The sequence below is a fragment of the Micrasema longulum genome, unplaced genomic scaffold, assembly GCF_059751315.1.
Source record: "Micrasema longulum isolate JH-2025_06_02 unplaced genomic scaffold, ASM5975131v1 h1tg001042l, whole genome shotgun sequence".
Lineage (NCBI taxonomy): Eukaryota > Metazoa > Arthropoda > Insecta > Trichoptera > Brachycentridae > Micrasema > Micrasema longulum.
In genome coordinates this window covers 252,932-307,763 of record NW_028278230.1, presented here as the reverse complement: position 1 = coordinate 307,763, position 54,832 = coordinate 252,932, and the positions used below count along the sequence as shown (strand labels likewise).

Sequence of the window (54,832 nt, the reverse complement as noted above, 5' to 3'; positions counted from 1 at the left end):
AACCAAAATGATCAATACACCCTTGCTTTTGAGTACCAATTCTGTTACCTATGCACTTTTTATTTTGGATATGGAAACGACGAATTTACGTGTGTTATTTTTTTGTCTTATATTTATAAAAACAGTTTGACATGTCACAACAGGGTGAAGAAATTTTTACAAAAAGGAAAATGGCTATATAAGCATTTACAGGGCTTACGACCTGTCAGTAGCTACTTGACTTGACAGTGGCCACGCGTAACATTCACCATTCTAACTATGTTTGAAAATCCATATTTCTTTAAATTTTCTAACTGTTGATTTTTGTGAAGTTAAAAAGTCGACACTTTCATTTTGGTAGATTTTAAAGAATGAAACATGGATGTCTATGTATTTACTCATCATCATTCCCTTTCTGAATCTAATAGTGCATAGGGCATGGCATTGGTACACCAATAGAAGCGAATTTTGATATTTTTTGTTAAAAGAAGGTAAGATGATCAGTCTTACGCTTCAGGTACCAATCAAGGGTCTAAGAAATATTCGAGTATGAGAGCATTCTTTTAAATAAATATTTCATATCAACCATGTCGGGAATCGAACCCGAGACATTTTGCATTGTAGCCAAACGCGCTGACCATTAGACAATTAGTATTCATTAGTAGGCATTTACTCTAGTCATTGGCTCGTTTAAGTGGCCACTTTACACACTGTGTTTCATTCGTTCTTCATATGTTTGAAAATCCATATTTCTTCAATTCTTCCAAATGTTGATGTTTTATAAGTGTATTTATTTATTTATTTACGGATATTGTCCTTTTTTACAATTCATGAGGATAAATATATTAACGGACACCAAGACAAGATCTGGACTATTTATTTAAAAAAACAATCAAAAAATTTAAAAAAAACTTTTTTCAGGACTCACCAAGCCAATTCATATGGCTTGTTGGTAAAGATCCTTTACATTAAATCATATGATAACACTACATAGTTGAATGATAATAATTACTACCAACTTAAATATAAGGAGCGAAAAAAAAGTACATATAATTTATGTTTTTATATAATATTTAGAAAAATGTAAAAAAAGCAAAAAATAAGTAAATGATATCGCAATTATAAGATAAAAAATAAATACAAAACCGGAGTACCAAAATTTAAAACAGAAGTGTGTACATATTTAATAGGCACAAAGCATTTTATTAAAAACATTATTTCTTAACATATCTATATCTATTTCCATATCCATATCTATATCTATATCTAAGTCTATATCTATATCTATATCATATCTTTATCCATATCTATATATACCCGTACATGCACACGTACATATCCATACATACAAAATTTATTCATAAATTAGCCACTGATGTAATTGTAGACGAAGAATTAAAACTTGAAAAGAACTGTAGTAAACATGAATACAATACGAGTATATCAGAAAAATGTCTAAGAGAGAAATAAAACGAGAAAAGGACAATCGAGACTAATAAACCATGGACTGAAATTATACAATAAACTACCAGACAAAACCAAACAAAAGACTCAGACAACCTTTACAAAAGATGGTGTAAATGTTGTCTGACTTGGTTTAAAATCTTCTCCTTATATTAATTTTTCAAATTTTAAGATTACTTTCTATACCTGTTATTCTTTCTTTTTTCTCTGCTGCATTGGCATGCTTTTATGCTTTTAAACTACTTTAAATTACCTATATTAAATATGTATATAAAATCAATATATTGCTGCTCTTGCTATAATGTGTAATAATTTTGAAGATGTTTTTTAAATTGACTTAAAATTATTGTCTCATATTTCACTTGAAGATTCTTCTCATCGTTTCTTTGAACCCCTTAAAATATGCACGTGTATATTTATGTTTTTCCTTTTTTTTTAAATGTTATTACTATTATATTTTATTTTTACATCTGAGCATGTTTTTCATTATTTATTTGAATTCTTAACTTTTAATTACTTTTACAAATTTTCTTCATTTTGAATATTATTTCCATTTGTAAATACTCACTACAAACTACAAACTTTAAAATAACTTTTTTTTACTTGAATTTTAATTTTTAAACAACTACCATTTAAGTTTTTTTTTACTTATCTTTTTTATACTTTCATTATATTTATCATCTTACATATAATTGCTTTATAATATGGAAACTTCACTGGTCCATTAGAGTTAAGTCTAACTGTGTAAAATATTAAACTTTGTAACTTTACTGTATGTTTCCTAAATAAAAGAAAATAAATAAATAAAATAAAAAAAGATAATAAAAATATTATTATTAACAGTAGAATGTGAATTTTAAAAGTAAAAATATTTTGTTAAATGTATGTAACCCGTTAGGGTTTATCAATGAAATTTAAATAAAAAAAAATAAAAAAACTGTTTTGATGATTGTAATATGCTAATAATAATACATATTTGTAAAACAATGTGACGCAATAATGAACAAATTACTTGTATCGCGACGTGATCTACTCGCAAAAGAAACAATACGCCCGCCCCGTCACCCCCGCACGGACCGCAACGATACAGGTCGTAACCTGTCACGCGCGAAATGCACTCATATTTTGCCGAAAATTCGGCGCTTCGGCCGAGAGCGTGGTCGAATATTCGGTATTCGGCCAGATCACTATTCGTGACATCTCCAGTCTCGATACAAATTTGTGTCGAGAATAGAACCCCTTATATTCTGCGTAGCGAAAATGTCATTTTTCAGTTATTCAATTTAAAAATGTAGTTTTTCACATCTTGAAAAGGGTGTGCACAGCGTATTCAAACAAAGCACGCCCCAGAGTTGTAAATAAGGGTCTTCTGTTCGAAAAATACGAATTTTATACCACCCTTACCAATACACTCAATCTTCTTGACAGGTTTACGTTTACACTAGATCAATCATTCCCAAAGTGGCTTAAATCTACCCCCAGGGGCGCTATTCTGAATCTTCTCCCGGGGGTAGAGAAGAAAAAAAATTGGATTTTTTTCTATGCGATGATTAACGTCATATAAATACGAACACGTGAAACAGAGTGATATTTATTTCAATATTTATTTATTTAATATTTATTTATTTATTCAGTGATGTGGCGTTCTATTCTCTCTGTCTACCCCCACGGGAAAACGGCATTACCGTTTGTATGTTTCTGTTTATTCTGTCTTCACATCCAACAGATTTGTTAAAATGGTTTAGAGAACAGGAAGGCAATTGATAATATTATTCATGTGATTTCAAACAAAAATATGAAACTAACTATTCATAGATGGCGCTTTTATATTTTTTATTGAAAAATACCATTTTTGCGTTTACTTTTAATGGAAATTTTACAAAACTTGGTTTGCGGAAACTTTACACTATATATCAATATAATTTAGGGCCTTTTCACAAAATGGTGTACAAAACAAAAAAAAAGATGAGCTATTTTTTGTTTTTACGCCATTTTGTAAAAAGGACCTGAATTATATTGTTATGGTATTTGTAACAATCAATAGGTATAGTGTAAAGTTTCCGCAAACCAAGTTTTGTAAAATTTCCATTGAAAATAAACGAATGGAGAGTGTCACGTCGATGATAGGTTGAAGAGACTGCACTTGAACTATATGCTGGAAATGAGTGACGTCGTCGAGCTGGACTGACTGACTGAACTGAACTAGTTGAGCTGACTGACTTTGACTGCGTTCTGTGGTCTCTTTTTAGGCGACGTTCCTTTGTAGTTCATTTCTTTGTGAAAGGGACGACGTGAATGTACTGCAGAACGATGCTCCCGATTTCATGTGCAATAATGTAAGAGTTGCATTATAATGTTGTAATTATAATGTTGTAATTATAATGTTGTATTAGATTGTATAGAAAATGACATGCATATGTCATCGATTATGGACTATGGACCCCACATCTCTACTCGTTTTCCTTTATAGGGACTTTTATCCGAGAATTCCCACCGATACACGTTTAGGGGTTTTTAAAAAAATATATGATATAGTTATTTTTTTTACAATATACATTTGAGGTAAAACAGAGTATTAAAAAAATAAAGGAAAATATCATAGCTATGAAATACATATTAACAGTAAAAACAGAAAACAAAAATCCCACAAAGGCATGGCCTGTTCGTGGGTATACAAGAAAATGTTTTTGATTTTTTTTTGTTCCTATAATAAATAGACAGATAAAATATTTTCAAGAAAGAGAAAATAAAATATTCAGTAAAAGATAAGAAGGTACCTTTTTTATTTAATAGTAATTATAAAAGAAAATAAAAAATATAAATGAACATAAAAATATTCCTTATTATTAAAGGGCAACAAATATATAATAGAAAAAAAGAGTTAATATCTTTAGTTTGAATCCAGGATAGTGCGTGTTTTTTAAAAGAAAGAAAATTTTGAACATTTGGGATCAACGAAATCATCATCATCATCATCATCAGCCGTCTCTTGTCCAATGTTGATCATAGGCCTCCCCCTTTAGTCTCCATATTTCCCTATCCTGAGCCAACCGCATCCAACCACTTCCTGCAACTCGTCTTATGTCATCAGTCCACCTTGTCTGAGGCCTGCCGACACTTCTTCTACCCGTTCTGGGTCGCCATTCTAGGACTTTTTTGGTCCATCTAGAGTCTGTGATTCTGGCTATATGACCAGCCCAGCTCCATTTCTGATTGGCAGCCCTATGGACCACATCGGCGATCTTTGTTCTCGCTCTAATCCATGTATTGGTTTTTCTGTCTCTCAACGAAATACCCAGCATTCTCCTTTCCATGGCTCTCTGTGTCACTGATAATTTGTGTAAAATTTTTTTCGTGAACACAAAAGTTTCACAGCCATATGTCAGTACAGGGAGAACACAAGCATCAAAAAGTTTCTTCTTTAAGTAATGTGAATACTTCGGAGATTTCAGGATATATGAGAGCTTACCAAAGGCGGCCCATGCTAAACCTCGCCTTCTTTTTATTTCTACCTCTTGATTATCTTTGCCGAGCTTTATTTCATGTCCTAAGTATATATTACTATCAATCTTTTCAATTATTTCTCCATTTACTAAGATGTTACATGATGGGTTTGCATCACGAAATATTATCAGTAAAAAATAACTAAAAATTTTTGGGCCTATAAAATATGCATGTCTCTGTGCGAGCCTCGTTTTAAAATGTGGTATTTGTAACACACGATTTCTTCTTGGACTTGATCTATTTGAATTACTTGTAAATAAATTTCGGTTCTTAAATATATATTTTAAACATTGAAAACAATATATTTGTCTTATTTCCAAAAGTTTAGCTTCTTGGAACAATTGGAAAGAGGGAAAAGTGCGATTTTTGTGAAGCATTATTTTTAAGATAAATTTTTGAACATTTTAAAATGGTTGTTAAAAGTTCCTCCCCATCCAATTCTTCCATAGGAAAGCGATCAATGTACAAGTGCATAATATACCATTTTAAAGATATTTAGCTGGACGTAAATACTAAACCGTTTGAACACATATGCGATTCACACACAGAACTGTATTCTTCATTTACCTAGACACAGAATCATCAGACATCTAACCTTAACGTGGCACATAATCGGGATACGTTGCACTACAGTTCCTTATGCACCAGCATGTTGATTATATTCGTCCTAGATACATATGAATGAATTTTGTTTTGTGACGTCAGCATGTCCTTTTTACATTCAGACACGCATCAAAAGAGCGTGATTATTTATTCAAATGCGCCAGGGTGTATATTAGACAGCGGCACCCTTTTCCCATGTGTTCCGTTAGGACATACCCAGAAATCAATCTTTATCTATTTGACAGTGTCAATTGACAATTGAAACGTCACTTTGACAGCAATTTGAGCGGGAAAGGAACAGTCGCGAACTGATTTCGATCCTAGTAATTGATCACAAAATCCTTTCGCGTCGCGGCTGGTCCACGGATCACACGTTTACCAAATAGATCCCATATTAATATACGGAATTAATGTCGCCATAACGAAAATCGTGATCAGTAACAGTTGCTCTCTTACGAAGAGAGACGCGAGCACGTCCGCGTCCATTTTGAAAACGAACGACCATTTCAAATTTTCGAATTCTTTTATGGCTGTTCAGTTTGAGATTTTGCGTCCAGTTGTTAAGTGAACCTACTTAAACAGTTTTATTTATTAATAATAGTTTTTTTGGATATTTTAAAAGTGATGGATCAATATTGTCAAAGAAACTCAATTCTATTTAGTTGTGAATAATTGTTTAGTTCTCAAGAAAGAAAAAATACTTAAAGCCCAACTTTAAGAAGGGGATATTTAGTGTAAGTTTATTTTTTAAAAGTATGCATTGTTTTTTTTTGTGAAAGTTTAAGAAAATAGAATAGAAATAGAGAAAATAAAATATGAGCTGCGTCTTTGTAACATTAATAAATAAAACAAACATTCAGATCGACATTTGTTACAACAGAGAGGGAAAACATTTTTGAGAAGGTAATACGGAAGTCGAGGGGTTTATGATCAGGTATTAGTTGGTTTGAGTGGCCACTTCATTGTAAAATTTATCATTCTAACTATTAACATTTTACAACAGAGATGAAGAACATTTAAGAGAAGGTAATATAGAAGTCTACATGGCTCATGACCTGTCAATGGCTGGTTTAAGTGGCTACTTTATACACTGTGTAACATTCACCATTCTGCCTTATTCTGTAATATGTTAATATAAACAGCTCCCCAGGGAGTTGAATCCAGTCCTAGTCTACAAAAATTTGGAAAAACTCAAAATATTGTTCATTCTAACTATTTTTAAACATCCACATTCCCTTGACTCTTTCATCTGTTGACTTTTGTGAAGTAAAAGAGCTGAAACCTTCATTGAGGTGGATAAGATTCGTCTGACTGGAATATGTTGCAACAAACTTCATAGGGAAGAATTCATGCGTCTCTTCAAACATTTAGACTCACTGAAAATATTGATTATTGTGTAATTTGTGATTTTTTTTCGCCCCGTGGTCTAGTTTGCCTACCTTGCAAAAGATCTAGGGATCGATTCCTGACAAGGTTGGCATACATATGTAGTTATTAATTTATGATCGTCTAGAGTACTTTCATATCTTTAGTTGAAAATTCAGAAGGATTTTGGCTGGTTTGATATTCTTGCACAAATTAATATCTAACTGTATATGCCCATGATATACTTGCTCAGATAAACCTAAATGTACCTCGCCGTAACTTGCGTACCAATTCTGTCTTTGCTGTAGGAAATTATAAAACTAACATCGGATTCTTTTCCCCTCTGCCAAGGATCCTCAGAACAGTGAACGAAATCTCACTAAACGGTACTGTCGATGTGTTCCTACAGCAAGGGCAGGCATTTAAGAAGCAAGCGGTGTTGTCTCTCCTGACTCGCGATGTCACACTTGCCATTTCCGCCTAGATTATGCTATATACATACCTTTTGTAAATTATACACTTTGTTAATTTAAGTAGATTTTAAGAAATTATTTTTTTTGAAATTTTTTCTGGTCTCCATTCTATGTCAGTCGCATAAATCACATTGAATCAGTCCAACATCGATTGCTTCGAAAAATAGCGTGGATGCTCAGACTAGAGAGAGATAATTATTCTTATGCTGAAATAGAGTCAATGTTAAATATTTTTAGTCTACAAAAACGTAGAACTAATATTGACTCCATATATTTGTTCGGCATACTAAATGATATAATCGATGTTCCATCATTACTGGGACAAGTAAAATTCAATATTCCGACTCGTAGATTGAGAAACAATGAAGTACTGTTCATCGATCAGCATAGAACAAACTATGGCCTAAATTCTCCAATGACCCGTCTTTGTCGTATTGTTAACTCAAGACAAGATCTGGACTTTTTTGGTTTAAGTTTACAACGATTTAAACGAGCACTAAATAAATAGTCCAGATCTTGTCTCGATGTCCCTTCAATGCTTCTTTCTTTTTTTAAAAATGTTTTGAACTATTCTTTTATTGTAATATTTAAACCTTATATATTGTATACATGGACAATGTCCGTTAATAAATAAATAAATAAGAGTGTTTAGATTAAGAACTACTCATTAATGCCAATCACTTAGGGCTTACTTAAGCCTGTTGATTGGCTTAAAAAAAAAAAACGAACAATTTCATATCATAAATCGGTTAGTGGTCCCGTGGCTAGTGTCGCGGACTCATGGTACTCATGGATCAGAGATCCGAGGATCGCACCCCACTCTACCACAATTTGATTTCCATTTTCCAATAGTGAGTTTTTTACAACTCGTTAAAAATGGCCACCAAAATTGGATTATTTCGGCAAATCATACAAACGCAAAGATCTCTTTTTTATTAAAAAATATACTGGCACCTAAAGTTCAAGACTGATCATCTTATTTTCGTGTAGCAAAAAATATCAAGTTACGCTGCAATTGGTGTTGATACATGTAAAAGTATTGTATGCAGTGCCACCATCTAGTGGTGCATAGGGGCACTGCACGGAGGAAACAATGATAATTAAGATTTTAAGTTCATAATTAAAGTAAAAAATAACAATAATCTCTCCAATGAGCTAAAAACTATTAAAACTAATATATCAATAAATAAATTGAAAGTAAAATTAGAGAAATTTTTTGAACAAATGCAAAAACTGATTTCAATTTTAATTAGTATGAATGTATTATTATTTGTGTTGTTCCTCTTATATCCTATAAGTTTTTTTTCTCACTTACTCGAATACTCTAAATAATATAAATTCGAATAAATAAATAAATAACTGAACAACTGTGGGTGGCTTCAGCCAGACGACAGAATTTGATCCAGGATACGGCTCTACCCAATGTAGGGAGTACCGTTTTACCCACCGTTAAACTACTGGGAGTTTTACTCGATTCTGACCTATCTCTTGATGCTCAAATTAGTAGAACGATAAGTTCGTGCTTCTACCAGCTGAGACAAATTAAATGCATACGCAAAAATTTGCCGGTTGATGCCGCCCGTCAATTAATAAATGCGTTTGTAGTGTCTAGAGTCGATTATTGTAATGGTATCTATGCAGGTTTACCAATGAACAAAATGACTCGCCTACAATCTGTATTGAAAGCCTCAGCGAAACTTATTTTCGGAATCTCTAAGTTCAGTCATATCACTCCACTACTTCGGGAACTACACTGGCTACGTTTTCCACAGAGGGTCGAATACAAACTCTGTTGGCTTATGTATAAGTTACTGCACAACTCTGCTCCGGAATATCTAAGGGAACTATGCATTCCAGATGAACTAGCTGTCAGGCGTCTCACGCTTAGATCAGCTACGTCTACGGCGAGAGGAAAAGTTATTATACCTCTACGCAAACAGTGCACTAAATTTAGTGAACGCGCATTTGCGGTCGCAGGCCCTATGGCATGGAATGCTCTCCCAGCAGAGGTGCGAGGCTGTGAAAGTGAAGTGATGTTTCGGAAAAAACTAAAAACCCACTTGTTCTCTAAATCATTTGAATAAATCTGTAGCATGTGACAAGAAAATAAATTATTTTAATTGAATTACAAATTTAAATGATTCAATTAAATTAATTTAACAATAAAATCACTATGTAAAGCGCCCTTGAGGTATTTTATTACGAAAATAATAATAACTATAACAGTGTAAGTCACTCGCCAAGCTCAAGAGCTATAGTCCTTAAAATATAGCTTGATTAGAATGACCGCTGTCAAATTAATTTTATTAGTGACGGAAATTACTGATTACTGATCAAATCGATTTTATCAGTTATTTCATGCAATCATGAAACTCTGTTTCCGAAAATTGATATAAAAAACGCAAAAACAAGCCTATTATAGTGTGTTTAACACAATTTATACACAGCAATATTTTGAGTTTGTCCAAATTTTCGTAGACAAAAACTGGATTCAACTCCCCGGGGAGCTGTTTAAATTAACATATTACAACAGAGATGAAGAACATTTAAGATAAGGTAATATAGAAGTCTAGACATCTACAGGGCATCTACTAGGCAACGCCTGAAAATGTAACATTTTCAGGCGTTGCCTAGTATGTAGGTGAAATAATTCAATTAGATGAATCTCACCCGCATAAATAAAAGTTTCAGCTGTTTAACTTCACAAACATCAACAGATAGAAGAATTGAAGGAATATAGATATTCAAAAATGGGCAGAATGGTGAATGTTACACAGTGTGTAAAGTGGCCACTTAAACCAGCCATTGACTGGTCATAAACCCTGTAGATGCCTAGACTTCTATATTACCTTCTCTTAAATGTTCTTCATCTCTGTTGTAATATGTTAACAATTATTCACGAAAAAATGAGACATTTATACTTTTTTCATGAACAAAATCAAATGAATTATGGTTTTATTCGATCAATTTACATCGTTTATTTGTCCCATCTCTAACGTTTTTGCAAAATGATGTAACCTTGTAAGAACGTCGTTAATAATTAGGTTTTTTTTTAGTTCTCTTTTATTTTTAAAGCTGATTTTATATATTAATGTTGATTTATGTTTCAAGTATTGTATTAAAAAAATAAATTAACACGCCAGATACAAATGATTTTTCGTGTGTCAATATAAATAACTCCTTTGACGTTACTACAAAGTTATGTCGTCACTTTTTCTGACAACTGTCATTCTAATCATGTTACATTTTAATGACTATAGTTTAACTTTTCTATGGCTGGCTGCTTTCTGCATAACTACGATCATATGTAACATATATACCTACACAAATAACATCAATTCCGATGGCGGACGATGTAATGCGATTTGCAGCGTCGGAAAAGAGAGCAAACAACACACGGCATAGTGACACAGAAAAACTTATCATCATCATTCCATGTCCGCTTCCTAGTTGGAGGATATGGTATGCACAGAGAGCCTCCGTGCATCTCTATCGGCTGACGACTCCTTTGCGTCCTCCCAAGTCAGGTTTTTGTCCCGAAGTTCTGACACAAACTGCCGACATACAGTCAGCAGTGGACGTCCAGTGCCTCGATTATGAACGCTATCTTTATCTGTATATATCGAGACGGTATGCTTAACTTCTGTACCATATGTATCTACCTCGGTATGTTCTACCTACTTGTCATATCGACATCATATGATCGAAACAAGCCAATGGAATGACCGCAAACAATTAGTCCGCGTTCCTTACGTCATTAACATTTAAAATAGTTCTCATTTATATAAATAGGCATCTGTAATAAAAAGTGCTCACTTCAAAGCGATTATAAACTCCAATAAATCCCAATTCAAGCAAAAAATGCTCGCTTGAACATGAATTTTGCATGACTTTTGGAAATCACCTAGACGGTACACTTAACGATCGTCTGTATGTATCTACCGATCGACTACAAAGCCGGCTCCTATAACGTCTCGATACATACACTCGGAAAGATATTAAAACAGATGGAAAAAATATAATAACTAAATTATTTTTTTAGAGTGGTAACTTTCTGACGCATATAATCTGTGTCTGACGCCTAGATACTCTTATTTGTTAAAAAGACAGAACCTAGCGACATTATTTCCACATCTAGGCATTCGTTATATTAAAGTGACAGTTATGTCAGAATTTAATTCGACTTCAAAACTTACTTATTTCTCTCTCATATTTTTAATAGGCTTTTAAGAAAAAAAGTGCTAACCTCAAAACAATGAATTTTTTTTATAAATCATAATTAAAGGAAAAATTGCTCGGTGGAACAAAATTTTTGACACTTTTAATGCGTAGATAAACGTATCGAGGGGTTCTAGACTCGTCGGTCTAAAATGATGTATTTACATCAAAACTTGATGGTGGTGGTATCGGTACCATACCTTTGTAGTCGGTCGGGAGACTTTTATCTTCAACTATGACGTCATACTGAAGCTATGTCATTTTAGAGCGTAGATATGTGTACCGTGACGTACGCTTACCCTTGATTCATATCGATGTACCTACCCAAAACTCTAAGGTTGGTAGTATATCTTTATAATCGCAAAAGATAATTTATTTTCAACTATACCGTCAAGGTGAAGGTATGACGTCTTTATATTCCGATCATATTTGAGGCCCAGGACGTCGAGAACCTGATGCCTTGTAACGTAGGCAAGCGTGGTTAAGGCTGTCAGGAGGCGTCCGCAGTATATGGCCTAGCCGGCCGTATCGCCTCTTAAACGGCATAAATTGCCTTTAGCATATATTGAACATAAATATGAAAAAAAATACATATACAGATACATAACAAAAAATTATACAATTGCATAACTATAACAATAGTAACACATAGGCAACCAAAAATTTTAACGAAACAAATACATAAATATGAAAAAACAAAAAAAGGAAAAACATTTTTGAATATATGTATTTATTTATTTATTCAACTTTTTGTACATAATGTTATTTGTACATTGGCGGGCTTATTGCCAAATGGCAATTTCTTCCAACCAACCGATAAAATAAAAGTTTTATTTTTATAATTCAAGTTACAGAACATATTCAATAGAAAAAAAAAGATTAAAAATATATAAAAATAGAAATAAACGTATTTGTTTATAAATTACCTTAAATCAAAACTATTACTCAATGGGAAAAGGAAAAAAAGAGGAAAGAGGAAAAAGGAAAGGAGGAGAGATTAAGGAAGAGAAAGGAGATGTTTCTTCAGACGTGATTTAAACAGAGATAATGTAGTAACATCTTTGATGGTGGATGGGAGATGATTCCACAGTCGAGCCGCATGGACACTATATGAGTTAGAGAAGAAAGAGGAATTGTGTATGGGTATTAAGAGAGTGCCTTGAGAATGAGAACGAAGAGGTAAACCATGAACTGATAAGCGTTGAAATTTTTCACACAGGTATATAGGAGCGTTAGGACTATGAAGTACATTGAACAGAAGTGAGAGGGAGTGATAGTCTCTCCGCTGTCTAATTTTGAGCCATATAATATAAAGAAAAGTTTAAGAATAATATTGCGAGAGAAAAAAAGAAATCAGACTTGTTTTATAACTATCAAGTCCAGAAGCAAATATATCAGCCTCGTCCTCATACTGATTGCCATATCTATGGACCCTAGGGATAGGCGAGTGCATGTGATAGTTGGATATATTATTAGATGGATATATGCCGAGATAGACGTGCGTGGTGGTTTATTCTCTCTGCCTTACTTTACAGGGAAATGACGTGATGGTAGTAGTAGTAGAAGTAGTAAATCAAATAAATAATACGTTTTCGTTGCTTTATATTTTTAGTATTGAATTTTTTCGTATTGTTTTTCCATTGATAACAATTTCCTTTTCCTGCTAATATACTTGTTTTATCTTTACCTTAGGTCATTATAATGTTCCCATTGCATCATACATCAATTTTGTTCTAACTGGCTCTTAGGAGCTCAGTTCGAATCAGCCAATGATCCAAATGTTTAAATAGAAAGATTACCGCGTTAGATTGTCGATTCAACTTGTACAAGGTGTGTCAAAACAAAAAAAATCATTTAATCCCATATATAAGAGGCAATGTTCGTATTTGTGTCCTCGATGGACTGAATAAACGTGCGGTTTTCAGCGAAATGTAGATCTTTTCCGTGAGCATTTTTATAGCACTTAAAATCATCAACTTTTAAAGTAGAAAAAAATTAGGAGAGCAATTGTTTTTTATCGTTTACGAGGGCTGCATTCGCCGAGAATGCACGTACAACAAAAATTGGAAGAAAGCATTTTTTGTGAAAAAAAAATAGTTTGTTTTTGAATGTTTACAAACATTTTGTTTTTTATGGATCCCAATCTGATTATTTCCTATTTATTTATTTTTGCTTGTTTTTTAATAGTACTAAATTTATATTAACTGACATTCAATACATTTTTGAAAATCGCATTCTTGAATAGAGTGCACCCCTGTTGGTGAGAGGAGCAGAGTTTGACATTTGCAAAAAGAATTCTGTATTTGAAAATCATTTGAAAGTTTTGGAATTCATCCATAAAAAAGTACCTAGGTAGGTACCTACTTAAATTTAATATTTGAAAACAAATTATTTTGAGTTCTGGAATTCAATCATAAACAAGTACCTAGGTACAAAAACTAGGCAAAATACAATAATTTAAGTTCACGTAATCTGTATAAGAGTATGTACTCTAATATAGCAATAGCAAAGCATTGCCGGGTTCAGCTCACAACTTATATAATTAACTTCACTGCTGTTTATTAGACAGCTACCTACATAATAATAACTAAGCCGCGGAAAGCGGCTTGGTGGGATTTTAGTCAATGCAAAAAAATGCTAAACATGCAAAAATGTATTTTAAAGAAGTCTAGCTATTTACAGGGTTTATGACCTATCATTAGCTGGTTTAAGTAGCCACTTTACACACTGTGTAACATTGTGATAATGTGCCAACATACAGCAGCATCTAGCCGTTCGGTTTTCTCGTGACCTTTGAGATTTGGTAAAAATGTTTTATAAAAAAATAAATATAATTATTACATTTCTTCTGCATTTTTCCTTGTCTTTCTGAGAGTACGAATTGAGATGTTGACAGCCGGCTTTGTAATACTTCGGAAGATACATGCAGACGAAAAGTTTACCATACTGTATTAGGAATTGTCAAACGTCATAATATAAATTTTAATCGTTTTGAAATAAGCATTTTTATAAAAAGCCTTACCTATGATAACATAAGACTATTTAAATTACGAAGGAGAAATATTTCAATTTTTAATTAAGCCCTGAACGCGGAGTAAATTTTCAGCTTCACTGAAGTCTAAGATGACGTAATGAAAACGTGTATCGACACGATAAATAAAATTCTCCATACTGAGGAAGGTACAAATAGTTCACAAATTTTAAACATGCCGTCTTGGTATCTACCAATACCGATACCGTTTGTGATTTATTTATTTACATACATGTAGTTTATTACACATTATTTGAGACATAAGTCGCAACTCTATGGGACTAAAAGCCCTGTGTTGAGATAGGACGAGCAATTAGTTGACACAGACACATGAGTATATCACCACAAATATAGGATTAGAAACAAATATACAGTAAACTCAAATATTCGGAAAATCATCAAAGAGTTTCCTACTCAAATCTCTCTTGTTGCGGCCCTTATGATAAATAAATTTATTTTTGATGGTGGAAACGTTTTTACGGCTAGATGCTACTATATGTTAATAAGACAGCATCTAGCCACATTATCTCTGCATCTCTAGCCGTTCGGAACCAAAACTGACAGTTTTGTTAGAATTTAATTCAACTTCAAAATTGACGTATATCTCTCTCTATTATTATTACTGTTTTTCTGAGCATCCTTTTTGAGGTCCGTGTACCATTTACCGACTACCAACTCTTAAGAAGTACTACAAAGGACCTTATTACGAATATGAACACAGCATTAATAATGAGCGATGAAGAAATTAGTTAAATTATTAATCATTTGAATTTCGATTGCGTCCTAGTTACGAAACAATTTAAAATTTAACTGTTTATTTATTTTCATATTTACTATTCATGAGTAGATAGAACTTTGCGGTAAGTTGTTTATTGTACGCTGATGATGTAGTTCTTTTAGCAAGCAGCGATGAGGATTTGCAACAGATAGTCTCTGTGTTAACGAAAAGCGGACTGTATAACGTAAAACGAATATCATTAAATTTTAAACAAAGTTGGAGTATTTGAATCGAGGAATGAGCACAGAAATGGACTTACCTTTGATGCGATGAGGATGTTTTTAACAATGGCGCACTGAGTGATAAAGTTCAGTTTAAATTATTTAACGATAAATCACAAATGATGACTTTCACAACAACCGGCGACGATTCCAAGAATTCTTACGCAATGTGATGTAATGTCAAAATTTTGTTTACAATGTTCCAATTCTTCTATCTTGTTGTTAGGTAGGAACCGTAAGGATGGGTCTAATTGGCCAGGAATACTATCGATAACTGCCGTTTTATTCTTAACATCTAGAATGTATAATGTATTCCTGGAGAGCGAGTTGGTGATGAAAGGGTTTAAGTCAAAAGTTATGGTATTTGACAAGGGAAGTGAGGTTACTGACGCCAAAATAAATGTCAACAACGACGTCCATGACGATTTATAATATTACTAGCTTTTACCCGTGGCTTGGATCACGTGGTATTTGTCATCACCATCATACCATGTCCACCCCCTAGTTGGAGCATTATTCATTTTCTTATTCTTAGTGGTGCTATACAAGCTCCTGACGTCACTGCAACTTGTGAAGATCTATCGTGACAGGTCCCGAGTGAATATAATCTTTATACCAATTAAAATCAATACTTTTTAATCACTTTTTTTCTAAATTATAAAATGTACTATAGTCCTTAAAATATAGCTTGATTAGAATGACATCTGTCAAACTAATTTCATTAGTGGTGGGAAATTACTGATCACTGATCAAATTGATTTTATCAGTTATTTCATGCAATCATGAAACTCTGTTTTCGAAAATCAATATAAAAAACAAGCCTATTATAGTGTGTTTAACATAATTTTTCACCAAAAAATGAGACACTTTTACTTTTTTCATGAACAACATCAAACGATTTTTTTTTTATTCGATTAATTTACATTGATCAATTTGTCCCATCTCTAACGTTTTTGCAAAATGATGTAACCTTGTAAGAACGTCGTTAATAATTAGGTTTATTTTAGTTTTTTTTAGTTTTAAAGCTGATTTTAAATATTAATGTTGATTTATGTTTCAAGCATTGTAATAAAAAAATACATTAACACGCCAGATACAAATGATTTTTCGTGTGTCAAAATAAATAACTCCTTTGACGTTACTACATAGTTATGTCGTCACTTTTTCTGAAAACTGTCATTCTACTCATGTTACATTTTAAGGACTATAAGTGTTATACTTGTTTTACTGTTTATGCTATGATACATCGCCTCTGTTACTTTAATACTTTTTATTTCAACCCTTTATTCAATATTAATTTGCTGCATACCTATGTCATAATTACTTATTTAATTTTTCTTTGTTATTCCTTACTCTCTGCTGATTTTATTTTATGTATCTATATTTTTTATACCGTGTTCAGGTGTTCTGTTTTATTATAATTGTTTTTCAATATTATTTTATAATTTGTCAAAAGCGTAAGCCGTCGAAATAAATGAAAAGTTCTCGCCCTCCAAGCCCAGGTTTTTAAAGAGCATGACTACTGTGTGGAAGGCGAGAATTTACATTTTGCTAAATCTCCCCTTACAAGCCCAAATCCGTAAAGTATCAGGCTATAATATAGGGGGCGAGCTCTTCAACGTTCTCATGTTTAACCAATGATCCCCCGAGGATAAGGCTTTTTTATGTTGTAAATCATCACATTCACATAGAATGTGTATATATTATGTTTCCTCCTAGAACTTACATCTAAAAGTTTCGGAAAGGTTTATTCTAACAAAGTGTTTGTTCAATCTGCAGTGCCCTGGGTGGGCTTTAGTGATAACCCTCACTTGATTTTGTTTGAGCTTCATTAGGTCAAAAGCATAACTTTGCCAGTACCCTTTTTCAGTTCCTTCGCATGGTGCTGACCAGGCACTTTTTGCCAGAGCTTTACACTCTGCTTCCTGGCCCATGACCTAAGCTCATTACAAGGAGCATATTTAGGCAACCCACAAAAGGGTTCAGGGCCTATTGGGTCTGTCTCAGCTCCCAGCCTTGACAATTCATCAGCTGCCTCGTTACCGTCGATGTTTAGTTGGAGAACATGGTATCTACAAAGAGCCTCCATGCATCTCTATCGGCCGCCAGCTAGTGTGCATCCTCCCAAGTTAAGTCTCGTGCCGAAGTTCGGACATAAACTTCCGATGAACAGTCAGCAGTGGACGTCGAGAATCGGATGCCTTGTGAAGTAGGCAATCGTGGTTAAGGCTTTCAGGAGGCATCCGCAGTATATGGCCTAGCCAACTGCGTCCATTCTTCATTTCTCACAAAGTCAAAACACTGCACACCCAAGATACGTCTATTCTCAAAACTCAGTATTTTGCTGTTTTGGGCCCTAGTGAGTGCCACGATTAGCGTCCGTTGAGGAGAATAGGTTTTATGTATTAACACGTGGTACTAGGGACAAATGATTTAGGTAATTAATTAGCTGTGTCGTTGATCAACAAGAGTTTTTGTTTATCAATACGAATTTTACCAATGAAATAATATAATATTTTATCGGAATTGAAAGTAGCTTGGTCTTTCAACTATCGCTATAAAAAAAAAATGATGATCCCTTAGTATTTGATGACGTAGCTTCGTTATTCTGTTCACAAATTCAAAATCCTGGCACAAAACTAAAACGGAAAACAAACCAAGTTAATCATAGACAAATCCATTGTTTATATTCAAACAACCGGTTTCAAATTGATTATTCTTGACATCACACCTGACTGCCTACTTATTTTCAAATAATGTTACTTGTTGCCTACTAATTTTCAAATAATAATACTCATTGTTTGAAAATGAGAAGGAAGTATTTTTTCATCGTATTTTTTTTATTCGTGATGAAAGACAAGTATACTATTTTACTTCTCACCTTTCCGGCTATCCCTATGCAAAAAAATATGTCAATAGTCGTTCCGTTGAGACGTGCAGGAAACACAAACAAAGAAATAAGCTCACTTCCGCATTTATAATATTCTTCATCTTCATTCCCTTCCCGTACCTTATGGTGTATAAGGCACTGCATTGGTACACTAATTGCAGCGTATCTTGATCATTTTTGTTACATAAGGGAAAGATGCTCAGTCTCACGTTTCAGGTCTGAAGCGTAAGATAATGCTATTATGGATAAATATAATGTATGTAAACAATAATTTTGAAATTAGTAACAATATTTTTGTATTTATAATCATTTTTATGTACATCTATGTAAAAAGTGTAAAACGATTAATTGTGTAAAATATATATGTATATATATACGAGTATATACATCACACTAAACAAAATTTGTAAAATGTATTTCTCGGCACGAATTAGCAAGCTTTCAAGAGATGGAAGAGTAGAAGAATATGTAAAAAAGAGAGTGAATTGTGAACTGGCAGTGCACAACGGAGAAGTGACGAACCTAACCTAACCTTGACGAACTCCGGTGGTGACCTCAAACAAATATGTGACAACATCGTTAGATATTATGATTCGGCATTCGCTCTTCGTTTGTGATGCTTTGGGTCAATATAGCAAGCGGTGACATGTAAATATAATTTTATTGCATTGCAATCTTTGTTTGACTCCTTCAAACAATCTATTGTTAGACGTGCCTTGTGAGCGCTAGCATCGTCATGGTAACGGCGTTGATTGGCGGCAGATTGCAATTTACTGAAGATACAAATTCGCACCACAGTTTTTTTATTTTATTTATTTTATTTTTATTTTTTATTTTTTATTAACATACACGGCATAATTGCCTTTTACAATTTTTTTTGATATTTTTTAAACTACATATTTGCACTCAAAACTAAGAAACAATAATCAAGCCTAAAAATTATATAACATGATATTAAAAAAAAAAAAAAAGTTTAAATAAAACAAAAGTTTGAAATAAAAAGTATACGAGAACTTTAAAAATTAATATAAAAAGTAAATCAAATTTTAAACATAATAAGGTTTACAGTAAAAATATATATAAAAAAAAAAAAAACTACATTAAATATGATTACTGCTCATCTTTGAAAAAGTTTATAAGGTTTGTTCTATAAGAACAATACCCCACATTAAATATATCCGATATGTGGGAACAACTATTGCCGAGTTCATGAAGTCGGCTCAATACGGCATTACAATCATACACTGTGCGTGAGTTACTACTGCAAAACGGTGGCACCCGCCTAGTTATCCTTCCAGGCACCCTGAAGTTGACGAGTGACAAAAGTTCTGGGCAATCCCATATAGAATGCACAATTTTATACAAATTTAACAGGTCTATAATTTTTCTTCTATCGTTAAGTTTAAGCAAATTTAATGTTTTTAATAAAAAATCGTAATTTAAAAATTCATGACTAAGTTTGAAATTATTACTTAAAATATGCTATTTATAGCTTTTTTATTTATAAAATAATTCAAACATAAAAATATTTTTAATTTTCAATGCAATTACTTTGTTGTCAAACATTTTACTAAATGTTATTAAATATTTTTGTTAACTACTTACCGGCTTTTATATGTCTACCGTTTTCGAGGCGAATCCATTTTTTCCTCAGTACACACTTAATTGTAAAGTGTTTTATAATGCTGCTTTTAAGGCCACAAAGTCAATGCTTTAAATATAAATAATATTACATCAGCGAGTAGGTTCAGCCTTATTTTTAAAAAAATGTTTTTATTTTTTTTTATTTAGAAAACATACAGACATACATAAAAAGTATTAAAAACAATGATTTTCTAACATAAAAAGACCAACTAAGTTTTCAAAAATTATGTAAAAATGTAATCAATAAATGTGACAAAAGATAAATAAAATTAAAAAAATTAATGAGAAAAGAATAATCGATAACATTTACGTTTTCTATACATGTTATTATTGGTAATAAATAAAACAATACCATCTATGCACACATATATAAACGCACATATAAAACATATACAATCACATACATTACATGCGGTACATATACATATTATAAACCACTCAAGGTGTACATTCAGCAACTATCCCAAATAATCAACTTCATGAAGAAATTTTCTGTATAAATGCAACGTGCAGTTAAAAATGTCTACATCAATACTGAGTCCATCATAATTTCTACAGGCACGTCTAATGAATGAATTCGAGGTATAATTGTTTTTACAAGTTGCTATATAAAAAAAAGTAATTTAATCTGGTATGGCGAAGAGGACAACAGAAACCAATATTTTGTAAAAGGTACGGCAAATCAACCATATTATTTAGAATTTTGAAAAGAACAATTAAATCACTTGTATGACGCCTTTTTTGCAACGATTCTGTCAAAAATTTAGTCAAAGATTCGTCGTGATTATTTTCAATGTTACCAAAATGATATTCCAGGCTCCTTATAAATTTTAATATGAATATCTCCCTAGGGAGGAAATCCAGCCAGTCTGCAAGCATTTGGACATGCTCAAACGTTCCTTATAAATTGCTTGAGAGTAAGAAAAGTAACGAAAGATAGAGTGTGGGATATCAGAGCGGTTTTATGAATGGAAGAGAATGTATGGATCAAATATTTGCTTTACGAAACATAACAGAAAAATTTCTTGCTAAAAACCAAAAGCTTTTCAGTGCATTTGTCAATCTGCAAAAAGCTTTTGATAGAATTGACAGAGAAAAATTATGGAAGGTGTTATCGGAGTACGGAGTAAGTAGAAATCTGACACGAGCTATTGCTTCTCTGTATAAAGACAGCACAGCATGTTTGGGTAAATGGATCATACACATCGCGGTTTGATATTCATAAAGGAGTCAAGCAGAGATGTGTGATGTCACCATCCCTGTTCAATGTGTATATCGATAACTGCAAGAAAGAACTTAAAGGCTTAAGAATGGGAGCGAAATTGGGTGATTTATATGTCAATTGTCTTTTGTATGCTGACGATGCCATGCTTCTTGCTAACAACGAAGAAGAACTGCAATTCTTGGTAACAAAAGTCTACGATGTATGCGAGGGAAGCGATTTGCCGATGAATGTCGATAAATCGAATGTGATGGTTTTTGAAAGAAATAAAAGTATGACTCAATGTGAAATCCCTGTGAATGGAGTTATTCTAAAAAAAGTAGAAGAATTTGTGTATCTGGGAAGTATGTTTACTAGGAATGGAATGACTGAAAAAGATATTGAAAGGAGGGTGAGTGCCGGGAACAAAGTGAACGGTGCACTTAAATCAACCTTGGCAAATAAATGTTTGTCGCAAGAGGCAAAATTAGCAGTTCAAACGGAGTCCTGGTCCCGACCCTGATGTATGGGAGCGAAGTTTGGACTTGGAAAAACAAGGATGAAAGTAGGCTGAATGCTGTCGAAATGCGATCTCTCAGGCGAACGTGTGGTAAAAGTATGTACGATAGATGCACTAATGTTGAGATCCGTACGTTATGTAAGGCTGAGACAAGCCTTATCGACAAAATCAAGAAAGGAGCTCCTGGCTGGTTTGGATATGTAGAGCGAATGGACAGCAAAAGAACGGCTAAGAATATTTACAATGCGAATGTTGATGGATGCAGAAATAGAGGAAGGTCGAGAATGACATGGCATGACCAAATCCAACAAATCCTTGAAGATGGACATGTCAAAAGTCGGAATAATCGGCGCGCGTGCATGAGAAGATGTATGAATGTAGAGGAATCGAGATATGTATGCAATGTTAGAGTGATGTGGCGTTCTATCCTCTCTGCCTACCCTTACGGGGAAACGGCGTGACGGTTTGTTGTTGTTATAAATTTATTTGATATGTTCTCGATTTGATTAATATATTATACATTTTACTGAGCGGACCATACTAATGAAGTAAATTCAAATAGACTACGTATAGTTACACAAGTATAGTTAAGAATTTTAAAGGAAATCATTACAAAAAAAAATACAATTTAGTGTTTTCTGACGAAAAGACGGGTACGTTTCAAAACCGGTAGACATAGAAACGTCTGTAAGTGGTTATGTACAAATATTTAATAACATTTACTAAAAAATAAAAAGTTCAAAAACTTTACTAAATTGTGATAATATGTTCAGAGAACAAATGGTTAACAGGGCTAATTTGCTAATTTAAGTGCATTATATGAAATCAATATTCGGCTCTATATATTACATAAAAGTTGCTCCAGGAATTCCTAGACGGGTTGCGAGCTCTTGGTGCAAGCCAACATCCTCCGTTATATGAACGCCGAGGATGTGAAGCCGTCGACTCCCTGGATCCTCCGTCGTACTCCGCCAGGACACTGCCGTATTCGTGTCGTATGCATCATCCTCAAACGGCATACACGGGACCCCTCTAGTGAAGGATCATTTCCCGCACTTCCGGCCGAGCCGGATATGGCCGCTTCGGGCGCGAACTCTCACGGTGGCAGCCGGTCACGTGGTTGAGCGTCGCGTTGGCGGCCATCTTTTCATTATTTTTTTGTTTGTTTATTTATTGAAATTGTAAATTGATTTAGTCATTAGAATTTTTTTTTTCGTTAAGTCATTATTTACTCTCAGGTAAAAGTCCTGAAAGGGGGAATCAAGTGAAGATAAATCCACCCCGTAGTGTAGAGGTTGGCACGGTCGCCTTCTATTCTTAAGACAAGATCTTCAAAACAATAGTTGGTCGAAAATTTGTAGTAAAAAACAAATGGCATAACCATTGGCAGGTTGGTCCTGTATATTGGAATGTGAAACAGTCTATGTTGACGCTGTCTAAGTTAATTATCAGGAACATAAAAGCTAATGCTCCGCATAATTTCAGGGTTGTCAATAATACCGCGCAACAATCGAAAGAAGTGCGTTGTTAAATACACATTCCTTCCAGTCTTCAAACTGCTGTAACCAAGCATACCCTGGAAGAACTGTGGGATAAAGCCATGGATACTATCCGCACTCCCTCATGTAGAGAAACCGAAGAAATTTCTTCTGAACCCTCTCCACCATAAGAGAGTACTTTGACTCACACGGTCACCAAATCATCGAGCCACTCTCGAGTCTACTTCGCACCAACGAGTTATAAAGAATTCTCAGTACTCGTGTACTACCAAAAACCCTGGCAATACGCAAGACGAATCCTAACATCTTCAATGAACCACTACAAACTGTTTCGATCTGATCATGAAATGTCAGGGAACTCCATATTGGTTTAGACAAACGAGGCACTCCATTTTAGTTCTACCCAGCCCTATTATTCATTTTTTATAGCCTTTTTGTACATTTTTTCGTTGCTTATTGTTTTAATAGATAGTGGAATTAGGTTTTAGATTTTAATTGCATAGTACTCAAAATTTCTTTTAAAAAAAAGTGGTATTAGTTTGTATTCACTTAAGTGTGTTCGTGTTGAGAATCTAGTAATTATATTATTTGTACGCATTGTTGAATGAGAATAGTTTTTGAATCAGTAAGAGAGTATTGTGTTTTAGCGTATAATTTCTTTGGTGTCATAAGTTATAATTTGTGGAAAAATCATAAATACACCGGTCATCTTACAAGCGTACGTCCCCCATTTTTGTCAATAACCGACTGAATCTGTTTTACACAATCAACAGCCACAGAAAAGCGTCTCTGTTTTCCTTGTTATGAGTTCTATCTTCGTGCTCTCTCTCTTCTACAGATTGGTAAATTGGTGTCACATTTATTCTTCGCTTAGCATCCTTCAACATTTCTATGCGGAATCTTTTAGTCGGCTTTTCACCGTCCATTTGCTCAACATGTCCAAACAAACGCAGAACTACTTTCATGATGTTGTCGATGATGCTCGTCTCAGCCTTACATAATGCACGGATCTCGACATTTGTGAATCTACCGTACATAGTGTTTCATATACAAGGCAATTAAAAACTATTTTTATGCGGTATCGTATGGGAGTGTGTTCTCTTATGCGAACTGCCACTGTCAAAGACCTTGGAGTTATGTTTGATGCTAAACTGAAATTTCATACTCACATAGGCACTGTCTGTGACAATGCGCGCAAAATGTTGGGATTTGTTCTCCGAACAGCTAAGGTGTTCTTGAATACTCGTGTCCTTAAGCTTCTTTATAACGCATTGGTGCGAAGCAGACTTGAGTGTGGATCTCTGATCTAGGCGTCCCACGAATTGAAGTACTTTCTTATGCTGGAGATGGTTCAGAAGAAATTTCTGAGGTATCTTTACTTAAGGGAGTGCGGATATTGGAATGCGTGGTTGTACCCGTCTGACTTCATACTGGGAATGCTTTGTTACAATGCTTTGAAGAAAATAAGAAATGCATACTTGGCTATGCATTTTTTCAGATTGATCCGTGGTATTACGATCAACATAGGTGTAACGGAGAGTATTTTTCTTTATGTTCCTGATGACTACCTTAGACATAGGCAGCTTAAGCTGTTTTATCTTCCTGCTTGCAGAACCAACCTGCCGACGGTAATGCCAGTAAGAAGAGCAATGTCTTTACTCAACCGTATCTCTTCGGATATATCTTTCATATTAGTGAAACAAAGTTCAGAGAGGATAGCATCTCTTTTCTATATTTGCTGGGTATTTTTATTTTACCATCTTTGTATTTTTAAATTTTAGTACTAATTTTTTCGTGTCATGTATGCCTTGAAATATTATTGTTATGTGCATAAACGTATATAAAATAAATTAATTGAAACCACACAGAGATCGCATTTCGTCAGCATTCAGCCTACTTTCATACTTGTTTTTTCAATTTCACGCTAGTGAATTTTACAAACACAAAAACATATAAGATGTAATAAAATAGACTGAAATTAATTTACATACACAAAAATGAGGATTTTGCTCAGATACATTTCTCTTTTGTGGCCTTAGGGAGTGTTCAATGTCCTGGATGAATATATTGAGTTCTCCATAATGAAAAACAATTTTCAGGAGAGGTGTAAAAGTTTGGATTTTGTCTAAGAAAAGAGACCATTGCAGTAGACTGCTGCGAAACACTGCATAGATGTATATAATATTGAGCGTATCGTCCAGATGTTTATTAAAATTTATGTTTATGCAATAATTTTTAGTTTTAATGTGCATGCTTCCACTTTCAATTATGTTGTATCCCAACTCAACACAGGGCTAGTGGCTTCATAGAGTTAGGGATACGTTATAATCTTTTTTTAATTTGTATATTTATATGAATAAATAAATAAATTAAAATGAAATAAGAAACTCAGTGTAATTATACAAGGTGTGTGAGGTGTACCTAAGCAATGGCTTTTCGTCCATTATCAAGCGGCGTAAGTTTTGTGCTCGCTTCCACATACGCCGCGTTCGTGATACGCCATCGATTAAATGAATGGAGAACTGTAACATGGCTTAGAGCTTCAGTTTCAGTACTAAACTAACCGAGGCTTGGTCCAAGACCGACGGCATTAACTGAAAAAAACGTGCAATGTGTCAGTGATTCTGTACTCGATAATCCGCAACTTTCGATCAGCAAAAGTTCTACGGTTTTGAGCATCGCCAGGGCTGGTATTCCAATCGAAATTATAGCGCGGTATATCGCGTTTTTACGTACTAAATACGCATTATAGCGCGCTGTAAACGCGTTCGGAATACCAGCCCAGGTCGACTTTGCAAACGATTCTAAAGAAGAAATTTAAGTTCCACCCCTAAAACATTCAAATCGTGCAGATGTTACAAGACGTAATGATAATGAATCAAGAAAATCGTATGCCAAACAGGTATTGGAGAGATTTTCGATTGTATTTCGAATGGGGAACATATTCTTTACTGTTGCTGCTGGGGTCCAGACCATCCAAGAAAAATGCACAAGATGCCACTGCACTTTCACTGTTTGGTACATCATTACAGCGAGATGCATTGTTAGGCCATACTTTTTAAAAACAAGTTAGGCGCAGCCGTAACCTTCGATTCTGAAAGATACTGCGAAATGATTGTCACGTTTTTGAGACAACACGTTGAAGGTGGTTCTTTCTTCAATCGAAACGCATGGTTTTAACAAGATGGTGCCAATGCCCACACAGTCCGGCCTTCCATGAATGCAGCTAGGGAATCAGTTCCAGGAAAGATCTCTAGATTTACCAACATCGGCTGGCCAGAAAAATCTCTCCATCTCAGTCCATGTGCCTTTTTTTTGTAGGAATATCTTTAAAAAATTGTTTGCAAAAATCAGCCAGCGAGTATCGAAGACAATATCTGATCTGAAATAAACTGAATTTCCAGTGCTCTATGTCGGCGTGTTTTTGTAAATATGTGGAATAGTTTGGAGGAGTGTGTACAAAACAATGATCGACATTCAGAAACTGTGATCTTTAAAATGAAATTAAAAGCATACTACCTTTCAAAACGTTAAGATACATATATACTTCGCTCATTGAATCCATTATATCTTACGGAGTGCGTGTCCGGGGTCTCACCTTCCAGTCTCATCTGGGTAAAATTTATGATATTCAGGTGAGACTGTTGAGGGGGATTGTACCGGATAGCAAAATCCGTGAGGCGAAACATATGGGCGAAAGTGTATATTTTAAATTCTGTAATGTCCTGCCGGTAAAACAACTTTGTGGCTACAAATTGATTGTAGATCAATTTGTTGATCCGGAATATAAAAAAAGGGTTTCTCACACTCACTACACTAGATTAAAAACTAAGGGCTCCCTGTCTGTTCCCCGAATTACAAATTACTTCGGAGAGCGAACATTAAATTGCGTTGTTCCAAGATTGTTCAATGATCTCCCACAAACCATCATTAACATGAAAAATCTTCAAATGAAAAAAAAAGAACTGAAGAAATATCTTCTATATACTTTATAGTGCCTGTTTATAAATAAATCTGTAAAATACAAATAAAATAAATGTAATATAAACCTGTCATAAAAAAAATAAAAAAATGTTTCCCACCGAAAAGTCTTTAGACTTAGTGGGTAACAAATTCTTTTATGTATTTTTTAATTATAAAATAAACGCTGCTCTGCAGCACTAAAACTGAAAAAAAAGAAATCCACTTTTGTCTTCTATTCATAGTAATAAGTAGTTTTAATTTATATGTTTACGTTTTTTTTAAATAAATTTTCAAAATCGGAAATCTGTCGCTGGACACCTTGTACCACAATGTAATTTTTAAAAAAAATAATATTTAAATATATCTATAATCGTTCCTTTTGACACTTGTATTACGCCAGTCTTGGTGAATTATAAAATATTACCGATAAATGTCATGTACATATGTGCCATTATGCACTCCATCTGCGGTTATAATTAACGTTTTAGCTATGGCAATTTGGCATAGTGCTAAATCGCCATAGTTACTACGTTCCAAACAAACCATCACGCCTTTATCAGTAAGGGTAAAGAGAGAGTATAGAATGCCGTATCATTCTGTCTTTCGGTACAGATCTAGCTCTCTCTACATTCATATATCTTCCCATACACGCCCGCCGGTTATTCCGGCTTTTGATACGTCCGTCCTCGAGGATTAGTTGGATTTCGTCATCCCATGTCCTTCTCGTTTTCTGCATCGTAGCCGTTCTTTCACTATCCATTCGCTAAACATGTCCAAACCAGCGCAGAACTCCTTGGATGATTTAGTCGATAGTGTTTTCAGCCTTAAATAATGTACGGATCTCGACATTTGTGCACCCATCGTATATAATATACAAAGATTTAAGAATAGTCCAGAAACCGCATACGCACATCAAACAGAAGGCGACTCAACTACTCATAAATAAGTAGGTTTACGTTTTGACCCATTAGTTTCATTGTAGACGTCGCTCAGTACGCAACTCCTGATTTGAATTCAACTATGCCGTGTTGTGTCCTTTTAAAGTTTAGAAATACTGCTAGGATCTTAAAGAAACATGATAGGATCACATTTCATCTGTAATTTGCAAATGAATGTGTATATAACAAATGCATTACTTAAAAACTGAATTATTTTTCCATCTGTCAGATTGTCGTGGAAAATGGAAATTTCGTTAGTGTTGCCAGGGTAGTAATTTTTTTACCCTACTTTGCTCATCTAATGAAAGAATTAATGAAAATTAGACCTTAGATTAACAACGCCGTGGGGGAAATTTGAACGACATTATTTTTAAAACAACAAATATTATTTAACATGGTATAAAAATATCCGTTCGACGTCAAATAAAATTTGTTTTATATTTTAAGTTCAAAGTTCATTGATTCAATTACTCTTTTTAAATTACCCTTTACTTATTTACTATGTTGTGTCGATCAATGTTTCCGCGTGCACAATAAAATTTTAGAGAAATTAACAGATTACTTTTTTTTTTGCCTTACATTTGTGTTATGATTTTTTTTCCCATCAAGCAACATTACCCGGCGACTTCACGAATGCACGCGGCAAAAGTAAGGCATAGTGGGGGAATTATTGGTTGACATTGACAGGTCATAAGCCCTGTAGATGCTAAGACTTCTATATTACCTTATCTTAAATGTTCTCCATCTCTGTTGTAATATTTTAATATGAACAGCTCCCCAGGGAGTTAAATCCAGTCCTTGTCTACAAAAATTTGGACAAACTTAAAATATTGTTGATAAATTACCTGGTCCATCAAGAAGTATATAAATTGAAAAAATAACATTTTCAGGCGTTGCCTAGTATGTAGGTAAAATAATTCAATTAGATGAATCTCACCTGCATAAATAAAGGTTTCAGCTCTTTAACTTCACAAACATCAACAGATGAAAGAATTGAAGGAAGATAGATCTTCAAATATGGGCAAAATGGTGAATGTTCACAGTGTGTAAAGTGGCCACTTAAACCAGGCATTGACAGGTCATAAGCCCTGTAGATGCCTAGACTTCTATATTACCTTATCTTAAATGTTCTTCATCTCTGTTGTAATATGTTAAATATTCATTTGTCACACCGTTTACTCTGTCCCCAGTACTCATCCTCTTTTCAATATCTTTCTCAGTCGTTCCATTCTTAGTAAACATACTTCCCAGATACACGAATTCCTCTACCTGTTTCCGTATAATCCCCCCATTCGTATCAATCTCACATTTAGTCATACTTTCATTTCTTTCACAAACCACCACAATTAGATTTATCGGCATACATCAGCAAATCGCTCCCATTGCATGAATCGTAGACTTTTGTTACCAAAAATTGCTGGTCTTCTTTGTTGTTAGCAAGAAGCACGGTATCATCAGCTTGCAAAATACAGTGGACATTTAAATCACCCATTTTTTCTCAAATGTCATACTTAATTAAAAAAACAGTTTGTTCTATTTATGACACCCTTAAATGAATTAAGGATAGATTTTGATCAGAGTGAAATATCATAAATTTAATATGACACTTATATTTTCATCTTAAAATAACAGTTTCCCTCCATATTTCCTACTCCGCGCAGTTATTTTTTTAGATTCTCCGCCATATCCTCAGCAATTAAAATAATTGTGAAAATAATCTCAAGCCGCACAATTGAATATGAAGTATACCTACCTGGGTATTTCCCCGCCGCTGCCGCCATCTTGTGTGCAATTTGCCCGCCAACCTGGCCGTGAGATTGCCGCCGGCGGGAAGCCCCACTTCCGGGATAAATAGCGCGCGCTTTTCCCGCTCTCCGGAAACGGCCGCCATGACAGTTTCGCTCTCGGATCTTTTGAAACCTGCCACAATTATTTCAATAATTGGTTTAATATTCCTCAATAATATTTAGGTGATTGCAACACTGGGTTCTAGAATAAATAATTCGGTTTTTATTCTCAGCTGCGCGAGGTAGTGTCGAAACTCTACCTAAATAATATTATGCGTCAAATAAACTCAATTCAAAATTCTCATTTTGCTCTCGATATCAATATCTGACCAGGGCCTCGATTATGATGGGAAGATAAAGGCGTCATACCTTCATCTTGACGGTATCGTCAAAGATAAATTCTCTCTAGCGATAACAAAGATATACTACCGACCCCCCACCTTCAAGTTTTGGGTAGGTACATCGATATGAAACAATGGAAAGCGTATGTCTTGGGACTCATTTCTACGCTCTAAAATGACATAGCTTCAGTCTGACATCGTAGTTGTCATCATACATCATCATACAAGATAAAATTCTCCCTACCGACTGTAAAGATATATTACCGATCCCCCCACCATCAAGTTTTGATGCAAGTACATCGGTTTATTCCGACGGGTCTAGAACCCTTCGATACGTTTATCTACGCATTAAAAGTGCCAAAATTTTGTTCCACCGAGGAATATTTCCTTTGATTTTTTTCGTTTTGAGTTTGGCACTTTTTTTATTAAAAGCCAATTAAAAATATGATAGAGAAATAAGTTAATTTTGAATTCAAATTGTATTTCGACATAACTGTCAGTTTAACAAAACGATCGCCTAGATGCAAAAAATACATGTCGCTAGGTTCTGCCCCATTAACATATAAGAGTATCTAGGCGTTAGAAAGTTACCACTGTAAAAAATAAATTAGGTTATTAAATTTTTTCCATCTGTTTTATTATCTTTCTGAGAGAACGTATCAAGAGTCGGCCTTGTAATCACTCAGTACTACATCAGTAGATAAATGCTGATGATCGTTAAGCATATCGTTTTGGCAATGGTTAAAAGTCAAATAAAAAACATATTCAAGCGAGCTTTTTTTGCTTGAATTGGGATTTATTGTAGTTTTTAGCTTTGAAGTGGGCACTTTCTATAACATAAGCCTATTTAAAATACAAACGAGATCTTTTTTTCATGTTTATGAAGTGAGGGACGCGGACTAATTTTTGCGGTCATTCATTGGTTTGTTTCGATCATATGATGTCGATATGGCAAGTAGGTAGAACAAACCGAGGTATGATATAGATAGTACAGAAGTTGAGTATACCGTCTCAATATATACAGATGAAGATAGCGTTCATAACTGAGGCCCAGGATGACAAAAAGTATTTATCAGAAAAGTTTTTCTTTACCACACTTTATATTTTTGTATTGGTATTCAAAAAACGAGACTGATCAGTCATACAACTAAGATTCAGAACATTTGAAAGGAAATAATTATGGAAGTCTGGACATTTTTAAGGCTTGTGACCTGTCATTGGCTGATTTAAGTGGTCACTCTACACATTGTAACTTTCACCAATTTCGCATTTTCTCAATGTTTACAAATCTTTATCATTTAGTCAAATGAATCTCTCCCACATAAGAAGAAAAAGAGTTGAGGAAACACGATTTATTCACTAATTTCAGTTTATTGAATTGAATCCATTTGTGATAGGACAAAACATAAGGTGAACCTCAAATCAATAATTTTATGAAGGCAATACCTATTGCAAAGCGGCCACAACCTGACCTAATTTAAATTCTTTTTTTTCTGCAGAAAGCGCTTAACCATCGACCTGTGATGCCTTGCTCGCTGGGGGTCTCATAGGAAACCAGCGGCAGGAGTAAGGCGGGGCAGCCGGAGCAGGCCACGAGGACAGTAGCAGGTCAGAGACCAGTAGAGGCCAGCGGCCAGAGGCCAGGCACCATGGCGCAGGAGGGCAGCGCCGCGCCCAGGCTGGAGCTCAAGTGTGACTCCGAAGATATAGAGATGACGGGAGCCATGACAAAACCAGGGTAAGCAGAACTATCCAAACTCCGTCATAATAATCCCTGAATGACACCAAAAATTTCCAATGAGATTGTTGACGAAGGAAATAAATAATCAAATAAATAAAATATTTTTTTAATCACTGTTTTTTTTTTACTATCGCTTTATCTACTAAATATGTTTATAGTATAAACATTTTTTAAGTTTACTCAACACACAATTATAATAAAATAATAATTAAAACTGTTGAAATACCTTTAAATCGATATGTTTTTATTTTTTGCAGTTAAATGCCCAGACCAATCAAGACAAATGAAATCGTCAATTGTTTAAACATTTTAAGAACATTTTTGTATGTTTTATTTTAGTACCCAAAAGAATCTTCGCGGGCGCATTTAAAAAAAACTATATGATTAGCACCAAATTCAAATTTCATAATATATACAACAACAAAAAATATGGGACCTATGTAAACCCTTGCGGAGTTCCATTAGTGACATTAAAAATGGTGTTAGAATAATTGAGATCACCAAATAACCAAAACTCACTATCCACTTTAAACTAGGATAGTTTTAAGATAATATTTGACATGAATATGTTTCTAGGTCAGTGCAACTGGATCAGCCAGACCCCGACAGAGGATCATGGGCCAGTAAGATGGACTTCATCTTGTCTGTGGTTGGTTTAGCCATAGGCTTAGGAAACGTTTGGAGATTCCCGTACCTCTGTTATAAAAACGGTGGAGGGGCTTTCCTCATTCCATACTTCCTTACGCTCTTCCTCGCTGGCATCCCCATGTTCTTCATGGAACTGGCCATGGGACAAATGCTTACCATCGGAGGGTTAGGAGTTTTCAAGATCGCGCCCATCTTTAAGGGTATGTAAAAAATATTTTTTCCAAATCTTTCTTCCTTCAAACAGATCTCAAAAGTACATTTTGAGTTATCTTTTATCAGAAAATATCCTACTTACCTAAAGATCGATTGACAATGCGCCGGTTCGCGGGTTTTTAATGTCGCAAATTGCGTTATTAACAATATTTTAAACTTCAATACTAAATAATAACAAACACTCACCTTATACTGGGGTTCTCTCTACCTTATTGTAAGAATTCTTCTCTATGGGATGCTGGGTCGAACAAGGCATTTGAACTTAAATTGTCACGCGTGACAACACAATAGGTTTGTTTAACTTTGTGGGGAGTACAATTGTAAAAACCCTCGAAGTCATCAGTTTGTGTCATTTAAAATAAGTTTGGGGTTTATGGGAATTTGAAATACTTAAATTTAACCTCAAGGAAGAAATGAACAAAATATTCAAAGTTACTAACAGTTGAAGTTTATTGCACACACGAAAATGTAGTGGTTTCATAAATAAAAACAAGATGGTATGTAGTAGATCGAAATGCAGATTGAGGCAGAGAACGTTGAGTGACGTGTTGCGTGTTCTTATATAGGTGCATTGGATACTGCAAGCATAGACAATAACTCATTTTCGTCAATCCAAGGATCCAAATTTAACAATTGGAATCATTCAAATAACTTATTAGCGATGGCGTGTTGAAAATAATCACATAAACGTGCGGTCAGTACTAGATTGCCGTGCAAAAGGGTATTGGCACCCATGGCGAGGTTTCAATATTTAAGCCGGAGTTCAGTAGGTAATTTTAAATTTTATTGTAGCAACCTTCATGGTAAATGTGACGCAACCAACGATGATTATACTACTACTTCTCGTACAACTAATATCACGTTATTTGATTAGAAAAAATGATAAAATGTCTTATGAATACTTTAGGATACAATCATTAGACTTTTGACACACTAGATTTAAATTTTGATCTATCTGATCATGCAAAACCTTACTTAATCATTCTACTATTAAGTCTATAGTAACACTGGTTCGGTGTATCTGTTTAACCATGCTTCCATCATGTTTTTATGCTAAATTTTTCAAAGCAAATATAAAAACCGTCGATGGATATATTCCTTAAATAACTTGATTTATTTTTTACAGGCATTGGATACGCGGCGGCTGTTATGTCATGTTGGATGAACGTATATTATATCGTCATTCTCGCCTGGGCCATCTTCTATTTCTTCATGTCTCTTCGGGCAGGTAAGTTTTAAAACCTGGAATTGAAATTGAGGTATTTTTTTATTTCTCTGTCTGTCATCAATTTGATATCTGTGCTAAGTAATCAGTATTCTGGATGTTTTAATTGATCGTTGTTTACGTAAAAAAAACGTATGATTCGCTTTCTGTCCCGTATTTAAGACGGTTGTAGGTCCAGTGACAGTGGGCATTGGTTTCCGGGTGAATACCAAAAATTGGGTCCCCCCGAATCAAGAAATTCGATTTCAACAGTGTTTACTACAATTTCGTTTTTTTTCTACTAGTACTGTATTTCATGTCTATTTATGAATTCCGATAGTAAATATTTTACACAATTCATACTGTTTGCATCTGGAATACGTATGATCAAAAATATTACAAAAGAGTCCAAGAGAGACAAGGAGAGAATAAAATGTGTTATGTCTTATTCTTCTTCCTTGGCTTTTCCAAGTTCATCTAGGGTCAGCCTTTCTGGTACGCAGTTTCCAAGTCTTTCTTTTTTGTGTCTTTCTTCTTCTTAATATAGTCAACCTCGAGGTCTCGCTAATTGCATTTTGTCTGTTCACGTGTCCGTACAGATTCTATTTTTTTTTAGTTTTTGGAACAAGCGCTTGCCACCACCACGAATATATTATTTATTTATATTTTAATTTAATTTTGCTTATGTTTTGATTAGATGTTCCATGGAGGAGTTGCGACAACTACTGGAACACCGCTACCTGCGTCAATCCTTACGACCGCAAGAACCTCCTTTGTTTTGACGCCATGACCCCCAATAGAACTATAACCAGAGTCTGCACCATCAATGCCAGGAACGTGTCAACAGCGCTCCTCAGTGATCCTGTCAAAGAGTTTTGGGAGTAAGTGAAAAACTAATACCAAAAATTGAATCAGATCAAGTTTATCACAATTGTATTTTTGCAAAAAAAAACAAAACGAAATAATTTATTTATCTAGCCAATCACAAGTCCTGTGCCTAGACTTCCATATCTCTTCCCTAAAATGTTCTCCATCTCTGTTGTAGTATTTTAATTACTGCATGACTCGTTTTTCGCATTTATTTCCTGGTAGTATTGTTTAATGCTGGACACAGATATTTTTCTAAATTTTTCCATGTCTCCCTGTCTTGGGCACCCTATTTTTTCTCCCCCACCTTCCTTTTATTTTCGTAGAGTCTCTGTAGAGCATAGTATTCCGGAGGTCCAGTTATCAACGTCTTGTCTCGCTATATGACCCGCCTACTAATTTTTTTGTATTTCGACTCTTTCGGCAATATCGGTAACGTTTCTTACTTTCAACGTTACCTGGTAAACTAAAACATGTTATTTTTGATACATTTTATTGAGCTGAAACAATTTTTTTGTCATGTGAAGCGTGTCCAATTAGTTTTGTTTGAGATACCTAGTTGTCACAAGTTCCTGGTTTTCAGACGCCGTGCCCTGATGATCTCCGATGGTATCGACCAAGTTGGGGCTCTCCGCTGGGAGTTGGCTGGAACTCTGCTACTTGTGTGGATCATCTGCTACTTCTGTATCTGGAAGGGAGTTCGCTGGACTGGGAAGGTGGTGTACTTCACGGCTCTCTTCCCATACTTTTTGCTGACTATCTTGCTTATCAGAGGTAATAATTTAATCTATTGCAATAGTATTAATTTTATCCTAAGCTACTGTTACAGACTTCATCACAGGTTCAAATCATAAATTGATTCGCATTTCAACACCTATTCTCCTCTACGGATGCAGATTGTGGCACTTTACTAGGGCCCAAAACACCAAATTATTGAGTTTTGATAAAAGGTGTCTGTCTCAGGAAGAATATTGGATATGCGGTAGTATGACTTTGTAGGGAACGTGGAATGCAGCGACCTCCGGTGACAATCGTCATCAACATTAAAAAAAAAAAAAAAAACGAAATCCGTTCAGTTTTAGGGTGCAAACCTCAATTTTGACGATTTTACTTATGCATAATCAGTCGCATGCACAATGTTTTTATCTAGGGTAGGCAGTAGAAAAAAAAACGCTTTGTATAATATAAGTAATAAATCTTACCAAACAGTTTCCTTCACTCGTCACTTTAGTTTTTTGTCCATAAAGGATAACCGTAAAAACGCTTTGTTTCTTAAAACGGTTAAAGACATAATATGTGTTTAACAGACGTGACGGACATATTATGTCCGTCATATTATGTTCGTCACTATCACAGGTTTTACAGAACTCCATTTCATTTTTTCATTTACAAAATAAACGTGGACCATATTCTCGATTGTACGAAAAAATCGATTTGAGGCGTTTGAGGTTATTTATTTGACATTTGATCTTTGACCGTTTTTTATTAGAAAAAAACGGTACATGTCAGTAACATATTCGTTTTTTATTTCTAAAATAATGCACCAAAGTTCATCAAAAGCACTGCCTACAAAGTTACCCATAAACGCGTAATTACAACTGAAAATTAAAATCCACACATACACGTTTTGTTCACGTAAACAACAGTTGCAATATGAACAAAATAAGCGTTTGTAGTTTGTGCCTTAGCCAACCCTGGCCGATGGCGGCGCGCCGATTAGTACCACACAGTACCTATCTGAATTAAATCTGGCGTATTTTTCAAACTTTCCAAATAGTTACTGGCATATTTTATATTATTTTTTGTTATTGTTTTTATGAATTTCTAGTAGGGTAGGCACCGTTCATGTGCCTATATGGAACCCACGCCACTGTGCATATCAGTCGAACGTGCAGATGCCTTTTTCGCACAGTATTCAGGAAAGCATCTTAGATATAGTAACAGAAAAACTAATATGTATTCAAATATCTATTCATTAAACCGTTCTTTCTTCGCGTATCCTCTTAAGCTTAGGTTTTAGCCTGATTTTCCGTTTCATAAGTTCTCTTTCTCCAGGTATCACCTTGCCTGGAGCCATGGAAGGCATCAAGTTCTACGTGATGCCGAACCTGTCCAAGTTGGGAGAATCCGAAGTATGGATCGATGCAGTGACACAGATCTTCTTCTCGTATGGTCTCGGCTTGGGAACTCTTGTAGCACTGGGAAGTTACAATAAATTTAGTAACAATGTTTACAAGTAAGTTATATGTGATTTTAATTTGCACCCGCAGATAATTGATTTGAGTAGAAGTATTTTAATTTCCCGAGTGTGGCTAGTATTTTTCCTCAGCGAAAACCAAATGCCGCCTTATATAACACCTGCATGACACCTATTCTCTTCTACGTGCGCCAGTCGTGATACCTCACTAGGGCGAGCTCTTTAACATCCTCAGCTTCAACCTGTGGTCTCCCGAGGATGAGGCTCCTTTTGTGATGTAAATCATCACATTCACATAAAATCTGTATAGGTGTTTCCTCATCTGCACTGCAGAACCTCCATCTAGAAGTTTCAGAAAGGTTCATTCTAGCAAGGTGTTTTTTAAATCTGCAGTGCCTTGGGCGGGCTCTAGTGATAACCCTCACTTGATGAGGCTGAGCTTTATTAGGTCAAAAGCAAACGTCATTTTGCGAGTACACTTTTATTAGTTCCTTCGCATGGTGTTGACCAGGTATTTTTTGCCAGAACATAATACTTTGCTGCCTGGTCTATGACCTAAGCACATTACGACGAGCATATTTAGGCAACCCACTGTAGGGCTCAGGGCCTATTGGGGCTTTCTCAGCTCCCAGCCTTGCCAGTTCATCAGCTGCCTCGTTACCGTCGATGGTCGAGTGTCCAGGTACCCAAATTAATGTCACATTGTTAAACTCACCTACACAATTAAGCGCCCGTATAGTTGGCTTCTAACCAAGGATAATACAAGAGTTTCATTTCATCACATTTGGACATACTCAAAACAAAGCTGATTAAAAGAATCAAACTTTTTAAAAGTTAGCTCGGTTATTTTAAATAAAAAAAACAGGATTGCTTACCGAAAGGACGGGATTGTGTAAAATAAAAAATACTCAGACATGCTATTTTTTTAAGTAAGTGCTCAAAATGATCTCCATTATTCGCTTTTACTATCACCGGAATGACTCCTCACGATCTCATATCCGTATTATTATGTTCCAGAGACGCCCTGATCGTGTGCACGGTGAACTCCAGCACCAGCATGTTCGCCGGGTTTGTCATCTTCTCCGTTGTTGGGTTCATGGCCCACGAGCAACAGAGGCCGGTAGCGGAAGTCGCTGCGTCAGGTTTGATAAAAAATATTCATAAAAATAGACACTAAATGTTAAGAAATTTTGTAAATAACAACTCACCGACTGTTCTATATCTACCGGTTTCCAGACGTATCCGTCTCTTCAACAGGGCACCAATGAAAACAGCATGCAAAACTGACGCCTTCACCATATTTGTTGCACAAAAATAGGAAGTAAAGTCTGTTTATTATTACAAGAATTTCCAAATAAACAAACCAGCCGCGTGATATCCGACGGAAAATAGACTATTTCACTTAATTCCATCTTAATCTAAACGGCACGGTAAAATTAGAGTGGATTGACATTTATAATTTTATTTACTTAATTATTATTATTTTCATGACGTTTGAAAAAACGGACACGACGTATGTGAACACCTTATACATAAAAATACTTTGATAGTTTTTCAACAAATGAAATTGGCACCAAACTGGCACCTGAAGCGAAAGACTCATCACCTTACCTTCATCTAACAAAAATGATCAAGATACGGTGCGATTGGTGTACCAACGCAGTGCCCTATGCACCAATAGGTGTAGAAAGGGGATAAAAAACTTCCACTGAACTTTTTCAGGAGTACTAATATCAATAGAATCCTTCTTTTGGTTTATTTCTTCTTAATACTTTTATTTCTCCAGGTCCCGGTTTGGCTTTCCTAGCGTATCCATCAGCGGTCCTTCAGCTCCCCGGTTCTGCCCTCTGGTCATGTCTGTTCTTCTTCATGTTACTTCTCATCGGGTTGGACTCCCAGTTCTGCACCATGGAAGGATTCGTGACCGCAATAGTCGACGAGTGGCCGGGACTGCTGAGGAAGAGAAAAGAGATCTTTATTGCGATTACCTGCATGATTTCTTATATCGTTGGCTTGTCGTGTATATCACAGGTAAGTTGCTTCATTTTAAGCTCAACTGTAGAATCATCTCCCCTCCTCTATCAATTTTTTGTTTCACCATCTGTGTTTAAACCAAACCTAAATAAGCCACCGTACACCGTTTCTTACCAAAGCTCAAAACACCAAACTTCTGAGTTTTGAGAGTTAGTGCTTGAGAAGAATACTAGGCATAAGGTGGTTCGATTTTATAACTAACATTGGAGTCCAAGAACGGACGCAGCAGCCTCCTATAACGAGCGTCTTGAGGATGCGGTGGCGGAACTGGCTTGGACATGTGCTGCGCATGCCTCAGGAGAACCTAAACCCGAGTTGCCTCTTCTTTAAACCTGCGCCTGCAGGCGTTCGTTTAATGGCCTTCCAGGACGGCGTGAGCCTTCACGCCGTCCTGGAAGGCCGTCGATGACGATCTTTCGACTTTATTCGGCGGGACTAGGGGCGCAGGATTGACGTGGGAAGAGACGAAAATGCTGGATGGCAATAGGGTCTCCTGGAGGCAAATGGTGATGTCCACATGCTCCACTTAGGAGCGGATGTGGAAAAGATGAAAATGAAAATGATGATGAAGTTTCTTTAGTTTCTTCTTCTTCTCAATAAATACTAGTTTTGATTTTAATAAATATTTGATTTTCTCTCGAATACGTTTTGAAACTTAAATGATATAAAATAACAATACTATTTTATCGTTTCCTTGGAAGAAATTGACATTTGTCAATAACCTCACCAATGGAAATATATATATTATGTGCAGGAAGTTAATTAAATACATTGTTGTAAAGGCAGAGTTACCATTTTCTTATCATGTGATTTTACTGACAATTTCGTTAACCACACGGTTGGCTCTTTTGACAATATTTGTATTTTTTTACTGACGTAAATTTGTTTTCTTCCAGGGCGGAATGTACGTCTTCCAAATCCTTGACTCCTACGCCGTGTCTGGTTTCTGCCTCCTGTTCTTGATCTTCTTCGAGTGCGTGTCCATCTCCTGGGCCTATGGTGTCGGACGTTTCTACGACGGGATTAAAGACATGATTGGATACTACCCCATGGGATGGTGGAAGTTCTGCTGGGTCATCGCGACACCGTGTATCTGTTTTGTAAGTATCTTTATTAATAGTAATGAAATAAATAGACAAGATAAACTTATATGGGAAAGAAACAAAACCAAGACAAGAATCTGCTTTGAAAATCGGAAATGAAAACTTTGAAGACAATCACAGGGAGAATGCTTCGAGATCGAATCCGCAATAAAGAAACAAGGTGGACTTGTGTCACCAAGTAATGTTGTGCGATGGAGCAAGAGGAAGATTCTGGAGAGATCAACAGAAAAGACAACTCCAGAATCTCTTGCATTGCAGCAGCAAAAATTCCACCAAGTTATCGTCTTCTTGATACACCGCTTAAAAGGTGGACAGTTGGATCTCAACTTCCCAAGAATTTTAGCTTTCTGCGAAAATATATCAACGGATCTAAATGAACAGTAAGAAGATTATGAACTTATAAGCCAAGTCCGCGTCTCATAGTTCAATTCAAGCCAATAAACTGACATATTGTTGATGCCTAAGTCAAGTAATATGTACTAATTTGCTTCATTTAGTGGTAATTGTTACAAGAGATTTTTGGGTCATCGATTGTCAACTCAAAAGTATCAAAACATTGACATTGACTATCTAAGCTTTAATATACTATTATTTTTAATATGAAGAAAGATAAAATATGGTAGATCTCATTAGATATTTTAATCAAATCTTGGGATTTGATTTGAAGAGACTCTCCATATAAAAAGATTTTAAAAATGAGCACATGGATGTGATCTATCTTCTCTGTGTCTGGGCGAAATCAAACCAGAATCCTGGATGAGTGTTTTTGATTTGATGGTTGCTTTCAGTTTAAAATTTTGAATAAGGAAATCGAGTGGAGGTAAGTTCACCTCATAGTGTAGTGATTGGCGTTGGCTTACCTGGCTTGGGTTTCCTGGAAAAAAATAGTGGTTCATTTCAACATTTCATGTTCCTGTCCAGGCACCTGAAGTATAAGGCTGATAACCTTACTTTCACGTAACAGATGACCGATTCACGCTGCATTCAGTGTACTAATTCAATGCCCTATTATACACCATCTGGTGCAGACAGATGTATGATTTAAACCCTCTATTCATCTTGATTTAACACATACTTTCTTGTATTTCAGGGTGTCTTCATCTTCAACTTGGTGCAGTGGACTCCAGTAAAGTACCTAAACTACAGCTATCCCTGGTGGTCCCACGTCTTTGGATGGTTCTCAGCTTTGTCCTCTATGCTCTGTATTCCTGGTTATATGATCTACCTGTGGTACATCACTCCTGGGACACGAGAGGAGGTAAATAACTCAAACTGTTAATTTTAAAAGTACCGATGGAGGTCAATCCACATGAACATATTGTGATAATGTGAAGCTGGCAGAAAAGGATCATTACAGTGTACACAAGAAAGGTTGATGGGTGGACTATCAAATTAAATCTGAAAACGATACAAATCTCAGATAGGTATAACTAAAAAGATTAAGGAAGAGTAGCCAATATTCTTCAATTTCTAATGTTCTTTTCTAAATTCTAATGTTTCCTATGTGTATTTGGGTTTTGTGTCGTTGTTTGATTTGTTTGTATTACTACGTTCTGCTTCCTTTCCGAGGCGGGATCTGGAGCATTCGGCCGCGGTCTCAATTCGGAACTAACACTCTATTCCTTCACTGTCATACTGGGAAATTAGAAAAAGGTGATTGTGCTGACCATGTGTATTTGATTGATCACAAATTGATAATACTGCAGTGAGGGGTATAATGAAAGCTTTTAAAGTTTCTTTGTTTTGTTATTTTCGTGGTTTGATTGTAAAGAAATATTAAATTTTCGGTTACTTAGTTTTTGAAAAACTGATAGTGATATGCGAAACTGAAGAAAGACACAAGTCTTCATGAACAGTTTCGGGAAAGGGGTAGATGCTTTCATTGTCCTTCCATCCTTTGGGAGTCTCGCACGAGGACAAGTCCAACGAGGATGATTATGTAGTGCAATATAAAGGAGTCTGACAGTGCCAATTCTTTGAACATGACCGGACCAGCCCCCCCTTCGCTGTCTACTGGAGACGTATCTGACTATGTCCTCAACCTCGCATATATCTCTTATTCTGGTTTTCCTCATACGATCTCTTGTTCTACCTGCTATAATCCTCAGTGTGTTTATCTCGGAAGTCAATACTTGCTTTGCACAAACTGAGTTAACTAAACACGATCATTAAAAAAGGTAATTTTATTTTGCAGAAAATAAGGAAGATTGTTCGCATTGAAGAAGACATTCCAACACTTCGATTGAAGATGCAAGCGGAGGCTCTTAAGAAGAAAAACGCTGTTTAAACGATGGGGCACTAAAGTCTACACAAATAGTCCAAGATCTTCTGTAAGTCTTTTTCAATTATTAGAGAATACTAGTAATAAAAGTATAAATTCCGTGACTTTAGTCCAAGCTATTGTGGTAACAAACGATGTTCATCTTCCTGAAATCCTGTAGCTCAATCACAAATAACTATCGACGTGCTTAAAAACATGCTAAGCATTTGAGCGATCACAAGGAACAATAATGAACACGCTTAAGTTATAGCAGTTTTAAGTCAATGCGTGTGTAATCTCCAAATCAACACTCGTGTCGGTTTGTTTTTTGTTTTCCTCGTAAATAAATACAGTTCATTGGTGAAAAATCGGCGTTTACTGTAAAAAATAGTACAATATATTTCATTTGCAAAATAGTAAGGAGTAACTTTAACTTTATTTTTAATGCGACGACACTTTTCTTCGTGTAATGGCCACACTGATGATTAAAAGTCAAATGATGTATATGTATAAACTTATACAAAAAAGTTAAAATTACATTACAATTACTATGGCGACTGCTTTTCTTGATATTTGGCTTGCCAACCGCTGGCTAAATGCAATAAACAGCATGATAAATAATAAATAAATAAAAATAGCAATTTTGGAATATTTTCCATGTTTACACCGGTGCAATTCAAATACGATATGTGATTAGCAGGATTATACGTCGCGAAACGTAAATATTTTGACATTTAATATAAGGTGCTCACGGATGTTCAGTTGTGATCGCGAATATGATAAACAACCATGGTGAGAAATTGTTATCATATCGCTTATTAGCATGTCGATTGTTATTTGTGATTGAGCTACTGATAGGGATTAATTCTAGTTCTTGTATGTAAAGGAGAAAGCGCGGCCTCAAAGCGTATTCTCATATTTTCTCCCTGGATTATGGCACAAAGAAATGATTTTATATACAACGTAGATATTTACATAACTTTGTCTATTTTGTTTGATTTTTTTGAGAAATCGTTCCTAATTTACAACAGAGATGAAGAACATTTAAGATAAGGTAATATAGAAGTCTAGGCATCTACAGGGCTTATGACCTGTCAATGGCTGGTTTAAGTGGCCACTTTACACACTATGTAACATTCACCATTCTGCCCATATTTGAACAACTATATTCCTTCAATTCTTTCATCTGTTGATGTTTGTGAAGTTAAAGAGCTGAAACCTTTATTTACGCGGGTGAGATTCATATAATTGAATTATTTCACCTACATACTAGGCAACGCCTGAAAATGTTATTTTTTCCATTTCTATACTTCTTCATGGACCAGGTGGATTTATCGACAATATTTTGAGTTTGTCCAAATTTTTGTAGACAAGGACTGGATTCAACTCTCTGGGGAGCTGTTTATATTAACATCACATATGGGCAGAATGGTGAATGTTACAGTGTGTAAAGTGGCAACATAAACCAGCCATTAACAGGTCATAAGCCCTGTAGATGCCTAGACTTCTATATTACCTTCTCTTAAATGTTCTTCATCTCTGTTGTAATATGTTAATATGAACAGCTCCCCAGGGAGTTGAATCCAGTCCTTGTGTACAAAAATTTGGACAAACTCAAAATATTGTTGTTCCAAAAACTCAAAAAAGCTCGCAGTTTTATCTGCCGTCTTCGACGTACAGTATAAATAATAACAACAAGTTCTAATATTCCTATTTAAAAAAATAATCAAAGAGGTTCAGTTTTGGGGTATGGAAAACTGGACAGCAAAACGTCGATTTTGTCTATTTTGACGATTCTAGGCAAATTAGTCCGACGAGTTGTCTTTTTCGCACAGTGTCGGAGAGGCATTTGCGAGAGATTGGCAGAAAAACAATGTTAAAAAATCTGATATTAATAGGTTACGTTTAGGAGGTCCCAAGAATATGAAGAAAATATAATATAATATTGTAAGACTTTTTAATTCATGTAGTATTTATTTCAGATTGAACAAGATGTCAACAATACTAGTGCGCAACAGGAATTGTGTAAGGAACTTTAAACATTAAACAGATATTAATTATCTTCTCTCCAAGGCGTTTTTTTATTATTAATAAGTTTATTTAGAGAAATCTCGATTAGATTATAATTTAGGTTGACACTATTAATTTATTAAGTTGTCACAATCGACTAGGAATAATTTTTAAACCATTTTTTAGATTCACGTAAAATGTTTTACCAACTACACATTTGACATGTTGCTTTCAAGTTTTTTTATGTAGGATCCATAAACTATTTTATATTTTATTTTAATGATATGTTTATGTAGAATTACGTACACTGTCATAAAAACAAATAATTTATTATTCAGTATTTATTTATATGATTTATTATAATGAAGCAGTCATATCAAAATCTGTCTGAACATTTTGATGAGATACCCCAGAGTTTTGAAAAATGTGTGTTTTACCTCTTTCTGATAAAGTGCTATGTTTTTTGCATTCATAGTTCTTTCATAAACTGACATATGCAAAAAGCAAGATCAGAAGCCAATTGTTTTGTCAATTCTTGCAGTAAAGGTGACAAGAGATGTGGTGTATATGACGGTTTAAATAAGCAATGTTTGGCACGTGATCCACTCTTGACCATCACATAATCATCACATGATCATCATAAGTTTCACATAAAATAAAGAGGTAAAACAAAATTTCCTTTCAGCTTGAATTCAATAGATTAACTTTTTTTAATATGACATTTCTGAAACTCAGCAATCAATAACATAATTCAATATAACTAATAAAAAAACTGAAAACATTACCACATAATTATAAAATATTCCAATTTCTTTTAACCTATGAAATTTTGGAAAACCTTGGTTATGTGTGTTTATTAAATTAATTAATATTAGATTTAACAATTATTTTTTACGTTTCATGTTATTATTTACTATATAAGATATTAATGTTAAGAACTGAATTACGATATTGCATAAATAGTTTGATCTAATAACCGAATTAAAATTACACAAGGTATCAAAGAAACAATTTTTCTCTAGACTGAAATGGATCTAAACTGAATTCAAACATAGCAAAGATATCATATGTAATGTGTATAGTTTTGGAAAATAATAAATAAATTGTATTTTTGAAATATACAGTGCTCCCTAAATATGAAAATTAAAATATAATTATTCAAATTTATCACTTTCGAATAAATATGTTTTTAATTTTGTTATCACTTTTGATTTCTTTTATTCAAACTTTTCTTCTGTTTATGTTACTAATTGATATATTCTCTTACAGCTGTTACATTAACAGGTTTTATGTTTATAAAAAAAAAAAAAAGTAATGTTGAAATATTATTGCAACGACAGTATTTTGTCAATGGTTTTGTGTTGACTTTTTTATTTGGAAACAGCTCTTTTTATAGTAACAAAACATACATTTTATAGCTACAAATTAAATTGGAAATCCCAGGGTTGATTGATGGAAATTTCTGTTGATCATTTACCGATTTCATCGTTTTAGGCATTTTAGGAACATCGTAAAAATATAGCATTTTATTATAATGTTCCCATTCAGAATAAAATGAAAATATATTTATATATTCTGGCCATAGGGGAGCACTGTATGAACTGAAATTAAAATCTGGGGTAAATTGTTCATCATATTAGGTAATTAAAATGTAATTTTCCGGGGAACAAAAACTATGTAATAAATATTAATTAAAAAGATCACTAAAATTAGAAAAATCATAATTATACAATCCATTTATATAAAGCTCGCACAAGGTAAAGTAACATGGTTTTAGTCGGATTCGTGTTCATTTTATACGAAAAAACATTTCCATTAATGTAAAATGCAGAAGCATGAATCATGCATTTTCTGTACGTTAACAACAAATGAACAAAAACATCTAAAATACTGATAACCTCGCACGGATGTCAAATTGCCGACAGTAAAGGAAATAGAAGATGACCTCAATTTCCCACTCGGAAGTAAAGAAAACAATATGGACAACTACTACATAAGCAGTAGCACCCTTAGGTACCATCAGTAGTTTAGTGGAGTTCAGTTCAGTTCATCAGTTCAGATTGATCTATTACCGATTCTTTTTTCTTTTGTTTTTTTTTCTGTCATCTCCAACTAGTGTAGGAGGTCCATCTCACAACCGAATCAAGTCAACATATTGTTCTTTGTTTTATTTTACCTTGTGACAGCTAACATCAAACCACCATAAAATATAAGTAAAACGTAATATCAACTAGCTAATTATGCAATATTCATTAGTTTTAAGGCTCACGTTAAACTTTGGTTAATGGTTTTAATTAGTTTCAAAAATTGATTTTTAAAATCGACGAAATTCTTAGCTGTATATTAGATAACTGATTCGTTATAATTAAGATTGGAATTATGTGATTATTTTTAATTAAACGTTAATATTTATATGTGTTAATTCAAGTTAAAATCAAACACATCTCTCTGGTTTCAATCATCTAAGATGATTGGTTTGCAGAAAAGCTCTGCATTTTCTGCTACTTCCATCTGTCCTGTGCGGCCCTCTTCAGGTCTTCGTATGACCTGCAACTGGTACCTTTGCGTAAATCGTCAAGGGATTCTCAGTGAGGGCGCCATCTGTAGTTTGCTCCTCAGACATCCCCCCTGTTACCTGATGTAGAAGATACATCATGTGTCCAATTCATCTAGCACATCTTTCAAAGATGGTTTTAAGTTAATCAAAGAAATGTTTATTTAATTTCTAAAAGAGTGAAAATTCTTCTCTTAAGCAAAAGTATATACTGCAATAACAATCTGTGATTGATTTTAACTTCAATATGCATGTTTTAATAATTTTTAGTTCATAAATTGTATAATACTTATTTCGTTTTATTAGTGTTAAATTGTGTGTATAATTATTTTTTCTATAACCATTTAATTTTTTTAAATTACTGCGTGCAGTTAAAAATTGTTTTCATCGCCATAAGTTGCCACTTATGTCACATGAATTGATTTTTAAAGGGCATAAAAAGTTTTTAAATCATGCTGAATCATGCAGGTTGTGTTTGAAATGTAATGATCGATATTGTGTCGAAAGGCTCAAAGAAGCAAGATACAACTTTACTTGCAAAATTGTTTGTGAAACTTCGGATGTGAATTTAGCGTAGAGTTAATGAAGTGTTGTTAATAAAGTCTTCCATTTTATTTAGAATTTCTTATTAAAATACTACATCATTATACTAAATGTGTAGAATGTTTTCTAGAATTATATTAACTATATCAAGGCGCTAAATGTAAACTGTGCTTCCAAATATTTATTATAAACTATTAAAAATTAGTCATAGATTATTGTCAATGTATGTGAATTTAATATTCCCAAAAATATATACAAAATTAGTTCCAAGTTGCGTTCTCAATTATTTTAATAATTTTAAATATTATTTAGCCAGTAATCAAACCCACATAACCATAGTTTTTCCATTTTTTTATAGATGGCGCTAATGCCTTCATAAAAAATGATTAAATTGTTATTTGCCTGGATTTGTGATTATGTGGGAATATTTTCAATGTTTAACAATTGTATTTATGCAACTTTTTATGACTCATGAATCATGTTTTTATTTTTAAACCACCTTGATCAGAATCACACATAAATAATAATATATAATCAGAATATACATATTTTAACAATTGAATCTTATATTATGGGAATAGTTAGAGATTTTCGTCATTTTAAATGACGTTTTATAAATGTTATCGATGTTTTAAATATCTTAATGTCTATTCAATGGTACAGTGCCAAAAAATACTGTAACAAATACTTGTTTGTAATACTATAAAGTAACATATGGAACGGTGTTAGAAAATACTTAATTTATAAAACGTACTCCAAATATTAATTATTCTCTTCAAAGTATATATAATTTAATACTGAGCTATCATTATTTCTTGTCATAAAAATTAAATTGTAGCACCCATTTATTCCAGAATATAGTTTTATTATTGAGAAAAATGCAAAGATCTTATTTAAAATACAATAAGCATAATATTGTTATAAAAAAAGTATTAGTAACACTATATCAAATTATTTTTGTAAAATTCCGCCACCTGTCTCGTGTTATAATGGTCAGCGCATTTCCCTACCGTGCAAGAGGTCTCGGGTTTGAATCCCGAGATGGTTGACATAAAATATTAAAAATTGTGTTTTTACACTAGAATATTTCATAGTCCCTAATCATCTTGCCTTCATGTAACAAAAATGATTAAGATACGCTGCAATTGATGTAACGTTGCAGTGCCTTACGCACCATTACGTATGGAAAGGAAATGATGGTGATGATGAAATTTCGAAAGTCAGGCTAATGGATCTCAAATTAAATTTCCAAAAAAGACATTATTTTTTGCATTCAAACAGTTTAAATTCATTATGAATATGCTTTTATTTTTATATTATCTTAATTTAATTCATTTATAGTGTTTATTTTTTAACAGAGGAGCATTCAATACAAATTATTTTAGGGTAGAATTTATTTTTATGATATGTATGTAAATATATAAAATATAATACTAGTTATATCATCATTTGCTATTTAAAGTCAATTTGAAGTTGAAATAAAGACATTTTATAATTAATCAATGTATTTTTCTAAGGATATTTATACATTCATAATAGTCCATAAAATCATCTTATACTGGTTATGTGTTACTGAAATAATTTCAAATTGCCAGAGAGTTTGACAGCAATTAACCATAGAGAATATATACATTGTCACACCATCTTTCATTGACATTTTGGAAGTTCTCAGATATTGTCTAAAAACATTTAAAACTAAGCAAGATTTTTGTTTGAAGTATGTCAAAACGATTGATTTAATTAATTAGATAAAATCACAACAGTTAACCATTTTTGACTTATTTTTGCTTTCCTAAAAAAATATTGTTTATAAAATTTTACATTATTAAATATTTCATTTCTATAAACATATTTATTTATTACAAGAAAGGCTCTTTTATACTTTTAATGAACTTACTGGAGTGTAAAAACCGAATCATTTAAGTAAATTATTATAAAAATTATAAAATTAGAAGTTATCGTAAATTGTATCAGCTTTCGTAGCATATCATTGTTGTCATTAGGTGTTATTAAAATGATTGACTAAATATTTCTTAATGTGATATTTATTTTATTATGCTCTATTTTATTCAGAATTGTATTCTTGTCTGTTTGGTCGAACGATTGCGAGTCTATTTGGTTAAAATTTAAGACCTCTAACCTAACAGATTACAGATTTTAATGACCTAACCAAACCATCATTTTTTTTTTGATTAAGATGTTTCAGACATTAAAAGTATGGCTTTTTAAGACTTCTGTTTAAAATAACTATAGCATGTCCAAACATCCCATGTTTATTCCGTAGTTGAAGCGTATCGTGTGTCCATGCGTCTCAGCTGGCTTTTAAATCATGAGCGTCCCAATTGAAATCCCTTAGGCATAAACTGTCAGCATAGAACGTTGAAGACTAGAGAACCTGATGCCTTGGAAAGTAGGCAAGCTTTGTTACGGATCTCTGAGGCATCCACATTGCACAACTTCCGTAGATGTAGCCGGAAAAGATAGCACACCACATAATTCTCTTTGAATACATACTTCGCTTCAAATGTTTTCCAATGCTCACTCGCTGATTATTTCAACTTATGGCTTGTCCCTCTTGAAGAAATTGTTAGATTTGGTCATCCATGTAAAGACTGAGAAAACTCAGTTGTTGATTTTACCATAAGATGTATTTTAGATTCCGGCTTGAAGGACCAAATGTTAAGATTTTCAATAGCCAAGAGCTGGAAAATTCTTCCAAATAAAAATATTTTTCATTTGCACAGAAATGATGGTTAGGTTCAAAAAGTATTTTAAAATATTATATATTCTATTTTAGCAATCAATTCTCTTATGTCTTCCATTAAATAATTAACATAAGAACTAGGTGTAGTTACTATTATTTGTAAAATACATTTTGAGGTGCGTTCATATTATCTCAAAGGTGTTTAATTTAGTAAAAAATCAGATAAACAATATATGTATCATTATGAATTATTATTTTATTCGTGGATTGATGTAAATTATTATCCTGTTTGAAGTCAATAGATCATTAAATAAAGACGTATTAAACCCAAAATTGATGTAATGTTTTAAAACTGTAGTGTCTATGTATTTTTTTAGTTAATTAAATATACTATGTTAATCAGAAGCCGGTGTTTTTTTTTCATGAACTATTGTTGATTGATTTGTATTTCAAGGGAAATGGAAAACTTGAGAAGAGAGAATGGAAGTCTAGGTATTCAGTGAGCTTATAACTTGTGACCTGTCATTGGCTGGAGTTCTGTTGTCCTGTCAAAAATTGACAAGAAATCTGGACGCGCGGATAAATGATGGAAGCCTCCCAAATTCCCAGAAGAAATTTAAGCTTTCTAATTGGTCATTTCTGTACTGGAATCGACCGACACTCGAGCATCAACCGTTTAGCTAAGTCTCAAACCATAGATACGAGACAAATTTTGCTTCCGCTATTTGACACTAGATGGTGGGTGCAATAACATAATAACTATAACATACGACACAAACTGGTAAATATACATTAACATACCCAGTGCTCTATGCACCACTGGGCACGAAAAGGGGAATGGTGATGATCAAATAAAATGGCTTTTTATTGTTGAAAAAACAACATGTAACTTTATTAGGCATAGTAAAATATTGATACTATTCTGTGTGGCTCGATTAATGGAGGAGTTTTATATTTCATGATCTCAATAATAAAGTTTTGCTAATAACCTCTTAATAATTAATCTTTTTTGATAAGTACATAGAACTTGATTTAGGTATCTGACAGCTGTCAGAGTGATAACCTGTCAAAAGTGCTCAAAGTTTTTTGTATTTTTGCATATGTTTTTGTGAAGTTATTTATAAAATGTATGGTTTGGATTATTCTTCATTCTCTTTTACATTTACTAAGTTTACTCGAATTCACGAATTTTTATCTTATAATTAAAAAATATACAGCTTTTAATTTTTATAGCATTTATTTGCAACAATAATCCAAATTTAAATATTTTTATTTTGTTATTAAATTTAATGACAGATAAATTCCGATTTTAGAAATATGGAGAAAGGGGAGAAACCTCCTGATTCTCCAGATGGGTATTGAATAGAAACTGTTTTAGAGTCCTATTTTACAGTCTACCAGAATGAGAGACAAACGGCCTCTTAAGTCGGACTCATGTCGGACTCTTTTGAGGAGGTCCTCCCGATGCAAAAGCAGTGAGTTTGGCCCAAAAAAAGAATTCGGAGGAAACTATCAACTACAATTATAATGATAAAGATGCGGGTCTGTTTATTGTGCATATACAACTTTTTATCTTTATGTTCAAAAAATTTCCTCATATAGATGTTGAAAGCTGATAGCAACTGTCTAGACGTAGGTCACATTGTAGAATGTTTAAGTTAAATTCAATTCTTTCTCGAGGGCAAATTTATTTACTGAAAATCAACTTATTCTTAGTACAATGAATTATACCTTTATGGTTTCTCGGAGGGGTCTTGTGAGGGGGCGTTCCTACTGAATTATCTCACCTTGATATTTTGGAGAATTCTGAAATTCTGAATTTTTTTTCTTTCATTCCGCCATCGAGGTGGAACATTACACTTTCCCGATTATGCAAAGTTTCCAAGATTTGGTCACCGTAAACCTGTATGCAGATCTCAACCCGATGTTTTAAATGAGGATCTAGCCATTTAGGAGAGACATGTTCCACTACTTTAGAAAATGCCATTGGTATTCATTGTTCCGGTAATTAATATTCTACTGATCGCAGTTGCCCTGATTTTATTGGCCAAAACATTATTGAAAATAACATGTCAAAGCTTAATATTTCTTCAAAACAAACAAATGTTAAATAACAAGGGGAAATCCTATGTAGATAGTTTAAACATCCCAAATAACCAATCTCCCTAACACAATACTACAAAAATCCACCTCCTTTAAAAAAAACTGTATAACGGGGAACGTCTCCTCGTGAAATTCCTCTGCCTAATATTTTTAAATCAACGATAAAAGAGATTAAACTATTTATCTTACCCATCTTCATCAAGCGCACCAAATGGCTGTGCTTTACAAAAAGAAACTCCAAAAACAGAAGACCTCCCCAAAATATTATCCAACTTTATCTCACTTATCACTTTAATAATTGTAAACAGTGATGGGATTAAACAAAATTAAAAACCGATTTGCCCTCTCCTATCCCCCCTCCCAAAAAAAAGTTTTTTATTTAAGTATTTGTTTTTTATTCTGCGCATAAACAGATTTAAAAGTTAATTAACAATAATGTTATAGAGTTGTACAGGGCAACTGCGTTTCTTAACCACTATGAGACTTTCTATCGCATTTTTTTATGTATTTAATTTTTCGATCTTATTCTGGCCCTATGGGGCACTAGGCAACTTATAGAAAGGAGAACATTATTGTGCATCTTTCACTATATTCTTTTTACTAAGTGCAATAACTTAACTGAATTTTCCACAAATTTTGTTCATCTTTCCAATAATTTTTTTGCTTGGTGAGGTTCAAATATTTTTACACCATGGCGGACAAAGGGTCAAGGACCGGTTCGGCGAACTCTGAAAATTTCAGGCACCAGTCCAAACCGGCTGAATCCCACGACTGATTGTAAGTAAGCCCTTCCCAATTACCGTCCAACGCTGCCAAAACTATTACCAATTTATCTCATCAACTTCAATATGACTCACAACAATCCAACAGTAATTTTATTTAATAAAACTCCAGTTCAGAGGAACGCACCTCAAATCCCTCTCGCTCTATCATCTCTCAGGCCATCAAAGTACTTTCAAAACTCAAAATTCTTAGCCGTAGTGCAGAATCGACCTTATTTCTCTGTTGAAAACTACTCCATTGATGTTGCTGCAATTCCGGAAACTTAGTTCAAATCTGGACAAGCATTCTCAGTTCCCTCCGGTTCACCTCCTTCCTCTTCCGTTCGCAGATTTCAGACTTGTCCCTTCTATTCATGAGCCAGGCCAAACATCATTGCGATGTTCGATGGAATGAAAGCAGCAAAACTAAGGGTTTTTACTATAGAAGCTTGCAAAATCATATCCCTTCTCAACCCTGGTTTAAGTCTGCAAAATAATCAAAAAGATTGGTATCCAACATTTGTAGGTTAAAAATTGGACATTGCTGCACAAACAGTCACCTGTTTAAAATTGCTGCACCAGAGTCCATTGTGCGAGTGTATCCTAGACATGAGAATGCCTGACCACATATTTTTCGGCTGCCCAATAACTGACGGATACAATAATTATTTCAAAATTCCAAATATAAATCTACCTATAAATGTCACTTCTCCCCTATCCTCACTTACCCCCGAAGTCCGACTCGTCAAATAAGAAGATTTAGGAGTGAGAATGGTGTGAACTTTTAAGAGACTGCTATTTATTTTTTCTGTGGTGTTGGGGTCGAATGCTGAGAATACCATGGACAGCCAAAAATACAAATGTCTCCATACTGGAAGAACTCAACATAAAAGTTCGCTTATCGGCCATATGCTGCAGTTCTTCGGTCACATGGCTAGACGTGACCCAGAAAATCTGGAGTAAATAATAATCACGGGCAGTTGTGCCAGGACGAAGAAACAGAGGCAGAGCTGCAGCTCGATGGATCGACCAGGTGAAAACAACCTCACAGGCGACCCTATATTTATATTTCTTAGACTTTCTAAATTAATAATATTGTTTTAAATGCTCTGTATTACTTAAATTAAGCTTACATGTATGTATATTTAATTGTATTTGTAACTAATATTTAAAAGGCACTAAGTGCCGTTTATTTTAATAAAATAAAATAAAAAATAAAAATATAAATGGAGGTGTGGAGAGGGCGCAGAGCTGTGAAGAGTGAACACGCTTTGTCAATGGAACGGCTGGTGAGAGTACCAATGATCACGACCCTCAGAACTGAGGAACGACAGAGAAGAAGAAGAAGAAATTATTTTTTAAATTTTTATTCAACTATTTGTACACAATGTTCATTGCACAATAAAAATCCCAGTCTACATAAAAATATTTATGTGGATAGCAGTAATCACCCTTTATAAGATGAATTGCC

General features: G+C 34.2%; 1 protein-coding gene across 1 annotated transcript; it reads left to right on the top strand.

The window, feature by feature from the left end:
- The first annotated feature begins 5,917 nt into the window (after positions 1-5,917).
- On the top strand, positions 5,918-50,902 carry Gat (sodium- and chloride-dependent GABA transporter). Its single transcript, XM_088232951.1, has 13 exons — positions 5,918-6,284; positions 31,919-32,157; positions 32,737-33,008; positions 34,148-34,249; positions 34,923-35,106; positions 35,676-35,866; positions 37,148-37,328; positions 38,307-38,431; positions 39,076-39,320; positions 40,220-40,423; positions 41,517-41,684; positions 42,621-42,756; positions 44,669-50,902. The coding sequence occupies exons 2-12, from the start codon at positions 32,069-32,071 to the stop codon at positions 42,711-42,713; spliced, it is 1,854 nt and encodes a 617-aa protein (XP_088089077.1). The 5' UTR covers positions 5,918-6,284; positions 31,919-32,068; the 3' UTR covers positions 42,714-42,756; positions 44,669-50,902.
- Positions 50,903-54,832: the final 3,930 nt, after the last annotated feature.

Coding starts and splice junctions, on each gene's coding strand:
- Gat (XM_088232951.1), top strand. CDS start 32,069: ATGGCGCAGGAGGGCAGCGCCGCGCCCAGGCTGGAGCTCAAGTGTGAC. Junction 35,107..35,675: donor CCTGTCAAAGAGTTTTGGGA/GTAAGTGAAAAA, acceptor CCTGGTTTTCAG/ACGCCGTGCCCTGATGATCT. Junction 38,432..39,075: donor AGCGGAAGTCGCTGCGTCAG/GTTTGATAAAAA, acceptor TTATTTCTCCAG/GTCCCGGTTTGGCTTTCCTA.